The sequence below is a fragment of the Pleurodeles waltl genome, chromosome 1_1 (genome assembly GCF_031143425.1).
Source record: "Pleurodeles waltl isolate 20211129_DDA chromosome 1_1, aPleWal1.hap1.20221129, whole genome shotgun sequence".
In the NCBI taxonomy this organism is placed as follows: domain Eukaryota; kingdom Metazoa; phylum Chordata; class Amphibia; order Caudata; family Salamandridae; genus Pleurodeles; species Pleurodeles waltl.
The window spans coordinates 277,369,280-277,441,368 of record NC_090436.1 but is presented as its reverse complement, the minus strand read 5'-3'; positions in this window follow the sequence as shown (position 1 = coordinate 277,441,368).

The following is a 72,089-nucleotide window of genomic DNA, read 5'->3' as shown; positions in this document are numbered from 1 at the left end:
GCTTCAGTAAGTGAACGTGTCGCAGGCAGCCCCCCTCTCATCGCCCTGCGCCGAGGGGCCCGGCGTGCTTCACACAGCCCGGTGTCTTTCTTTAAACGCGACTGGTGTTGTGTGCTTTGCTGCATATTTTATTTTAAAGTATTCTTGGGCACAACGCCGGCCCTACAGGTGGGACCGAGCTCCTCGCTGCGGCCAGCCGCCGTCTTGGAACTGGATGACACACCGGCCAACGCACGCTGTGCGTGGACCAGCCGCCATGCTGGAACGGGATAACACACCGGCGAACGCTTCTTGTGCGAAAATATACCAGGCGGTACAGGTAGCTGCCTGCTGCCTGGAAGTATGATCGGGGCACCTTAAGCCACCAATTAATTAAGCAACGGCTACATTTCGTATTAGGAGATTTGATCATCCTCGCGAGTGATGATGTCATCAGCGTGGGACTGCGCTCCATGGACGCTCAAAGCGTTGAGGTTTCCTTAGCGCAAAAACGGCGGGCTGCGACCGAAATGAGAGGAAAAAGTGTTTTGTGGGCCATTTCCTTTTGTGGGCGCTAGGCCTACCCACACAAGTGAGGTACCATTGTTATCGGGAGACTTGGGGGAACGCTGGGTGGAAGGAAATTTGTGGCTCCTCTCAGATTCTAGAACTTTCTGTCACCGAAATGTGAGGAAAAAGTGTTTTTTTTGGTCGAACTTTGAGGTTTGCAAAGGATTCTGGGTAACAGAACCTGGTCAGAGCCCCCCAAGTCACGTCATCTTGGAATCCCCTAGGTGTCTAGTTTTAAAAAATGCGCTGGTTTGCTAGGTTTCCCCCGGTGCCGGCTGAGCTAGAGGCCAAAATCCACAGGTAGGCACATTGGAAAAAACACCTCTGTTTTCTGTGAAAAAATGTGATGTGTCCACGTTGTGTTTTGGGCCGTTTCCTTTCGTGGGCGCTAGGCCTACCTACAAAAGTGAGGTACCATTTGTATCGGGAGACTTGGGGGAACGCTGGGTGGAAGGAAATTTGTGGCTCCTCTCAGATTCCAGAACTTTCTGTCACCGAAATGAGAGGGAAAAAGTTTTTTTTTGGCCAAATTTTAAGGTTTGCAAAGGATTTTGGGTAACAGAACCTGGTCAGAGCCCCACAAGTCACCCCATCTTGGATTCCCCTAGGTTTCCAGTTTTCAAAAATGCGCTGGTTTGCTAGGTTTCCCCAGGTGCCGGCTGAGCTAGAGGCTAAAGTCCACAGGTAGGCACTGTTTTCTGAGAAAAAATGTGATGTGTCCACCTTGTGTTTTGGGCCATATCCTTTTGTCGGCGCTAGGCCTACCCACACAAGTGAGGTACCATTTTTATCGGGAGACTTGGGGGAACGCTGTGTGGAAGGAAATTTGTGGCTCCTCTCAGACTCCAGAACTTTCTGTCACCGAAATGAGAGGAAAAAGTGTTTTTTTGGCCAAATTTTAAGGTTTGCAAAGGATTCTGGGTAACAGAACCTGGTCAGAGCCCCAGAAGTCACCCCATCTTGTATTCCGCTAGGTTTCTAGTTTTCAAAAATGCGCTGGTGTGCTAGGTTTTCCCAGGTGCCAGCTGAGCTAGAGGCCAAAATCCACAGGAAGGCACTTTGTAAAAAACACCTCTGTTTTCTGTGAAAAAATGTGATGTGTCCACGTTGTGTTTTGGTCCATTTCCTTTCGTGGGCGCTAGGCCTACCCACACAAGTGAGGTACCATTGTTATCAGGAGACTTGGGGGAACGCTGGGTGGAAGGAAATTTGTGGCTCCTCTCAGATTCTAGAACTTTCTGTCACCGAAATGTGAGGAAAAAGTGGTTTTTTTGGTCAAATTTTGAGGTTTGCAAAGGATTCTGGGTAACAGAACCTGGTCAGAGCCCCCCAAGTCACGTCATCTTGGAATCCCCTAGGTGTCTAGTTTTAAAAAATGCGCTGGTTTGCTAGGTTTCCCCCGGTGCCGGCTGAGCTAGAGGCCAAAATCCACAGGTAGGCACTTTGGAAAAAACACCTCTGTTTTCTGTGAAAAAATGTGATGTGTCCACGTTGTGTTTTGGGCCATATCCTTTCGTGGGCGCTAGGCCTACCCACACAAGTGAGGTACCATTTTTATCGGGAGACTTGGGGGAACCCTGTGTGGAAGGAAATTTGTGGCTCCTCTCAGATTCCAGAACTTTCTGTCACCGAAATGAGAGGAAAAAGTGTTTTTTGGGCCAAATTTGAAGGTTTGCAAAGGATTCTGGGTAACAGAACCTGGTCAGAGCCCCAGAAGTCACCCCATCTTGGATTCCGCTAGGTTTCAAGTTTTCAAAAATGCGCTGGTGTGCTAGGTTTTCCCAGGTGCCAGCTGAGCTAGAGGCCAAAATCCACAGGTAGGCACTTTGTAAAAAACACCTCTGTTTTCTGTGAAAAAATGTGATGTGTCCACGTTGTGTTTTGGTCCATTTCCTTTCGTGGGCGCTAGGCCTACCCACACAAGTGAGGTACCATTGTTATCGGGAGACTTGGGGGAACGCTGGGTGGAAGGAAATTTGTGGCTCATCTCAGATTCCAGAACTTTCTGTCACCGAAATGTGAGGAAAAAGTGGTTTTTATTGGTCAAATTTTGAAGTTTGCAAAGGATTCTGGGTAACAGAACCTGGTCAGAGCCCCACAAGTCACATCATCTTGGAATCCCCTAGGTGTCTAGTTTTAAAAAATGCACTGGTTTGCTAGGTTTCCCCCCGTGCCGGCTGAGCTAGAGGCCAAAATCCACAGGTAGGCACTTTGGCAAAAACACCTCTGTTTTCTGTGAAAAAATGTGATGTGTCCACGTTGTGTTTTGGGCCATTTCCTTTCGTGGGCACTAGGCCTACCCACACAAGTGAGGTACCATTTTTATCGGGAGACTTTGGGGAACGCTGGGTGGAAGGACATTTGTGGCTCCTCTCAGATTCCAGAACTTTCTGTCACCGAAATGTGATGAAAAAGTGTTTTTTTGGTCAAATTTTGAGGTTTGCAAAGGATTCTGGGTAACAGAACCTGGTCAGATCCCCACAAGTTACCATATCTTGGATTCCCCTAGGTGTCTAGTTTTCAAAAATGTGCTGGTTTGCTAGGTTTCCCCAGGTGCCGGCTGAGCTAGAGGCCAAAATCCCCAGGTAGGCACTTTGTAAAAAACACCTCTGTTTTCTGTGAAAAGATTTGATGTGTCCACGTTGTGTTTTGGGCCATTTCCTTTTGTGGGCGGTAGGCCTACCCACACAAGTGAGGTACCATTTTTATCGGGAGACTTGTGGGAACGCTGGGTGGAAGGAAATTTGTGGCTCCTCTCAGATTCCAGAACTTTCTGTCACCGAAATGAGAGGAAAAAGTGTTTTGTGGGTCAAATTTTGAGGTTTGCAAAGGATTTTGGGTAACAGAACCTGGTCAGTCCCCACAAGTCACCCCACCTTGGATTCCCCTAGGTGTCTAGTTTTCAAAAATGCACTGGTTTGCTAGGTGTCCCCAGGTGCCGACTGAGGTAGAGGCCAAAATCCACAGGTAGGCACTTTGCAATAAACACCTCTGTTTTCTGTGAAAAAATGTGATGTGTCCACGTTGTGTTTTGAGACATTTCCTTTTGTGGGCGCTAGGCCTACCCACATAAGTGAGGTACCATTTTTATCGGGAGACTTGGGGGAACACAGAATAGCAAAAGAAGCGTTATTGCCCCTTGTCTTTATCTACATTTTTTCCTTCCAAATGTAAGGCAGTGTGTAAAAAAGATGTCTATTTGAGAAATGCCCTGTAATTCACGTGCTAGTATGGGCACCCAGGAATTCAGAGATGTGCAAATAACTACTGCTTCTCCACACCTTATCTTGTGGCCATTTTGGAAATACAAAGGTTTTCTTGATACCTATTTTTCACTTTTTATATTTCAGCAAATGAATTGCTGTATACCCGGTATAGAATAAAAACCCATTGCAAGGTGCCGCTCATTTATTGGCTCTGGGTACCTAGAGTTCTTGATGAACCTACAAGCCCTATATATCCCCGCAAACAGAAGAGTCCAGCTGACAAATAACGGTATATTGTTTTAAAAAATCTGACATCGCAGGAAAAAGTTACAGAGTAAAACGTGGAGAAAAAAGGCTGTTTTTTTCACTTAAATTTCAATATTTATTTATTTCAGCTGTTATTTTCCGTAGGAAACACTTGTAGGATCTACACAAATGACCCCTTGCTGAATTCTGGATTTTGTCTACTTTTCTGAAATGTTTAGCTTTCTGGGATCCAGCATTGGATTCTCACCCAATTTGGTCACTAACTGGAAGGAGGCTGAAAGCACAAAAAATAGTAAAAATAGGGTATGTCCCAGTAAAATGTCAAAATTGTATTGAAAAATTGGGTTTTCCAATTCAAGTCTGCCTGTTCCTGAAAGCTGGGAAGATGGTGATCTTGCCACCACAAACCCTTTGCTGGTGCCATTTTCAGGGGAAAAAAACACGAGCTGCCTTCTGCAGCCCTTTTTTCCCATTTAAAAAAAAAAAAAAAAAAATTCACTGTATTTTGGCTAATTTCTTGGTCTCCTTCAGGGGAAACCACCAAGTCTGGGTACCTCTAGAATCCCTGGGATGTTGGAAAAAAAGGACGCAAATTTGGCGTGGGTAGCTTATGTGAACAAAAAGTTATGAGGGCCTAAGCGCGAACTGCCCCAAATAGCCCAAAAAAGGCTCGCCACAGGAGGGGGAAAAGGCCTGGCAGCAAAGGGGTTATCAAGGCAACACAGACTATTATCGTTAAAGGTGAATTCTGCCATTTGCGCATAAGAGTCTGTGCTTTCTGAAGAGCAAGGAGATAGTTCATCGAGTAGATATCAGCCATATTTTGAGTTACGTAGATGCCTAGATATCTAACAGGATGGGAGTACGATAGTAAATTTGCATCTCAACTGGTAGGATAGAATCTTGAGCATTATAAAGCAACGCCCCGATTTGGATTTATTGATCCGATAGCCCCCCAAGGCTTGTATTTTACCGAAGGCCTTCTCGATATTCATTGCATCAGCCTTGAGATACAAGATTGCATCATCAGAAAAACGTTTGAGCTTGTGTGCACTGGCATCGGAGGTTTTATAGAACTATCCTGCCTTAGAACAGAAGCCAGTCATTTGATAAAAAGAGCAAAGAGTGCCGGAGACAATGGGCATTCCTGTTGAGTCTAACCCCGTATTGAATTATTGCCAACTACTTGTGAATGCACTAGGATATTGGCTTCCGCCCCTTGACAGACATTAGAGAAAAGTTGCACTATTTCTTCAGGGAATTTAAATTTTCAGAGGATTGTAAAAAGAAGCTCCCATTGTACAAAGTCAAAAGCTTTCTCTGCATCTAGCATTATTCAATCAGTCAATCAGTAATTTGTTAAGCACGCTACTCACCCGGTAGGGTCTCAAGGCGCTGAGTGGGGGTTGCTACTACTCAAAGAGCCAGGTCTTGAGGTGCTTCCTGAAGGGCAGGAGGTCCTGGGTCAGGCGTAGGTTGACCGGGAGGAATTTCCAGGTTTTGGTGGCAAGGTGGGAGAAGGATTTGCCGCCGGGTGTGGTACTATGGATGCGGGGGACGGTGGCGAGGTTGGCGGATCGGAGCTGGTGTGTCGGGTGTAAAAGTTGAGGTGTTCACTGAGGTAGGCAGGTCCGACGTTGTGTGGAGCCTTGTGGGTGTGGATCAGGAGTTTGAAGGTGATCCTTTTGTTGATAGGGAGCCAGTGGAGGTCTCTGAGGTGGGCTGAGATGTGTTCGTGGTGAGGGAGGTTAAGGATGAGTTGTGCTAAGGCGTTCTGGATACGCTGAAGTTTTCTCTGGAGCTTGGTAGTTGTTCCCACTTAGAGTGCATTACCGTAGTCCAGTCTGCTGCTGACGAGGGGGTGGGTGACCGTTCTTCTGGTTTCAATGGGAATCCATCTGAAGGTCTTGTGAAGCATGTGAAGGGTGTTAAAGCATGAGGATGAGATGGCGTTGACTTGCTGGGTAATAGTGAGCGATGAGTCCAGTATGAAGCCAAGGTTGTGTGCGTGGGTGGTGGGCATTGGGGCAGTTCCCAACGTGGCAGGCCACCAGGAGTCATCCCAAGCTGCTTTGTTGGAGCTGAAGATTATGATCTCGGTCTACTCAGAGTTTAGTTTGAGGCGGCTTGCCTCCATCCAGTTGGCGATGGCGTGAAGACCGGTGTGGAGGTTGATCTTGGCGGTCGCGGGGTCCTTTGTGAGAGAGAGGATCAGCTGAGTGTTGTCTGCGTAGAAGATGATGTTTAGGCTGTGGGAACGGACAATGTTGGCGAGCGGAGCCATGCACACATTGAAGAGGGTGGAGCTGAGAGAGGATCCCTGGGGGATTCCACAGATGGTCTTGGTGGCTTTTGACAGGAACGGTGGGAGGCGTACTCTTTGGGTTCTGCCCGAGAGGAAGGATGTGAGCCAGTCTAGGGCTTTGTGGCGGATTCCAGTGTCGTGGAGGCGTGTGCGAAGTGTGTGGTGACTGACGGTGTCAAAGGCTGCGGAAAGGTCAAGGAGGATGAGGGAAATGGTTTCACCTTTGTCGAGCTTGCTCATGATGTCGTCGGTGGCAGCGATAAGGGTTGTCTCGGTGCTGTGGTTCCTGCAGAAGCTGAACTGAGAGATGTCAGAAGGTTGTTGTCCTCCAGGAAGCGAGATAGCTGGCTGTTGACTATCTTATCGATGACCTTCTCAGGGAAGGGGAGTAGGAAGATGGGCCGGTAGTTTTTGAGGTCTTCGGGGTTGGCTTTGGGCTTCTTGAGCAGGGTGTTGACTTCAGCATATTTCCAGCTGTCCGGGAAGATGGCGGTCTTGAAGGAGCTGCTGATGATGGTACGGAGCTGGGGGGCAATGATTTGTCTGGCTTTATTAAAGACGTGGTGAGGGCAGGGGTCGGTGGGTGACCCGTAGTGGGCGGTGCTCATGGTCTTGGTTGTTTCTTTGTCATTGGTGTGGGTCCAGGTATTCAGGGTGTTGGAGTGGATGGGTACGTCATTGGCAGTGGTGGTGGTGGGAAGCGGCGTTGTGAAGCTTTCATGGATGTCTGTGATCTTGCGGTGAAAAAAGGTGGCAAGGGAGTCGCAGAGGTCTTGCGAGTGTGGGGGGTGGGCAGAGCAGGATTTGGGGTTGGTGAGTTCCTTGATGACGTTGAAGAGCTCCTTGCTGTTGTGTGCATTGTTGTCAATTCATTCTTTGTAGAAAGCTCTTTTGGTGGTATGGCTGCTTTGTTTTTGTTTGTGGAATAATATTCGATTGCCTGAATCAGAAAATTTGTGTTAGCAGAAATAAGTCGTCCCGGGAGAAAGCCACACTGATCATGAAGAATAAGACCCTGAGCTATAGGTGTGATACGTGCTGCCCAGATTGTAATAAGAATCTTGTAATCATTGTTAAGGAGACTAATAGGGGAATAAGAATAGGGTCTTTCTTAAGGAAGCTGACAATGGTCACCCAGGTAAATGAGCTGGGCATTTCTTCGAGTATTGCATTAAAGAGCATAGCTAAAGTTGCTACAATCTGCTCAGACAGACTTTCATACAACTCTGCTGGAAGGCCGTCTTCACCGGTCACTTTACCATTTGGAGCGTTCCTAATGGCTTCTACTACCTCTTGCTTAGTAATTGGATGCAGATTACAGCTCATAGTCAAGAGTCGGTAGAGAAACTGATGCAAGATATTTGTTAATAAGCTTGTTACATTTGGCTGACTTGGGGGTATACATTTTTGTATAGTGTGTTAGAAAGACATTCCCTATCAAGGTGGCCTGGTCTACCATGCGCCCCTGTGACTTGTTAAATATGATTTTGATTAAAGAGGCATTCTGCTGTTTTTTTAATATATTGTGCCAAAAATCTACCTACATGTTCGCTCTCTTTGTAATGTTGCTGAAAACAGGTTTTATGGTTAACAATCTCCTGCTCTTAAAAAAAATTCTTCAGTTGAGTTTTGGCATTCTGAAAACGTGCCTAAGAATTAGGATCACTATGTACCTGATGCGCACGCTTTGCAAAATTAAGTTCCTGCTGATGGCTGTTAGCTGTTTCCTTCTTTATCTTTCTAAGAGAGGCATTAAAGGCTATAGCTTCCCCTCTAACATGTGCTTTACATGAATCCCATATGGCAAAAATAGAAGCAGTTGCTTTGTTTCTAGCTAAAAACTTCATAACTGATGTTTTAAGAGGAGAAATCCAGTCTCCATTAATAAGTAAGAATTCATCTAATGACCATCTAGGTCTTTCTCAATGTTGATAAGCGGAAGATAGTTGAAGTACTGGAACGGAATGATCCGAGAAAGGGTTGGATATTATGTCAGAGCCAATTCGATCCCAAGCATGGGATACTAAGATAAAGTCAATCCTTGATGCTGAATTGAACCTTTTGAAAAACAAGTATAACATTGATCTTGTGGATGATCCAGCCGCCAAGGATCCTGCAGGCCCAGATCGAGCATAAATATTGACAAGAAACAATAAGATTGTGGCTTCTTTTGTGAACGGTTTCCACGGGAAGCGTCATGGTTCATGTCTTGGATGATATTGAAATCGTCACCGACTACCAAGCGAACAGAAAGTGTATATAAAAGATTGAATAGACTGTTCAGAAAAGTGATTTCATCTTCTATGGGGCCATAAAAACTTCCAACTTACATTAATTGCCTTCCCACCTTGACACTTACTACAACCCATCTTGCTAAAAGATCACAATGGACCTCCAGAACTTCTCCTTGGAAGTCGTGAGTGAGCAGAACTGCGACCCTACGGACAGCTGCATTGGCTGATGTAAAAAAAGAATAAGAAATTAAATTCGGAACACGTGGACACTTTGCCTGTTGTTTAAAATGAGTTTCCTGCAATAATATCACCTGGGCCTGAGAGGATCTTAACCAATGACGTATTGCTCGGAATGTATGTGGATTATTTAGCCCATTCGCATTACATAAAACAATTTTTAAAGCCCCAGAAGAGTACATGCCAGTTGGACCATCACTCATTTGATAAGAAACAAAAAGAAAAACAAAGCTCTCAGCAACATGCTGATACTGCTGTCACTGGACCTTATCATACAGCGGGGAAACATGACTTACTTTAAATGGTTTTAACCTCAAAATACAATTTTTTATCATATAATTGTTTTCTCAGAACCATCCTCTTGGAACCTCTGTTGCTATTTTCTTGTGTTTTTCACCTGCTCTTTTCACCCACCCCCCTTGTGCAGGAACCCCCACCACTAAGTGCATCCAACCCCCACCCACAACTCCTAGGCCCACCCATCATGGCCTCATCCTCCCAGTGTCCCCTACCCCTTCCAAAAGTGACCCGCCCAGCCCCCAAGTGAGAGCGCGCTGATGTGTCACTCATAGAGTCTGTGTTAGGAAAAAGTAACAGGTGTGGATGGTGTAATCATGTATAATTCTTTCAAAAGAGGAAAAGCTGTACGTATAACATCATATATCATCAAATATCATCAAATGTTATTTAAAAAATGTGGAGGAGATTAAGGGCCTGATTAAAACTTTGGCGGAGAGGGTTAATCTGTCCCGAATGTGACGGATATCCTGCCCACTGTATTACGAGTTCCATAGGATATAATGGACTTGTAATACAGTGGGCGGGATATCAGTCACATTTGGGACGGATTAACCCCCTTCGCTAAAGTTGTAATCAGTCCCTAAATCTAGTCTTCCTCTTTCCCCTCTCTCCCCTCCTTCCCTCGGTTCATAACATACATGCCAGGCATTCAGCCAGCGTCTAATTCATGAGTTACCCCTTTAGAATGGCAAGGAAGTCTTTGGCCTGTTGAACACTTTGGAAGATATGGGCCTGCCCTTTATGAAAGATCTTTAATTTAGCCAGTTGTACTATGCCTGTGGGGACCTCTAGTCTTTTGAAATCGTCAATCAGGATGACAAACTTGCGACATCGATGTGCAGTAGTTTGGACATATCGGAAAAAAAACAAAAAGAAAAGTAACTTTTTGCTTTAAATGTTCTTGTTTTGATGGCTCGGGAGAGAACCTGTTCTTTGACCCTAAAATCACCAAAATTGACCAAGGTAGTACGTGGATATTTGGAGTTCTGTGGTTGCACTGCTTGTACCCTATAGGCTCCCACAATGGTCAGATCTGAACAAGGCAATGTCTTGTCGAGGAGAATGTGGTTATAAATTAGGTCTGTTACTACTTGGGTAACTGAAGACGCTGTTTCTGTATCCTCTGGAATCCCCACGAACCTCAATGAGAGCGCCTTGATCTATTCTCAAAGTCGTCCAACTTAAATTAAAGCACTTCCATCTCAGCCTGGGTCTGGTTCACCACAGTTGTAGATCTATGATGGGCTTCTTCAATATCTGAGATCCTCTGTTCAACTAGAGAGATCCATGACGTCAACTGCGATATATTGGAATTGAGCTGGTCTAATTGGTTGTTAGTTTTTTTATGAGCCTGATTATGCGTCAGTTTTAAGTTGCGCAGTTCCTTAAAATAAGGTTCAACATTGTCTCAACTGGAGAGTTAGACAAGGTAGTTGGTACCGATTGGTGCAGGAGACCTGGAGGCAGGGGGGGGGTTCATCACTAATGCACGGTAAGTGAGGTGCCAAAGGAAGAGGATTGATAGTGTTTGGAACGACTGAAGCTGCAGGTGCCTCCAAACATTGCTGATCCTCAGATACCTTTATGCATGTATTCTCGCTCAGAAGTATGCTCTTCCCTCTATCGACCTCTTTGCTAATGAGTCACACGAATAAGGGATAAGAAGGTTTTCCTACAGACTGCATCTCAATATGTGTAGGAACCAGAGGAAGAGCAACATCTATAGTTACTGTATTGGATCTTGACCTGCTGCTGGGAGAAGAACAGGCAGGATCCTCCCCTATTGGATCTATGGTTGGTCTTAGTGAATGGCGATACTGAGCCCAAGCTTGATGAAGATCCAATCGTCCCTGCCTCTTGAGGGCTAGTACAGGGGGTAGAACAAGAAGCCGCTGCTGTCGAGGGTAGCTGAGGTGACAAAGGTATCACAGTGGGATTTAACTAACCCCCCCTGAAGATCTCCTGCACAGTTAGCTTGATCTTTTTTAACCCCCATTTTTTGTTTGCCTGAGGATACTAGGGGTCAAGCCTTTAAGTTTGCTTGCTTTTAAGGACCTACCCAAAACACGGGTCTTTGAAGAACCATCCCGAGTAATACGTTTCATACTTTGCAGAAGATTTAATGGGTGGGGGGCAAAGATAAGCCAAGATGCAACAGTCCGCATCTACACCACGCAAACTGTTTCCACTGCAACGACTGGAACAAAGTTATCCCAGTGTCTAAATGGCTGTTAGTCCTTGACAATCCTTGATAATCCTTGATGCCCCCTGAAAAAGTGTAGTATATTTGAAAAGCAGGGCAAGACACCTCGGCTAACATCAAGAGATATGGTAAAACAACATAATGTCTCGTGCCTTATGATATTTGAAGTTTAGTATTCTCCTAACATTGACCTTGACATTGGTTATTAATATTCTGCTGTTGGTCTTGTACCTCTTCAAATTTATTTTCAGTCTGTTGAGTCTTTTACACACAGCAGGCAGTGCTGCCTGCAGTTATGCCTGCCACACTGGTACTTAACGGGCTGCTGGGGGGTTAATAGGAGTATAGGAATAGAATTAGGAGCAGGAGGCAGGGGATAGTAGAAGCAGAAGCAGGGTTGATTTGGTCAAGAAGAACACTGTCTCTCTGAGTACTTGCTTTTCCTGCTTAGCATGGAGTTGGTATGTAGTTGTAACACCTTCTGGAAACCTTCTTGGTTGTTCCTTTTTTATTAAGAATTTTTTTAGTTAATCTAATGTGTCTCAATCAGTGTTTTGGACAATAATTACTAATTAATTTGCCCTCTGTCTCTCTGTTCCTTTAGTCATTACCTGTAGTTTGTAGTGGTTGTTGCCGTTATGCCATTATACTGCTGTACTTGAGATAACGCGCTGCAAGGGAAGAGCAGAGGCTGCACGAGCAAGGAAGTTTGTTAACATGCATTAAACACCTTAGGTTTGCTACCTGGCTGCTGGCTGCTGAAAGACGCGCACTGCACTCTTCATGCTCTCATAATGATGCTTTTAAACTTGTATGGTTTTTCAGAAAAAATCTCCAAAGTGGGAGTTTGCTTCTGAAAAACAAAAAAATGTAAGTCTCCCGCTCCATGGAGTTTTCTCCCAAGAAATGAGAGTCATTCTTTTTTTCTGTCCCATCACGCCAGGTTTTATCTGGTGATGATGGACACTGTCCACCCAAAATAGGTAGGTGATGTAATGCCCTTCCTCCTAAGTCCCTTGTTCCATTGGGCCTTCAGAGGAAGCTTTCTGTCGATAGAGCTAAAAGAGAGTCTGTCAACAGAAATCTTACAATCTGCCTATCTCTAAATGAGGTAGAGGGGCTAAGAGTTTGGCAAACAGAGTACTTTGCTGCATTTGTGATAGACTACTGTGTCTGCCAAACTCTAAATCAAGGCCTTAGTTGTATGTGTAGTAGGATCCATCTATAAGACTGGCCTTCTGTTTTGCTCTTCCACATTAAGAAGTACACCTACCTCAGGTGTAAGAACCAATTTACTTTGAAGTGTGACTAAATGAGTAGAGGTACGTATGAATTAAAAGTATTACTTAAGGGTGGGTGGTATAGGCTGTGTTTGAAGGGTATGCAAAGGATATTGTGGAAACACTGTAGGTTTGGAGGAATCGGCTAGTAGAGTAGTGTTTGAATGGTAAGGTTTAAGGATGGAGATAGTTTTCAATTTCTCCCTGGCAAACATCAGGAGTATCTACAACAACAACCCATGTATCAAGAGCGAATAGATTCTGGAGGACTGCCTCCTCGATGGGTGATATAGAGAAGTTCCAGGTGTTACCCCAGAAATGGTTGAGAAGTTCTCTTTCCTTGCCTCCTCTCATCTAAGCATTGTCCTCCACATTGTTTGCCTCCTCCGGCATTGTATGATACTAGCACATCCTGCCACAATGTTTCTTTCTGTGTTACACTAAGGGTAACTAGACGCAGATCTTGTAGGTTTTTTGAAGTGTTCCTCTCCTTAGTACAATTCCTCTTCATATTTGTGATTAGAGGCAGAATACGGTTCCTGGTGGCACACAAATTATACACCAGTTATCTCAAATCTATTGAAACAATTAGAAATATTAGTAGGCAACAACCACTAACTTGAATACCTTTCTAAAGCTCTAATAACTGGCATAATAACTAGTAAATCCAAACTGTTCCAAAGAATGCCATCACAAATTGTTATGAATAATGTTCAGTTTCGTAAGCTTTTACTAAGTAATAACCAGTGGAGAAAATTGTTTTACTTTAAAACTAATAGAAAACCTCTTCATTTCACAGGCTCAAATATATACAACAAAACTGGACTGATTGCAGAAGCCCCCTCATTTTTTGCCCCCATTTTTAACTGAAACTTGTGTTTTCTAACTCTGATTGTGCCCTGGGCACTGCTAACCAGTCCCAGGGCCAGTGCTCTCTTTAAAATGGTACATGCAAATTAGGCATAATTGGTTCTGGCAGCCTACGTATATGTCCCTAGTACATGGTAGGACATGTAGGTTAGGTATGTGTACAGAGTTCAGTTAGGGCACCCCTGAGTGCAGTGCTGTGGTCTGTGGTGTCATTGTAAAAGCAGGCCTGCCTTGCAGGCCAGTTTTAAATTAAAGTTGACCCCAAATTCAATTTTGAAAGTAAATGTACCTAAAAGTCTAAGCTACCTTATCTTTCAATATAAGTCACCCCTAAGGACTGCTCTAGGTGCCCCAAGGGATGGGTGTAGTGTAACTATAAGCAGGGCCTTCAAAATAGATGTTTTATACACCCTGGTGAGGGAAAAACAACCAAATTCGTTGTTACCAATGCAGTACATTAGCTCCAAAGGCTAACATTGGGAGGCTTTATTTAAAAATAATAAAGTCTCATTTCTACTATAAAGAAGCTAAATATATCATGTTTGATATCAAATTAAAAGTTAGAATGAATCCAACAACTTGCAACTAGTACAGAGAAAGAGTTTTAGAACTATTTCTAAAAGTTACCAAATATAAGCCCTGTAATGCCCTTTCCTGATTGGTCATTGTCTCTAGCAGCCTGAGCAAAGCCACCTTAATGAGGTGTTAAGTGGCCTGGGCTGAAAAAAGGAAGCATCTTCTGGGAGGAGACGTGAAGCAGCAGATGGCAGAGCAGGATGGGGGTAGAGTGGTCAAACTGTTTTTCAAAGGAATGAATGCCACTTGGGACAGAAATTAACCTCCCCCATTACCTGCTCCCCCGGCCAGATGGGAGCCCCTGTAATTAGATTAGGGGAGGGACTGGAAAGGGTGTGCTAGGGAAACTTAGCCAGATCAGTGGGTGGGCTCAGCCAGATGTAACCTCCAAGAAGATATATTTTCTATGTTGAATTTTTAAAGAATATAGCTTTCTGGGATTGACTTCGCATAATGTGGTCACCCCAGATTGTGGTACCCTGCACCCCATTGGTCAGGGGTGCCCCTTTGCTTTTCAAGGAGCAAAGATAAGTATGGCAGAGCTGCCCAGCAATTCAGATCCCTGCTGGAAGGAGAGACTGGAGGAGAAGGACTGCCATGCTGATACCCTGGTCTGCACCTGAAGGACTCCACTAACATGGACTGCACCAGCATCACACTGACCAGAATCACACTGTGGGCTTCGCCAAGAAAAGGAATTTGCTCTGCTGCTGCAACTCCAGGAATGGAATTCCTATAAACGACAGGTACAAAGGAGCTAACTAGAGTCCCCTGCATCAAATTCTGCAAGAAGAGCCCAGTTGACCAGCATCAAGTAGGCATTTGGAGGATTCTGACATGGTGCATTCTGGGAACTGTAGTCCCATCTTCCAAGGAGTAACTCAGAGCTTCTGGAACCTTGGATCAACTTTGTGAACACTTCACATACCCAAAAAGGACTTCTGGAAGAAGACCAAGAAGTTTGCAGAAGTTTGGAGCAACTTTTTGAAAAAGCTCCATAAGGTGTCCAACCCATTGACGAGAGTCAAGCCGGCCTTCAAACTGTGACCCAACCTGAATTTCAGGTTCATCCTGCTGTAGCGCAGGACCTTTTGACTTTGCCCCAGTCAAGCGCGACCAAATGTCTACGGTTCGCACTTTTTGTTTTTTAGCACTAGAAAGCATATTTTTACATTTATCCTTTAAAATTCAAATCTCAAGTTCCCTGCATTGGAGTTTTGTCCTTTTGGTGTCATTTTACAGATAAAAATGTTTCCTCTTTATATAAATTGGTGATGAATTTCACTTATTTATTGCTTTGTTGACATTAAGAGCCTGATTCATACTTTTTGCCGCAAAAATGTGCAAATGCAGTTTTGCGACAAAAAGTATAGCGCCGGCTTGCGCCATTCCACAGCGCCAGCTGGGCAGCATATTAAAGGAATGGTGCTAGTTGGCATTAAATTTGGGCTAGCGTCTTAAAATAAGACACCAGCCGGGTGGGGGTGGAGGCAGGAAAGGATGGGGTTGTGTGTCAAAACATTACGCTAGCCTGGGTAGATGCAAACAAATGCCTCTAACCTGACTAGTGGCATTTCCTGGCACACAACCACCAAAAACATGACTCCTGCTTAGGAAAGACAGGAGTCATGCCCACCATCCCAGTGGCCAGCACAGGGGACAAGTGTCCCTTGGCCATGGCCATTGCACCCTGTGCCATGCAAGGGGGCCCAAGTTAGGGCCCCTGATGGCAAAAAAGCTAAAAATAAAAAATACTTACTGGGATGGGGTCCCTCATCCTCTGGAGTCCCTCTGGTGGGGGTTGGGGTGTTTCTGGGGTTTGGGGAGGGCACCTGTGGACCCCTTCCATAGTGTTTAACCATGGAAATGGGTCCACAGGTCCCCTACACGTGGTCTGACCCAGGCGTTAAATAATGGTGCAGAGCAAGCTTTGCACCATTATTTGGCCCCTCCTGCCACCCGTGCATCATTTTAACACAGGGATAAATATGGGGCTATGGGGATAGCACCATTTTTTAGATGGGAACACCTACCTTACACCTCATTGGCGCAAGGTAGGTGCACACATCCAAAAAATGGTGCAACCTCCTATATTTTGACATTAGATCTGTCTAACGTCAAAATATAAATATGGAGTTAGGTTTGTGACAAATTTGTGTAAAAAAAAATGACGTAAATTCGGTGCAAACAGAGTATAAATCTGCCCTTAAATGCTTTCTACTATTTATCCTAAATTAAGCCTAACTGTTCATTGGCCAAGCTACCAAGGGTTGAGCAAGGACTGATTTATTGAGACCTTGACTGGACCTAGTGCAGGATTGTGGCCTGTTACGAAGTGTAGATACCTCCATGCCCTTACTGATAATCCCCTGTCCAACATTTTTGGAGCACAGTGGTGGGATCCCATACTTGTGTTTAATATCAGACAGTGTTTAAGTGAAGCAAAGTAAAAATCTAACAAATTGGCTTAGAGCAAAAATGTTTTTTCAAACTTGGACTAATTATTTTTGAATACTTCATTCTTTACTTTGTTCTGATCAATTGGTGCCAAAGTTCTTGTGACCGAAAATTAGGGGTACCATGGAGCTTGAGCTGGATAGCCTACCTGTGAGAAATGACCTCTTTTAACATGGTTAATCTCCCACTTTTTCCCTGGAAAATGATGTAGTTTCAAACTGTATGTGCCCTGGACCCCTGCTACACAGCCTCCCAGGGCCAGACCTCCTTCCCCAAAACTGTACAATGTTTGGCACTTCATCCACTTTTGTAAGTCCCTAGTGAATTGTATCCCTAGTGCCTGGTTACTGAAGAGGGCCCCTCAGAGCGGCAGCACAAATTGAGCCACTTTGAGAAGCCCCACACCAGCCTCATGCAGACTGCCATTGCAAGTGCATGACAAGGTGCATCCAAAGTTGCAAACTTGACCTGGCATTCACCAAGAGTGTCATATCCACTAACACTGCATGCAATATAGGTAAGACACCCCTCTGGCAGGCATTGCAGCTCCAAGGCAGGGTGCACTATTATGTATGTGAGGTCATAGATGTGCATGAGCATATATGCCCTTACTGTGCCTTTGCTAATCCTTAGACATAGTAAGTGTACAGGGAAGCCAAATCAAATGCATGTGGAGGACACTGGTCATTATGAGTTCCCAAGCTACATGAATAATAAACCCACATTGAGGACAGTGTTGGATTCATTATAAAATGTATCCAGAGGTTGCCTTAGAGGTGCCCCCTGCAAAATCTACCAGCCCTGGAATGGTTGTTGAATGGTCCTAATCAGCTTGTCACAACCAGACATGATTCTGGACTCCTGGATGAGAGCCTGTGCTCTCAGGAACCAGCACACAGAGCCTTTCCTGGGCTTAGGTGTCATACCTCCTCCCCCAGGCAGGCACCCTGCACCTGTGGTCAGCTTCACATACTTTGCTTCCTTTGAAATCTGACCCCCCACCTCTGTTGCTAGCAGCAGATGGCTGCCCAATGGGTTTACCTTCACTTTCAGTGAGAAAACTGGTGGGAAAATGTAGCAATGATAGGAGGAGTGGCCATCCTCAGCATGCACCACCCCTGAGGTGTGACCGGCAAGGTGACCACTCCATTTCATTTTCCTCCATCTTGGATGGTAGGAAATTAACCAATCATGGTTTAGGGATATCACCCCTTCCCACAGGAAGTGGTTACTCAGTGGGTGTAGCCACCCTAAGGTAGGTAGCCCACTGGCCTCTAACAGGTACTCTCCCAAATGCCCCCTAAATGCAGTATTTAGAGTGCATCCCTAGACAACAACCTCAGATTCAATGTACACAAGAAGACTAGGACAGGAGAAGACCCAAGGCATGAGAACTGAAGTCCAAACCCTTCCTGCTACTCCAAGGACTCAACCATTGCCACTGAGGTGTAGCCTGGAAACCTGAAGGTCTCTAGAAAACCCCAGCCTTCTAAAACATGCCATAAATCTCCCTAAGAGTGAAGGTATCACTCTCCTGCACCCTGCAGGCAAGGAACCTGTGATGTCCGGTGAAGTGACCAGCTGCTGACCAGAGACCCTGACCCAGCAGTCTAATCAAATTCTGCACACCAGCCCTTAAGGACATGTCCTGCCACTCTGCCAAAATTGTGTGCTGACACTTCAACAAGGAAAATTGGCTGACAACACTTCCTTGTTGAAGTGTTGACAGTCAATCAGATCTCAGCCCGAGATCGGGAATGGGTTGCAAATACTTTGCATCCATATATATATATATATATATATATATATATATATATATATATATATATATATATATATATATAAATATGGATTTCCTTTAATTTCTCAAAAACTACTGAACGGGTTTACACCATATAACAAAAAGGGCTTCTTCCGGACCAAGAGCTACCTTTCTGCCAAATTTTTTGTAATTCCATCCAGTGGTTTTGGTGCTATTACTGTTAAATTTTTCGTATGGGAATTAACTATGGAAATGCTCTAAATTTCACCACCCCTTTATCTCGGCCCATGCTTCATGGATCACCCTAAAACGTCCAGAGAGCTGCTCATGTGACTGTCCATACTTTTGGGAAATGTTCATGAAGATTCGTCTCATGGTACCAAAGATATAGACAAGCAAAAAACAGCTTTTTCTAAAGAAACTAGGTCCAACTATAACTACCTAGTGGAGACTGCCACTAGCTAATCTATATATATATATATATATATATATATATATATATATATTAATATGTAGATACAAAGATAGATATCCTGCTTGCATATGCATCCCCAGAGGTTTGTATATACTGGCAGCTCCCTCAAATGGATGCTCCAAGAGTGGGCAGTAAACAGCACAAAATGCTCAATGGAAATGATGAGGATTTTAATTAAATGTGGAAGATACAAAGGTATTGTTGCAAGAGATTACCGCATTGAAGCAGGATTTGATGTCCACAGAGGGCATAGAGTTGCTAGATAAGACACTACTGGAAATTAATGAAAGGGTTGCAAAACTGGAAACGGAAATACAAATGAAAAAACAAAGGAGGTTTTTAAGAGGTCAGAAAGGCTATGAGATGGGCAAAGGGTTTGTGTTCAGTCATAAATATGACAAAGTAAGAAGAGAGATCCATACATCTAGCAACTTGCAATCAATAAATAATACAAACATCCCCAATGAAAGTGATACTAGTGAATATGGCGAAAACGATGTTTCAGTAGAAGAACTTGGAAGATCAGCAGCAGGGGAAACCAGCAAGCCATTACATTTATGGGAGGAGGTTGGACTGATGGGAAAGGAACGCAACCAACAGAATTGGAAAAAATATCAGGAAAGAGGAAGAGGCAGACCCAGAGGCAGTGGCGAAGGTGAAAAATCAGGAAAACAAAAAGAAGACAACGACAGAGTCAAGCAACCCATTGTGGGAAACCCATTGTGGGAAAGATGACAAGGGGACAAAAGGTACAACTATGATAGAGACAAATATCAATGTGATTAACTTGTCCAATAGGACACTTACAGACATAGAAATTACAGCCCTTAAGTTAGGACTCTCATTTTGTCCAATTAATGCTTTTTACTTTCCCTCTAGCAGAACTGATCCCTTCCAGTACATCTGGAAGCTGAAGCCTCATAAATGGCATGTAATGAAGGGCACAGAGGAACCTCAATGCAGCAACAAGGTAAAAACTAGCAACCTCATGATAGGGGACATAGATATCTTGTTTTGCCTGGCAGAATTAGACACAGAATAGTCCTATACAGGAGATATACTTCTCAATCTCAATAATAAGGGTATTGACCTAGATCTGATCTGCCCCAAGGGCTTTAAAGTAAAATCTATCTTTAATCCCAAATTGAACCATTATGCCACTGACACTTTTAAAACTCTGGTGGAGCGAGATTTAAAAAAATCACCCCCAAAAACACACTAGCACAATGACAATCTACCTAAGATAGAAGGGGAGGGTGTCAAAGGTCTCCAGGAAGACGCTGATATTGTAATAAGGCAATCCGACAAGGGTGGTAATGTGATTTTACTAAGGCCCTTAACTTGAAGGAGGGATATCAGCAACTCAATGATCATGACTGTATTGAACTATCTGATTACAATGCTGTATGTAAATCTCATGTCATTTAACATAACAAATTGGTGGAATGGCGGGAGAAAGGTCTGATTGAGTGTGGGGGAGAACATCTATTCTTTATTTCCTGCCTAAGATACCAACATTCCCATGAATACACCAGGGAGACCAATTGCATCATCCATTAATTCTCTGCTAGAGAACACACCATGCTATGTTTATCACTTTTTAAAACTTTTGTACTGACCCTTCCTTCTTTTGTGCAGGATAGTAGGAATTTGTTTAATAGGATCAATGGCATTGTATGGGAGGAAGACTTCTTGTTGATGACATTACATATCACTAGCCTTTACTCTAGTATTAAGCATAAATATAGCATTATGGCTGTAAAACACTTCCTGAGACCATGCTCCCCTTCTCCGTTTTTTCGCACAGATATGATTCTGCAGATGATAGAGTATTGTTTTATGCATATTTTTTTTCTATTTGAGGACAAGCTCTTCAGCCAGAAACAGGGGACTGTAATTGGTACCTGCTTTGCTCCTAGTTCTGCCGGCCAGGTGGTGGGAGCTGAAGGTATCTGAAGCCTTGAATGAGTTTGAGTCTAATGTAGCTATGGGGTTAAGATATATTGACAACATCTTTGTCATCTGGAAAGGCACACAGAAGGATGCAGGTGGGTTTGTCCAACAGCTTAATGTCAACTTTTACAATATCAATCTCACAGCACATATGGACCAAGAAATGGAATTTCGTGATATCCAGGTGAGGGTGAAAGACAGAAAATTGACAACTAACATGTACTGGAATCCAACATCAGGTGATATATTACTTCATGCCTTGAGTAGTCATCCTAGAAAGTTAATTGAGAGTATTCCCTGTGGGGAGTTTTTAAGGCCAAAAAGGAATTGTAGTACAGTGGAGTTATTTTTTTGCAGAATGTGAGGTTATGTATAAAAGATTCATACAAAGAGGTTATAAACCTGCCATTGGAAAAGCAGGGCAGGGACATGTGTAAGAGATAAGGATTTGTTAATTTCCAAAAACAAAAAAGAGGAAGTGACAAAATGTAGATTTATCCCCACCTACACTGACAAAGTGCAGGATGTTAGTACGATCTTACAAAAGCACTGGTCCATTATGCAGAGTGAGAACACGCTTGTAGGGTACAATCATTATTCTCCCAGCATTACATTTAGGAAACGGACCACACTCAGAGACAAATTGAGCGTGAGTGATGTTTGCAGGGAACACAAGAGGGGATGCAAAACAATTTTTTCCCCTGCACCAATTTTAAAGCTTGGAGGAAAATAATTAAAGTGACAGAGTATAGCTGACCACTTACTAGGACTACTATCATTATCAAGACTTACCTAACTTGTTCCAGTGATTAAACTCTATATGTCATGGAATGTCACTGAATATTAAGATACATAAGCAGTACCATTCATGCTACCAGAAGACACATACTTGAACATGTAAAAGCCATATCGCACATTGACTCCCATTACCCAGTGGCAGGACATTTCAATTTGAAGCATAACAAGGACATCTCCAAAGTAAGATATTTTATCATTGACAGAGTCTCTCTTAACAACTGAGGGGGCAAGAAATTGTTACTGAGAAGGCTGGAATCCCAATATTGTATTTAGTTAAATACTAAGGTACCGTATGGATTGAATACAGATGAGGAGTTAGAGGTAAATCTGGGGTTGCTGCGGTTTCTTGTCTGATATTTATATAGGAAGGCCAGAGTCACTTTGTCTCTAAGTTCCTCCTTTGGTTGCTAGAACCTCTTTGGGGCTTTAAAAGAAATGTTAATACAATAATATTGATGGTGTGTTAGTGACCATATAATATCCCTTTCGCATAGATGGTGTGAATTATTAACTGCTTTTCTTTCTTTTGTTTTGTCTTTCTCTGTCCCTTCTTTCTACTTGTATATCTAGGATTAATGCTGGGGAAAGAGCAGCAAGTTTGAAAGAGTTACATGTTTGGAATCAGCTCCTCCAACACAATCACTGACAGTATTGTAATATTTATGTCATGTGTGTATATAGCCTTTATCTAATTATTTACAATTGCTCTATTGGTTTTGGTAGAGTACATTTTTGCAATTGATTTGGCCTGTCCTGATTTATATTCTTCTCAGCCTACCTAATTTACTAGATCGATGATAGATGACCACTTGGGCTACCATGGAGTCAGTTAAAGTTTGCCCACTTAAGCTAGATTGGGAGTTAATGTATGTTGGAAATAGGAGACATTATCAAGATCTTTGTTACTGTAGATGGATTGACTTTCTAACTGGGGATATGCTAAATAACATTATTGCATCATATCATGAACTTTATTTTTGCTGTTTCAGCTGGGAGGGTTATGTGGAATACTTGTTTTTGGCATGATTTAGGAGCAGTTATATTGTGCAATGTGAGTAATCTATGTCTGAGATGGACACTATATTTCTGTTGAGGAAGCTGGGAAGTTATTAGTCCTTTTTTGATTTTCACTATTCTGGTGTTAAAGCATGATGCTGAGTGGAGCAACCCACCTGTGAACAAGGCGTTGTACAACCAAATGCGTTGGGTGTGCAATCTGGAACACTATTTGCATTGTGATGGGAATCTAAATTAATGAACTGTTACTTTGTGCACTTACGAGTGCGTGTGTCTTTATACTGTGAGTGACTCGAAGTGGTTATATACATATAAATTCAAAGGTTAAAGGGACGTTATAGTTAAGCTTATGTTTTAAATGTACAAATTCAGCTGAAATAAAACAAAGGTTACAGGGATGTTACAGTTAGGAAACAAAATTTAAAAAAACATATAAATTTACTTAAAAAGCCAAATGATAAAGGGACGTAATAGTTCAACTCAAATTTATATATCCAAATCATAGAAATTCAGCTGTTGTAGTTGGATTTATCTCAAGTAACTATAACTATAATTCATGCCCCCGCCATGCACAGCTTTTTCGTCAGAAATTTTAATGCAAGTATTACATTGATATTATCAATGATGTTATCAAGGATGTCATAAGTGCCCTAATTTGTGGGGTAATTAGCAGTGCATGCAAGAGCACGAGTTATGGTTACCTTAAGGCTTTTATTTAATAACGGTGATGTCCCTGTAACCTTTGTTTTATTTCAGTCAATTTCCATGTTTTTTTTAACGTAAAGTAATTTTCATTACTATACATTAATCCAACCACCGCTGTGCACAGCCGGTGGCGGTTGGCTGCAGGGCTGCTGACCAACCCCCTTGCACTGTGCATGGCGGGTGGTGTTTGCCACGGGGCCTGGCCTTCAGCCAGTTTCAGCGGTAAGCCGCCCTTAGCTACACAACCCCATCCGGCGCACAGCCTTTCTCCATGCACAGTTAGAGATGGCTGCAGGTCCATGTGACCCCCTTCCCTGGCCGCTTGGCCCCCCCCTTCTTAGGCTGATTTCGGCCCCGGATCCCCATTACCCAGGGCCCAGCCATGTGACCTGAGTACCCCCATGGCACACAGGAACCTGAGGCCACCCACCATCCCAGCCGGCACCCCACCTCCTGTAGGTGCCAGCATTACTGTCACAGAGAAGGAGTTGCTAAAGAGGCAGCTCCCTCTATGTGAAAGCAATGTTTCCTCTGTTTCCCTGCCTGCATCTCTGTGGGCAGGGAGACAGAAGAAACCTCCACTCTCAGTGAATGAGACCTGTTTTACAGCTCTCCCTTGCTGCGAGTGAAGTGTTTGCTCAGACTTGGTGGCAGCTGTCAAAGCTGCCACCAAGTGAGAGCAAACAGCTAGGTTTTATGGGTGGGTACCCCGCTATATGGCATGAGCTGGCCCTGGGGGGTGGTGGTCCCCAGGGCTGCGAGGGGCTTCACTGCCCTTCTGCATTGAATTTGATTAAAGCCCCAAGGGGGTGACAGTCCCTGTGGCTCTGGGGGGGCAGTTGGCCCCTTGAAGTCGATCATATTAAAGCCCTGGGAAGGTGGTAACCCCTGGGGCTGTGGGGGGTCAAGATGCCCCCTGCATTGATTTTGCTCAAAGCCCCAGGGATATGGTAGTCCCCAGGGCTGCTGAGGGGGCCAGACGGCCCGCATAAAATAACAATTAATCCTCAGGGAGGTGGTGGTCCCCAGGGCAGAGAGAAGCCGAGGAGGGGAGCCCCATGCACCCCCTCCTTTATTTTAAATATGTCCCTGGGTCCTGGCCCACTAAGGGGCTTTATTCAAAGAAGTGCGGGAGACAGCAATTGTTGTTTTTAAAATTCTTATTGTGAATTTATGACGTCACAAAATCACAGTCACTTTTTTTTGGTATTTTTTTTTGCCCTGGTGGGTCCCTCTGGGACCACAACACCAGAGCTAAGGGGTCAGGGTATCCCTTCCCTGACCCCTTTTCCTTTTATTTACTTTTTTTGTGGGTCTTGGCTGAAGTCGAGTCCCAAGATGGCTTCCAATACTTCCTAGTTGAAGTGTTGGCTGACAATCGGAACTGTGAATTTCCCTGCACGAGCTCGTCATGATTCACAAAGTCTTCACCATCTCAGATATACAAATTTAGATTTCCTTTAATTTTGCATAAACTACTGAATGGGTTTACACCAAACACCCTAAAGTATGATCTGCGCACCACCAACTAGCTTTCTGACAAATTTGGTGTAATTCCAACCAGTGGTTCGGGCTGTATTCATGTTCAGAGGTCCTATGGGAATTACCATGGGAAACACAACTTTTCTGACCCCCCCCTTTTTCTCAGCCCTCACTGGACAGATCATGTCAAAACTTTCTGTGCACAAGAAAAACCACCACCACACCTTTTTTTGGAAATTTTATGAAGATTCATCAAATGGTGCCAAAGATATAGATAAGTTAAACAATGATTTTTCTATGGAAACATGGTCCTAACTATAACTACATACTGGGGACCAGCAGTAGGTAATATATTACATGAAATTGTTAATATTCATTTTTAATCAATCCTTACTTGAGAGTTGGTAGAAGTCCTGTGCTATATTAGACTAAAATAGTTTAAAATGAATATAACATATTTTAGTTAAAGATACAATAAAAAAGCCAAAACACAGCAAATTGTCCCGCGGAGGGAGACACAGTCTTAACAATTTACCCCTTAAAGAGTACTTGTAATAACCTCAAACCTGACGCCAACATAAAACACATCACAACAGAAGGACTGATGATATCACATACACCAACCCCAAGATTTATCCATGGTTTTCAGGCAACTAAAAAAGAGAGTGGGATTTAGAGCTAATAGGATTTGAAAATAAGATCATGCTAGAGGTGACGCTGGCAGCATATGATGTAGAAAGACCATACTTAGTTTGCAAAAGCACTACATGTGTACAGGAAGTAGTACTAAAGGAGTACTCTTTAAAGTATAAACGAGCAACAAGATGTCCAGTCCACCTGTTGGTGAAAGTGTAAAACGGGAGTCTTTCCTATGTGTTCTAGCTGTAAATGAATATTATATCTTATTCCCATTTCAGATGTTTTGGGGTCAATTTGACTACCATGGTAAACTAATTTAAGAACTCCCAAACGTTTGCAGGAATAGGACTCTTGACCTCTGTTTCTTTTCAAATCTCAATGCAGTGATTTATAGGCTTACAGGCTGCATTCAGCTTCTACCATCCACTAAACCAAATTTTTGTTGGTGTATTCGATTGTGCTGCATTCAAGAAAATAATGTAGTAAGGTAGATAGTAAATAGATTAAGGTAAAGAAGGGGCTATACAAACAATACATTAATTTTCAAAGTGTGCTATATATACACGAGCAATAGAAAGGTATTATCAATGAATATTTCTCATCAGAAAATGTTTTGATGATGCCGAAAGGTTATATGATTATAAAATTTTGCTTACACTGTATCATACTATTGAAAGTAATTAGGGGCAGATTTAATAAAAGTGGTGCTGCACCGAGTGCAGTGCCACTTTCCTTGCTCCCCTTAATGTCCCTCTACCGCGCCATGTGTACATCGTATTTAAAATATGGCACACCATGGCACAGGGAAGGGCGGAATAGCATCATTCAATAGCGTCATTCTATGTGATGCTATTGATGTAACCTGCAGGAGTAGCACCAAAATGTTGGAATAGACCCCTTGAATACATTATGCCTGATGCAGGCATAATGTGACACAAGGGTTTACAAAGTGGCACAATTCACGAATTGCGCCACTTTGTTAATATGGCGCAGGTAAAATGCCGCTTTAGCGCCCCTTAGTGTAAAATAAATGCAACTAAGGCAGCACTAGGATGGTGATATGGACTCTTAGATCTGCCCCATAGTCTACATTCGAATGGGCTCAGTTTAAATCTGAAAAATACATTGAAAATGTAAGCCCACGGGAAGAGCGCACCATATATTGAGCTGGTTAAGATCTGTTTCTGTGCCTCACAGTAAGTAGCACGCATGATTTAACAAACCATATGAACCTCAGGAAGTACCTGTTGATGCTCTCAATGAAAAGAAAAGAAATAAAGGAAACGATTACTGAGTTGTCACCGAGAGAGACAAGATTTACTGTCAGTGATATTCATTCAGACACAAAGAAACATGAACATCTACGAAGAAGTATTCCATCACAATGTCTGTCTTATTTATTTATTCTTTTCTAAGGGTACCCAGCAGCTGCAAACTGCTGCCACGCTGCTCGCTTCCATTTTATGCACTGTCATGCACTTTGTTTCACAATTTTTAACGTATTATTTTATCATTCGAACATGATAGTCCCATCACTTTAGATCATTAAATAAAATTAAAAAAAATGGCTGTGATGCATTGTCAACTCTTCATAATGGATTTACTGCACATATGTTCCATGAAACATCTGTGTGTATGGCATGTCCGTGTGATAAATATGTGTGCCTCGTGACACAGTTTTGAAGGTGGATTATGATGCATGTGCAGGCAATGGTGGACATCTTGGAATGGGTTTTCCTAATTTGAAACCTATTGCAAGATGGCTGACTATGCAGGCGCGTGCTTATTAACAGGTGTACTCACGTGCAAATGGCAAGGAACAAAAACAAAGACAATAGCTCCGCCTTACACAGCTGGGACCGACTCACGTTCCCAATGATTGTTTAATGTGCTGGAACCCTGGCCGAAATAGTATTAGCTCTTCTGTACAAAAACATAGCATTATTACTGGTGGCAGCAGATAAGGAGGAGAAGTAATGGCTCGATATAGCACCACGTGTGACATTAATGATAGGAGTCATGAACATGTGCTGAACGAATTAATACTTGCAGGAGGAAAGAATTTTGAAAAAGAGATCGACGAGCATCAAAGTGCTACACTCGAATCATGGATCTAATCATGAAACTAATTGTTCATTTTCATCGAGCTATAATTTTGACTCAAGAGAGGTTTTGAGCTGAGCTGCCTAGTGGTACAAGGTTCAATTTAAGGCACATTTATTCCTACGAACCTGTTAGTTCGAACAGTAACAATCCCGTAGACGATGGACACCTACTGATATGAAATACTGTACGAAATCCTATTTTCCTCATTGGCCCCCCCAGGTGTGTTTCCTTTTTCTGCACCCTGTTTTTGCTGGTATTAGAACTCTACTATTGAGCAGTACAGTGAAAGTGCTTTGGCCTAAAAATGGTACAGTCAAAGTTGGTTTCACCCACTTGGTATACTAAAATTCCCTGTAGGGCATTGGGAGATAAATTCCATACGTGGGCTGCAGTGACTATTTATGCCATCCACAAAAGTGATAGAAACGTGGCTGACAAGAGCACCATGGTGATCCGACTGAGCTGCGGTTTAAAATTTGCACTACAGTGTCACATGGAAAGGGAAAGTGTCTTCCCATGTAGGAAGAACTACTTATATATTAAGTCACCCCTGAACCATACCTTATAGGCATAGAGGACTGATGATTAATATATCAAAGGTGGCATACTATGGGCCTGAAAAATAGGTAAACATACACTTTTGTGTAAGTTTACTACCATTAGGTATTCATAAACTATGGCCCGTATTTATACTCCGTTTGCGCCGAATTAGCGTCGTTTTTTTCGACGCAAATTCGGCGCAAAACTAACGCCATATTTATACTTTGGCATTAGACGCGTCTAGCGCCAAAGTATGGGCAAATAGCGTCATTTTTTTGCGTGAACGCCTTCCTTGCGTTAATGAGATGCAAGGAAGGCGTTTCCGTCTAAAAAAATGACGGCGACGCAAATGCGTCGTATTTATACTCCCGGCCAAAAATCACGCCCGGGAGTTGGCGGGTCAAAAACCCTGCATTTGCGCCACTATTTAACGCCTGGGTCAGGGTAGGCGTTAAGGGGCCTGTGGGCTCAAAATGAGCCCACAGGTGCCCTCCCATGCCCCCAGGGACCCCCCCTGCCACCCCTGCCCACCCCAGGAGGACACCCAAGGATGGAGGGACCCACCCCAGGGACATTCAGGTAAGTTCAGGTAAGTATAATTTTTTATATTTTTAATTTTTTTTGGTGGCATAGGGGGGCCTTATTTGTGCCCCCCTACATGCCACTATGCCCAATGACCATGCCCAGGGGACATAAGTCCCCTGGGCATGGCCATTGGGCAAGGGGGCATGACTCCTGTCTTTACTAAGACAGGAGTCATTTAAATGGCGTCTGGGCGTCGAAAAAAATGGCGCAAATCGGGTTGAGGCGATTTTTTTGCCTCAACCTGACTTGCCCCATTTTAAGACGCCCTAACGCCATTTTCCCCCTATGCCGGCGCTGCCTGGTCTACGTGTTTTTTTTCCACGCACACCAGGCAGCGCCGGTCTGCTAGCGCCGGCTAACGCCATTCCATAAATACGGTGCCCGCATGGCGCTTCAGAATGGCGTTAGACGGCGCTAAATTTTTTGACGCTAAACTGCGTTAGCGCAGTTTAGCGTCAAAAAGTATAAATATGGGCCTATGTGTGGAGTTTTATGGCTCACATTCCCTATACTTATGTGTATGGGGTTTCCCGCGACGACTGAGCATCTCCAGGTGTGAGGAACTCTGCACACATAAGTATAGGGAGTGTGGAGTCATACAACTCTACATGTAGTCTGTGAATACCTAAAAGTGGTAAAATTATGCAAATGTGTAATTTTACATTTGTGAATCATGCCCTACGCATTCAAAATTGTGTGTCGTCACAGTGACTAACTTTTAAAAGTTGGTTTCACTATGTAGGTTTAGCAATTTCTTCATTCCCACATACAATTCAAATTCTTTGGGGCAGATTTAAGTGCCCCTTGCGCCACTTTAATGTTGCCTTAGTGTCATTCTTTTGAAAGAATTCTGCTTTAGCTCCCTACCCTGTGCTATGGTTCGCCATATTTTAAATACACGCACACATGGTGGCGGTAGGGGGGCGCTAAGGGGTGCAAGAAATGTGGAGCTGCACTGGGTGCAGTGTCGCTTTCCTTAAATATGCCCTTTAATTTGCATCTTTGTTTAGGAAAATTATAGCAAATTCACACATAAGTTGCATTTTCCTGAGGCATCACTGACAATATATAACATGCCAATAAAGAGAAAAGCAAATGTACTTGAGGAAGAGGAGACAGTCATTGTGGTCTTATATGTGGTGAAACACTATGAGGGCCTTTCTAATCTGCCTACACAGAATCTCAGTGCAACAGATATACAATCCCTGCTGTGGAATGTCACTGTCTCAGCGAGTCGTGCTCCATGGGGATGGAGAAATCTTATATAAGGGACTGCTAGAAGAAATGCCAGAGTGGGAAGTAGTGTATGAGAGGCACATGCATCTGGATACAAGTGGCAGCCGCAGTGGACCATACACTCATCACCTGTTTCTCCCAAAAAAGTAGTGTGTGATTACAAACAAGTAGCTCCAGACTGCATTCCTTATTTGTCGAGAGACCATGGCCATAAAAGCTTGTGAATACCATTATAAAATGCAATCACTCATCCTGGTAAGGTCCAACTACATGTAACACTGAAATATAACAATTCTGCTAACTAGATCAATTATAGAGCCCACCTCTCTGCTACATTATTGTGCCATGTGACAGACTTTGGCGGTGATTCTAACCGCGGCGGGCGGCGGTCGCCGCCCGCCATGCGGTTACCGCCAAATGACCGCACCGCGGTCACAAGACCGCGGCGGCCATTCTGGCTTTGCCGCTGTGCTGGCGGGCGACCGCCAAAAGGCCGCCCGCCAGCACAGCGGGAAAGACCCAGCAACGATGAAGCCGGCTCCGAATGGAGCCGGCGGAGTTGCTGGAGTGCGACGGGTGCAGTAGCACCCGTCGCGAATTTCAGTGTCTGCTAGGCAGACACTGAAATTCTTTTTGGGGCCCTCTTACGGGGGCCCCTGCAGTGCCCATGCCATTGGCATGGGCACTGCAGGGGCCCCCAGGGGCCCCGCGGCACCCCCTACCGCCATCCTGTTCACAGGATGGCGGAAGGGGGTGTCAGAATCCCCATGGCGGCAGAGCGCGCTCCGCCGCCATGGAGGATTCTTAAGGGCAGCGGAAAGTCGGCGGTACACCGCCGACTTTCCGTTTCTGGCCGCGGCTGAACCGCCGCGGTCAGAATGCCCAGCGGTTACCGCCAGGGTTAGAATGACCACCTTTGTCTCCAATATAGCCACCTGTCTTCACTTCACCTCTTACTTCCCTGCCATGTTGCTGTCATTATTATTACACTCTATCTTCTAGTCTAATGTTTGTGTAGAACTCACTTCCTTCTCAATTGCACCCAAATGTATCCTGATAGACCATATATCTTTGGTGTGGTGTTCCATCAGAGTTTTTGTCTTCACTTTCTAACTTTGCTTATCTCATTTTTGTTTACAAAAGGACTGCTAGTCAGTGCAAAAGTGCTTGTGCTGTCTCCTTAAAACATGGCAAAATTGTCCTACACCTAATTGTGACAATTCATTGATTTGTAAGTTCCTATTAAGTGGTACTACAGACACCTGGGGCCTATAAATTAAACGCTACCATTGGGCTGCAGCCCTCACTGTGCCACTCTCTAAAGCAGCCAAATAAAACATGTCTCAGGTCTGCCACTGCAGCCTGTAGTGCAGGTTTAGACTGACAATTCAACATGACAAAATAAACCTTTTTACAGGCCTAATCCTTCACTTTAATTACTTGTAAGTCCCTCCTAAGTGAGGTCCTATGGGCTCGCAGAGCAGAGTGCATGGGACTGAAAAAGTATGACTTGCGAGTTTACATGTCCTGGTAGTCTAAAACACCAGTCATTTTTCACTGTTCTAAGGCCTATCTCTACCATAGTCTAACACGGGGGTACCTTACTACATTTATTAAGCACTAACTTCAGATTGAGAACATATAGAGAAAGGATGTTTATACTCAAATGAAGTGTAATTTTAGATCCTCTTTAATGGTAATGCCAGATTTTAAATTACAATTTAAAAAATGACACTTTTGGAAAGTTGGCATTGTCCTTCTCAAACCAACTGTGTCTTCCTGACAATGTCCTGGGTCATGTAGCTGTGAATGGCTGCTGAGGTTGGCTGAGTAATGCTTCCAGACAGTGGGACAAAGTAATGCTAGGTGTAAGGGGAGAGAGCCTTCTGGGCTGTGGCTGACCTATACCCTGTAAAACCTGAAAGGGCTCTGCCTGCAGCATACACAAAGGAACCTGACACCAGGCTTGCCCTGCCTTGGAGCTAAACCCAAAGGAAGATCTGACCATAACCAATTTTGAGGGATGGTCAAGGAATTCTGTAACACAAAGGCTGGAAAAAGGTATACAAATAGGATTATCAGAACCACTCTTCAGAACACTCTTGGACCTATGGAAGATTCAGAAGAAGTCCTGCCCTGCTGCAAAAAAAACTAACCTGATCCGTTGCGTCTACCATTTCCCTGTATCGGAGGTCTGTTGGAAATGCATCTTTTCTGACTCGATATCTAACACTTGGGGTACAAGGCAAGGCTGTCCTCTATTGCATTTCCTCTTCCCCCTGGGCATAGCTGTTTGATTGGGTATACAGACAGGAGCAGGGGAATTGAAATTACTGCTGTATGCGGATGACATCCTCTTGACCCAAAGCAATCCTTGAGCATCAATCTCTGCTCTCATAAAACTCGATGACACTTTTGCCCACTTCTCAGGCTAAAAGATTAATTGGACCAAAACAGAGGCAATGCCGCTGACTTCCCTGGATCCCAGAACACTTCCTATCCCACATACTGATGACATGACTCCTGAACTGACTTTGATATCTGAGCATCTTATTGCCTCAGAGCTTCTGTGCTATGGTGAAGGGTAATATCCTTCCACTTTTGGAATCTAGGAAAAGGGACTTTGCCAAATGGTCTTTGCTCCAATTGTCTCTATGGAAGAAAGTCCAAACAGTTAAAATGGTGACAGCCCAAAGATTCACCTACGTGTTTAGCATGCTTCCTAACAATATTCCAGTTAAATTCCTCTTGTAGGTTGACTCCATGGTTCATTTCTCTACCCACTGGCCTAGCCTCTGCCAAACGTTATGATGCCACACTCCTGTATCTTTCTGGTCCTACTACAGGGCCCAGCATTTTCCCAGATGACATACCATATATGTCGGCATTGTCAACCGCTCCTCTAGGCCTTGTGCACCTACACACTGGGCTGCAGGTTTCACAGGACCCAACAATTCCTTGCTACTGAAGATGAATGTGGTTTGGAAAATGATTCATGTCCTCCAGAATGAAGATGGCTTTCTGCACCTGAAAGGTCCCCTATAGCACAATGGATCCATTACAATAGATTGCTTGTCGCTGTTGTGGAGGAATTGAATCTATGCAGGTATTTTGGAGGTACATCATTTATTGGCTTAAGTCCTGTAAGAGCCTGAATATCACCTTCCAAACTCCCATCTCTGGCGGTATCTCCAGCTCCATCACTACCTCTGTTCACAATCGTGCATGGGGGACTTGTCTTCTCCTCCCTCTTCACTTATTTGGTGCAATGAGGTGTCTACAAAAAATTAGTCTCTGAACTTTATGATCTACTGGTGTCCAAATAGTTTTCTGAACCACATGGACATCTTCTTGGTTCTCGATGACAGTCTCACGTCCAAATTGATTCCCCCCCCAGTAAACTGGTCACGTATTGTAGCCTGCCATAGTAGAGGTTTGAGAAGGGCCTGGATGAAGTTCTGTCATTTTAAAATCTTGCAAGACTGTCATTGGTTCCCTGATAAGCGGCACAGAGCTCGGCATCAGATTGTTGGCAGTGTCACACTCCAAACTGTGACACCAGTTCAGGGACCCCCATTCCCCACTCTGGCATGAAACTGAACAAAGGAAAGGGGAGTGACCACTCCCCTGTCCATCACCACCCCAGGGGTGGTGCTCAGAGCTCCTCCTGAGGGTCCCTGGGTTTTGCCATCTTGGGTTCCAAGTTGGCAGGGCACTCTGGGAGCATCTGAGTGGCCAGTGCCAGCAGGTGACGTCACAGTCCTCCCCTGATAGGTGTTTACCTGTTTAGCAGACCAATTCCCCTTTCAGGGCTATTTAGGGTCTCTCTCTTGGGAGGTTCTTCAGATTCGGATTGCAAGACTCCAGCAGGAATCCTCTGCATCCTTTATTTCACCTTCTTACTGAAGAAACTGCATCCGGACCCTCCAGGAACTATACAAACTGCAACAAAGAAGCAAAGACGACTTCTGCAACGTTGTATCTTCAGCTACTGCCAGCAACTGCAATTGCTTCCAGGTCGTGCATCCACCGAGGACAGCTTGTCTTCAGTCTGCACCAGAAGAACAAAGGATTCTCCCTTGGAGTGAAGGTGTCACTCCCCTGCTTCAGTAGGCACCCCTTTGCAGCGACAACTGGTGGCGTGGGTCCCCCTCTCCTGACAAAGTGCATGGATCCAGCATCACTGGTGGTGGTCTGAAGTGGTCCTGATGGTCCTGATGTCGTACTGTCCAACTTTGGTGGAGGTAAGAGCTTGCCTCCTCACGCAAGGCAGTACCCCTCTGCACTACGTGTTTTGCAGTTGCCAAGGCTTGTTGGCATCCTTCCATAAAGTTCTTCATTAACCATACAGCTCCAGACCCCAGCACTCTATCCTGTGATAGAGAAAAAGGAACCACTGCACATCCAAATATTCAAAATAATGTCCTTTATTCTTCCATATAGTTAATCCGTTGTAGCATCCGCCAAAGTGTTCAATGTGAAGACAGCCGACACGTGTTTCGTCGTAATAACGACTTTTTCAAGGCTTACTGATATAGTGTATGGTACTCAATATATGTCATTTATGTCCACAATCTATTATTCAGAGAGAGGAATCCTTTCGTGTGTGAAGATACTTCATGTTAAATTCGTAGGTGCAATTTAGAATTAAATCAGTGGTTGCATCCGGACCATAATAAGTCCATACATCGGTCCGTGTACACCTCTTATTTCACAGCATGTATTTCCTCTACTCTATCCTGTGATGCACAGCTTCCTGAGTAGTTCTCTGGCAGCGTGGGATCCCTTTGTGTAGTGCTGCATGGGCCTCCTTTTGCACCTTCTTTGTCCCCATGCTGTGGGACCCCTGTGCATGCTGCCTGGTCTTCTGAGGGCTCTCTGAGTTGCTGAGAGCCCCCTCTGACTCCCCTTCCTGGGTAGAGTCCACCTGGTCCCTTCTTGTCCCAGGCTGCATTATTTTCTACTAACTGCGAGTTTTGTGTGTGCCAAGGCTTGTTCGCGGAATCCAGCAAATCTATCTAGACTATAATCATCCATCCGGCATGGGACATCTTCTGCACCAACCAGGAAACCGCAACTGTCTTCTTGGGTGCAGTACTGACTATTGTTCTTCACCAGTGGTTCTTCTTTTGCACCTTCATTCGGGTTAGCAGGGGCTCCTGTTCTCCCTGGACTCTTCAGTGCTTGTGGGACTTGGTCCCCTTCTTCCACAGTTCTTCTGGTCCAGGAATCTATTGTTGATGTCTTGCAGTCCCTTCTGGTTCTTGCAATATCTTCTTTCTTGTGTTCTTGTGTGTTTTAGGAAAGGTACTGTGATTTACTACTGCTTTCCTGGGCTCTGGGATGCCTTCTATTACTTAGCTTTGGTGTTTTATAATATTCCCAGCGCCCCTCTACACACTGCACTTGCCTAGGTGGGAAACCAACTTTCGCATTCCACTTTCTTAGTATATGTTTTTTGTTCCCCCAGGCCCATTTCTAACTATTTTGTTTTTACAGCTATTTCTGCATACTAGTGTACCTAATTTGTGTATTACTTACCACCTAAGGGAGTATAGTCTCTACAGTATTTTTGGCAGTTGTGTCACCAAAATAAAGTGTTTTTGTAACACTGAGTATTTATTTCATGTGTGTGAGTACTGTGTGACTACAGTGGTATTGCATGAGCTTTGCATGTCTTCTAGTTAGGCCTTGGATGCTTATCCACCCATAGAGAGCCTGGCTTGTAGACACTGTCTACATTTCACTAATAAGGGATAACCCTATGTACCCACTACAAATCAGGCCAGACTCCTACAGCTAGCGCCAGTGTGAACTCCTCCATAAATAAAAGGTAAAGATTCTGATGTTTGGGCTCCTCGCCATGTCAAAGTGACCCTTTCATGCCGAGAATTGACTGCCCATGACGACCACTAATGCAGATGTCCAGCACGACCTGCTCTCTGCTCCAACAGGGACTGGCAATGCAAGACCTGCACTTTGCGCCAGCTTGACCATCTGTAATGATCAACCAACACAAAGGGCCTCATAGCAAGTTTAGCTTTCACAGGACCGCCATGTTGGCGGTCGTACCGCCAACAGGCTGGCAGGAAAGACCAGCAAAATATGACATTGGCGGCATTCAGTACAGAACACAGCCAAAGTACCTCCTGCACCATCACATCGGTCTGGCTGTCACAGATGATGGTAGCCGCCTGCAGGCTGGCCGAGACCATGTTTCCGCTGGACAGATTATGAGGTTACACACCGCAAAGGTTTCTGCCGCGGTTGCACCACCATGGAAACCCAGGCGGAAACCAACTACATAAAAGGAGACACTCACCTTCAGGAAGCCATGCTCGTCCGGAGCAACAATGAAACCAGAACTAGACATCTTCCCCCTGCAACCGCAGGCAGCAAAGAACTGCATCACCGGTACCCTGGGTCTCCTCTCAGCACGACGAGCGAGGTCCATTGAATCCAGCAACTCTGTCCAAGTGACTCCCACAGTCCATTGACTCTTCAGTCCAAGTTTGGTGGAGGTAAGTCCTTGCCTCCCCACGCCAGACTGCATTGCTGGGAACCGCAACTTTTGCAGCTACTCCGGCCTCTGTGCACTTCCGGCGGAAATCCTTTGCGCAAAGCCAAGCCTGGGTCCACCGTGAGCACCGTTTCACTCCTCTTCATAGTGCCTGTTCCGGCACTTCTGCGGGTACTGCCTGCTTGTGAGAGGGCTCCTCGTCCTGCTGGGCGCCCCCTCTGTCCCCTGACGCAATTGGCGACATCCTGGTCCTTCCTGGGCCACAGCAGCATCCAAAAACCCTAACCGCACGATTTGCAGCTAGCGAGGCTTGATTGCGGTCTTTCTTCAGGAAAACACTTCTGCACGACTCTCCACGGCGTGGGGCATCCATCCTCCAAAGGGGAAGTCTCTAGCCCTTGTCGTTCCTGCAGAATCTTCAGTTTCTACTGTCCAGTAGCAGCTTCTTTGCACCCACAGCTGGCATTTCCTGGGCATCTGCCCATCTCGTGATTTTTGGACTTGGTCTCCTTGTTCCACAGGTACCCTCGTTTGGAAATCCATCGTTGTTGCATTGCTGATTTGTGTATTTCCTGCAGAATTCCCCTATCACGACTTCTGTGCTCTTTGGGGAACTTTAGTGCACTTTGCACTCACTTTTCAGGGTCTTGGGGTGGGCTATTTTTCTAACCCTCACTGTTTTCTTACAGTCCCAGCGACCCTCTACAAGGTCACATAGGTTTGGGATCCATTCGTGGTTCGCATTCCACTTTTGGAGTATATGGTTTGTGTTGCCCCTATCCCTATGTGTCCCCATTGCATCCTATTGTAACTATACATTGTTTGCACTGTTTTCTAATACTATACTGCATATTTTTGGTATTGTGTACATATATCTTGTGTATATTTACTATCCTCATACTGAGGGTACTCACTGAGATACTTTTGGCATATTGTCATAAAAATAAAGTACCTTTATTTTTAGTATATCTGTGTATTGTGTTTTCTTATGATATTGTGCATATGACACTAGTGGTACTGTAGGAGCTTCACTCGTCTCCTAGTTCAGCCTAAGCTGCTCTTCTAAGCTACCATTATCTATCAGCCTAAGCTGCTAGACACCCTATACACTAATAGGGATACCTGGGCCTGGTGCAAGGTGTAAGTACCCCTTGGTACTCACTACAAGCCAGTCCAGCCTCCTACATTGGTTGTGCAGTGGTGGGATAAGTGCTTTGTAACTACTTACCACCTTTGTCATTGTACTTTTCATAAGAGAAAAATATACAAAACAAGTTCAGTGTATGTACACCTAACCAAAAAGTTTTGCATTTCTTTTCTCACTTCTTTTCTAAAGTGCTGAAAAGTACCTCTAACTTTCTAAAAAGTTCTTAAAAAGTTTTTAAAGTTTTTTTTTCTGTCTTTCCAAAAGTTCTGAAAAACTTTTTTCTCACTTTTTCTATCACTTAAACACTTTCTAAAATGTCTGGCACAGGCCAAACTGTTGATCTGTCCAAACTTGCTTATGATCACCTTAGCTGGAAAAAAGCAAGGAGTCTCTGCATAGAAAGAGGTTTAAGTGTAAGGAAGAATCCCTCGAGAGAACTGTTGGTAAATATGCTTGTTGAACAGGATAAGGCCAGAGCTGGCACTCCTGTTGAAAAGTTAGCTGATGGTTCCCACTCTGATTCTGGGGCACCCCTAGCAAAAGATGTGGGTGGGAAACTTCCAAGCCTGCCCCCTAGCAAACCACCTAGCATAGCTGGTACTGATGTAGAGTCAAACCATATTGATAGTGTTGTCTCACATCACAGTAAGAGTATCCCTTCTCATCATAGTAGAAGTGTTGTTTCTGTTAGTCAAGCTATTAGGGTGCCATCTGTTAGGGCCAGGTCACCTTCTGTTCTATCTCAGCATACTTCTGTCTCTAGACATGCCTCACCCACCCACCCTGATGACAGAGTGTTAGAAAGGGAGCTCAATAGATTGAGAGTGGAACAAACCAGACTGAAGCTCAAGAAGCAACAGCTGGATTTGGATAGGCAGTCCTTAGAAGTGGAAAGAGAAAGACAGAAATTGGGTTTAGAAACCCATGGTGGCAGCAGCAGTATTCCCCATAGTCATCCTGCAAAAGAGCATGATTCCAGGAATCTGCACAAGATAGTTCCCCCTTATAAGGAGGGGGATGACATTAACAAGTGGTTTGCTGCACTTTAGAGGGCCTGTGTTGTACAGGATGTCCCTCAAAGGCAGTGGGCTGCTATCCTATGGCTATCATTTAGTGGAAAGGGTAGGGATAGGCTCCTTACTGTCAAAGAAAGTGATGCCAATAATTTTGCAGTTCTTAAGAATGCACTCCTAGATGGTTATGGCTTAACCACTGAACAGTACAGGATGAAGTTCAGAGAAACCAAAAAGGAGTCTTCACAAGACTGGGTAGACTTTGTTGACCATTCAGGGAAGGCCTTGCAGGGGTGGTTACATGGCAGTAAAGTGACTGACTATGAAAGCCTATATAACATAATCCTGAGAGAGCATATACTTAATAATTGTGTGTCTGATTTGTTGCACCAGTATCTAGTGGACTCAGATCTGACCTCTCCCCATGCATTGGGAAAGAAGGCAGACAAATGGGTCAGAACAAGAGTGAACAGAAAAGTTCATACAGGTGGTGACAAGGATGGCAAGAAGAAAGATGGTGAAAAATCTCAAGATAAGCATGAGGATAAGGGTAAATCCAAAGATCCCACTTCAAATCTTAAACACTCTTCAGAGGGTGGGGATAAAACAAATTATTCCTCTTCTTCTCAATCTGCACACATTAAAAAGCCTTGGTGCTTTGTGTGTAAAAACAGAGGCCATAGGCCAGGTGATAAGTCCTGTCCAGGTAAACCCCCTGAGCCTACCACCACTAATACATCAAGCTCTAGTGCCCCTAGCAGTAGTGGTACTAGTGGTGGGACTGCTGGCAACAGTCAAGTTAAGGGTGTAGTTGGGTTCACTTATGGGTCCATAATAGAAACTGGGGTAGTCAGTCCCAAGACAGTTTCTGTCACACCTAGTGGCATTGGCCTTGCCACACTGGCTGCTTGTCCCCTTACAATGGATAAGTACAGGCAGACAGTTTCAATAAATGGTGTTGAGGCCTTGGCCTACAGGGACACAGGTGCCAGTATCACTTTGGTGACTGAAAACCTAGTGGCTCCTGAACAACACATCATTGGACAACAGTATAAAATTACTGATGTCCATAACTCCACTAAGTTTCTTCCCTTAGCTATAATTCAGTTTAGTTGGGGTGGAGTTACTGGCCCTAAGCAGGTGGTGGTATCACCTAGCTTACCTGTAGACTGTCTCTTAGGTAATGAACTAGAGGCCTCAGGTTGGGCTGATGTAGAGTTTTATGCCCATGCAGCCATGCTGGGCATCTCAGAGGAATTGTTCCCTCTCATTTCTACTGAAATGAAAAAGCAAAGGAGAGAAGGCCTGAAAACTCAGGATCCCTCTCCATCAACAGGTAAAAAGGGTATCACAGTATCCCCTAACCACCCTGCCATTCAGGATACCATTCCTGTGGTGTGAGAAACCTCTCCTAGGGTGGCACCTGTTCCAAGGGAAGCTTCAGCTGGCAAAGCTGTACTCCCTGAGGTAGAAGTACCTCTCTGTGGGATAACTAACATTGGTGAGAAAAAGAGCACTATTTTAGTTAACATGGAGCATCCTTCCAACCCTCCCAGAAAAACTTTAGTGCAGAAACCCTGCACTGCCTCACAACACTTAGGACAGCATCCCTGCCCTAGTGTGGAGCTCATAGGAAAGCATCCCTGCCCTGCTCCAAATCAAGAGAAACAGCATCCCTGTTCTCTCTTCCAGCCATATGGACAAGGTTTTTGCCCAGCTATGGCTTTTTTGAGACAGCATCCCTGTCTGGCATTTCCATCACTACAAATAGGTTCAGTGGACAATTCCCACTGCTCTAAACTGAAACTTAGTGATAGAAACTCTAAAAATACATCTTCACATTGTTGCTTAGCCAACAAAACTTCAAACAGGGTGGTTTACATCCCCACAGGGAAGTAGCCATATAGTGGATGATAAAGGGAGTAACCAGTCTATTGCAGAACTACTCTCTACTTATCACCACTTAGACAATAACGTCTCAACTGGCCAAGGTTAGCCTTATTGTCCTTTGTTTGGGGGGTGGGGTTGTGTGAGAAAGTAGCCTCTTTCTAGCCTTGTTACCCCCACTTTTGGCCTGTTTGTGAGTGTATGTCAGGGTGTTTTCACTGTCTCACTGGGATCCTGCTAGCCAGGGCCCAGTGCTCATAGTGAAAACCCTATGTTTTCAGTATGTTTGTTATGTGTCACTGGGACCCTGCTAGTCAGGACCCCAGTGCTCATACGTTTGGGACCTATAGATATGTGTTCCCTGTGTGATGCCTAACTGTCTCACTGAGGCTCTGCTAACCAGAACCTCAGTGGTTATGCTCTCTCTTTACAAATTGTCACTAACAGGCTAGTGACCAATTTTACCAATTTACATTGGCATACTGGAACACCCTTATAATTCCCTAGTATATGGTACTGAGGTACCCAGGGTATTGGGGTTCCAGGAGATCCCTATGGGCTGCAGCATTTCTTTTGCCACCCATAGGGAGCTCTGACAATTCTTACACAGGCCTGCCACTGCAGCCTGAGTGAAATAACGTCCACGTTATTTCACAGCCATTTTACACTGCACTTAAGTAACTTATAAGTCACCTATATGTCTAACCTTTACCTGGTAAAGGTTGGGTGCTAAGTTACTTAGTGTGTGGGCACCCTGGCACTAGCCAAGGTGCCCCCACATTGTTCAGGGCCAATTCCCCGGACTTTGTGAGTGCGGGGACACCATTACACGCGTGCACTACATATAGGTCACTACCTATGTGTAGCTTCACAATGGTAACTCTGAATATGGCCATGTAACATGTCTAAGATCATGGAATTGCCCCCTCTATGCCATCCTGGCATTGTTGGCACAATCCCATGATCCCACGGGTCTCTAGCACAGACCCGGGTACTGCCAAACTGCCTTTTCAGGGGTTTCACTGCAGCTGCTGCTGCTGCCAACCCCTCAGACAGGTTTCTGCCCTACTGGGGTCCAGCCAGGCTTGGCCCAGGAAGGCAGAACAAAGGACTTCCTCAGAGAGAGGGTGTTACACCCTCTCCCTTTGGAATAAGGTGTTAAGGCAGGGGAGGAGTAGCCTCCCCCAGCCTCTGGAAATGCTTTCATGGGCACAGATGGTGCCCTTTTCTGCATAAGCCAGTCTACACCGGTTCAGGGACCCCTCAGCCCTGCTCTGGCGCGAAACCGGACAAAGGAAAGGGGAGTGACCACTCCCCTGACCTGCACCTCCCCTGGGAGGTGCCCAGTGCTCCTCCAGTGTGCTCCAGACCTCTGCCATCTTGGAAACAGAGGTGCTGCTGGCACACTGGACTGCTCTGAGTGGCCAGGGCCAGCAGGTGACGTCAGAGACTCCTTCTGATAGGCTCCTTCAGGTGTTGCTAGCCTATCTTCTCTCCTAAGTAGCCAAACCCTCTTTTCTGGCTATTTAGGGTCTCTGCTTTGGGGATTTCCTTAGATAACGAATGCAAGAGCTCATTAGAGTTCCTCTGCATCTCTCTCTTCACCTTCTGCCAAGGAATCGACTGCTGACCGCGCTGGAAGCCTGCAAAACTGCAACAAAGTAGCGAAGACGACTACTGCAACTCTGTAACGCTGATCCTGCCGCCTTCTTGACTGTTTTCCTGGTGGTGCATGCTGTGGGGGTAGTCTGCCTCCTCTCTGCACTAGAAGCTCCGAAGAAATCTCCCGTGGGTCGACGGAATCTTCCCCCTGCAACCGCAGGCACCAAAGAACTGCATCACCAGTACCCTGGGTCTCCTCTCAGCACGACGAGCGAGGTCCCTTGAATCCAGCAACTCTGTCCAAGTGACTCTCACAGTCCAGTGACTCTTCAGTCCAAGTTTGGTGGAGGTAAGTCCTTGCCTCCCCACGCCAGACTGCATTGCTGGGAACCGCGACTTTTGCAGCTACTCCGCCCTCTCTGCACTTCTAGCGGAAATCCTTTGTGCACAGCCAAGCCTGGGTCCACGGCACTCTAACCTGCATTGCACAATCTCCTGAGTTGTCCTCCGGCGACATGGGACTCCTTTGTGTAACTTCAGGTGAGCACTGTTTCACTCCTCTTCGTAGTGCCTGTTCTGGCACTTCTGCGGGTGCTGCCTGCTTCTGAGAGGGCTCTTCGTCCTGCTGGGCGCCCCTTCTGTCCCCTGACGCAATTGGCGACATCCTGGTCCTTCCTGGGCCACAGCAGCATCCAAAAACCCTAATCGCATGACTTGCAGCTAGCAAGGCTTGTTTGTGGTCTTTCTTCAGGAAAACACTTCTGCACAACTCTCCACGGCGTGGGGCATCCATCCTCCAAAGGGAAAGTCTCTAGCCCTTGTCGTTCCTGCAGAATCTTCAGTTTCTACTGTCCAGTAGCAGCTTCTTTGCACCCACAGCTGGCATTTCCTGGGCATCTGCCCATCTCCGACTTGCTTGTGACTTTTGGACTTGGTCCCCTTGTTCCACAGAGACCCTCGTTCAGAAATCCATCGTTGTTGCATTGCTGATTTGTGTCTTTCCTGCAGAATTCCCCTATCACGACTTCTGTGCTCTTTGGGGAACTTTAGTGCACTTTGCACTCACTTTTCAGGGTCTTGGGGTGGGCTATTTTTCTAACCCTCCCTGTTTTCTTACAGTCCCAGTGACCCTCTACAAGGTCACATAGGTTTGGGGTCCATTCGTGGTTCGCATTCCACTTTTGGAGTATATGGTTTGTGTTGCCCCTATCCCTATGTGTCCCCATTGCATCCTATTGTAACTATACATTGTTTGTACTGTTTTCTAATACTATACTGCATATTTTTGGTATTGTGTACATATATCTTGTGTATATTTACTATCCTCATACTGAGGGTACTCACTGAGATACTTTTGGCATATTGTCATAAAAATAAAGTACCTTTATTTTTAGTATATCTGTGTATTGTGTTTTCTTATGATATTGTGCATATGACACTAGTGATACTGTAGGAGCTTCACTCGTCTCCTAGTTCAGCCTAAGCTGCTCTGCTAAGCTACCATTATCTATCAGCCTAAGCTGCTAGACACCCTCTACACTAATAAGGGACACCTGGGCCTGGTGCAAGGTGTAAGTACCCCTTGGTACTCACTACAAGCCAGTCCAGCCACCTACAGTGTCAGGGCAGGTTGTGACTGTTGATGTGTGTGCATCTGAATGTTGCTTGTGTGCATGCTGGTGGTGTATCTTGTGGTGCTTGTGTTTGTCTGAGCTACCCTTGGATGTTGAGGGGAATGCATGCCTGTTTGTGTGTGTGCTCTGGCTGGGTCGGGGTAGAGGGGTTTGGGATTGTGAAAAGGAAGGTGGAAGGGGGACGGGAAACAAAGAGTGACTGGCTACCATCAGTGTGGAGGCCAGAGCCTGAAAGGATCTCTGTGGGCCAGCCAGTGTACCATGAATGCCCTCTTGGATCTGAGTTGCTAGTCCCTGGATGGCATTCATGATGGTCGGCTGACCCACAGAGATGGACCTTAGGAGGTCAGTAACCTCTTCACTGAGGGCAGCAGGGCTGACAGGGACAGAAGTGCCTGCAGCAAAAGAGATGCTCACCCTCTTGGGTGAGCGGGCATAGCCAACTGATTGAGGAGCTACAGGGGTGGAGGTAGTAAGGGGGGTGGTGGACTTAGATGGCGCTGGAGTTGTGCCAGATGGGTCTGCCATCACCAGGGTGTGTCTACTGGAGGAGGATTCCAAAAATGAAGGTATGGATCCTTATCTCCCCCGTGGCACTCCCTTCACTCTCCAGGTCACTGGGTCCCTCAGTGTTGGTGGTATCAACACTCTGGGTCCCATGGCCAGCAGCTTTCCCAGTTGGCTGTGCCCTATCTCCTTCACCTGCCGATGCTGATGCTGAGAAACAGAGAGAGAGATAGGGTCATCACATTCTTTACATACACATACATTACACCATACAAGACAGTAACATAACATCTATGTGTAAAACACTCCCAGGTAGGAACCATTTTGAGCCAACATCGTGTCACAACAACATACTTCCCACAACCTTATATGACAACAATGTCACACCCAGCATAAGCCTACTATCTGACCACTGCATCACCATCCTATCATTACAGCTAAAACACAAACTATCCCTGCACAAGATGATTTCTCAACATAAAAAGTGTGTCCCTATACAGAACATCACTGTAACAACAAACCATCAATGGAAATCAGTGTTCATTCTGATTTACATTTCATACCTACTCCAAATCTACACTTGATCAGTCCATTAGCAGAAGCCATGTTCTATGAAAGTTACCTCATCACATTCCAATTACAACACAACATGTTGTTTAGCTATCACATCTCTAAAATGTAACTGTGTTGAAAACATTGACAATGGCAAACAATTCAGACACATTTACTGCATTTGGCATATCCAATTGTGAAGTATCATAGACTTACAAACCATTTCTCCAACACATGTTATCAACTGTGTTTTTGCAAAGGATAGCACAGACATTCTGGACCTACTCATCTCAGTCATTCCCACTTAGAAAACAAGTACTGTACATCAATAGGGGTCTTCTTAGCACACAGGATACAACCACAGATAACCACAGGGAGCATACCAACACCTTCAATACAATGGACCTGTTGTGTGTTCATGAAGGCCAAATACAATTCCACTAATCATGCTCAGTAGCAACCTCAAGATGACCACATAAAATGACCAACATCACTATCAACACTTTAGACATGAGTCACCTTACATATTTGGAGTACAGTTACAGTGACATAAACCACTTCTAAAGTAACCATGATTGACACATACACCTAGAGTTCTGCAATTAGACTGACAACATATACCTTTCTGCCAACATGTAACTGTCAGCTAGAACACCTGCAACACTATGTAGCCATGGTTAAATTAGCTTATCCTTACTAAAATACTCCAAAACGTATTCATAATAGCAAAAGTAAGTATGCCAATCCAAAAATCTAAAATCTTACAAATAGCAGGAGGTACCAATGTACACATACTGTTGGCAAAATATGTAGGAGATGTCTTACCCTATGTAGCTTGGGCACAACAGACTGGCTACGTGAATAGCAGGCTAGCCACTTACCTTCTCAATAAAAAGTACATGGTACAGATAGTCTGAACTCAGATGTCTATGATATGTTTTGCACTAGGAATGTATAATTACCACCATGCTTTACACAATGTAGGATGTCCACCCTAATCAAACATCAAATTTGCCAATGTACAGTCCACATTTAACAATGAGGCAATCTCCTCACAACTCTAAGTGAGATAACACCCTCACATGAAGTTGACATCTATTTCACAACTCAGGAATATGTGGCCTGTTTCTCACCTGTCAGACCCTATGATACACATAGAGCTAGATCCTGTGGAATAGGAATGGACTGAGACCAAATTGCTGTACAACTGGACAGCTGGACTATGGATCAGTAGGTGGGAAGGATGATACAGCTGCTTACACATATGTATAGCATTGTAGAGGTACACATATGACACAGTCACATGTGCATCACCACATGCTGTCATACAATAAGCTTAACATAGGTGAGTTGTATTTCCCTACACGCAATACCATGTCCACACCTGTGTATCAATGATACCAACTATACATCGATGTGTTCCTAGGATACCCTTTACCTTTAGCACTTACTACATTGTTACAGTTGAGATACTGACACATTAGACACAGAAATGGCAGAGGGATTTAAATGTCTATAGTCAGTTCTTACCCCCTTGTGGCTGCTGTGATGCCCCCAAATGCCCATCTAATTCAGGATAGGCCACTGCCAAACTGCGGGCCATTAGGGGAGTCAAAGCCCGATGGGCAACCCTTCCTCGTTGGGAGGACATCGCCAGTTGGGCTTCCGTGGGCCTCCGCGGTCTTCAGGGCCCAGAATCTCAGGTCCTCCCACCACTTCCTAAAGTGGGTGCTGTGCCAGATGTGGACCCCGAGGATCGGCACTTACTTGGTGATGGCATGCCAGATTCCCTTCTTTTGATGGACGTTGACCTACATGGATGACACAGACAAAATGAGACAAAATGAGAAAGTCATGTCCACATGTACATACCAACACAAGTTGTCAAAACACTTCAGTCACAGCAAGTAGGCAAATAGTCTCATCCTCTAAGTTCAAACACCTTTACAATTTATCATCTGCAGACAGCCCATGTGTGAAGTGCTGTATCCCATACAACATGCATGATCAGTACCTGGTATTGACTACACACATATGATCAGGCCACATGATTGTCCTTACATGGATTCCTGTCCATTCTGCAATCTATGCTGTATATGAAGGAATTCGATTACACACTATCTACTATGTGACACTACTGTATGTCTGCCTATGCACATGTACACATTTCCATACACCCAGATATGAGTTGTAAAACCTTCACTAATTTGCATTTCATGTACACCATCATACACTCCAACTTTCACACATTGGTATACCATTGGACTCACCTGCTCCTCTGGTGCACCATATAGCGGTTCATACAGGAATAGGACCGCCTCAAAAAGCTCTTCTGTGGTGAAGGCTGGGGCCCTATCACCTGCACAACATACCATGATAGCTTCCAGAGGCAGTACACAGCACCTCAGGTATTGGAGGTCTTGCTGGCAGCATTGTCAGGAGTCAAGCGAACAATACTGCAGAAAATGGCGGTCACATCCACCAAGTACAGAACCGTCACCAACAGCAGACGTCAGGAGAGGTTTACTTCCTGACAGAGGGTTTGGTCTTGACATCTGCTCCCCCTGGATATCTGGGTGGATGTACACGTTTGCTGGGTTGGTCCTCTGCTATAGAGTGTGGGGTATCTGAGGCATGTCCTTGCCCTGGCAGCACCTCCATTGCACTAGCAGCCACAGATGTTGTAAGGCCTGAAGAGTCATTACTAGTGGAAGAGGCATGATGTTGTGCAGCAGACCTACTTAGGGTTGTAGTAATGTCCCTGAGCACCCCAGCAATGGATGTCAGGATGGCATTTTGTGCCTGCCACTGATGCACGTCTTCCTGGTGGTTATCGTTCTACAGATGTTGGAATTCCCCATCATGGTGACTACCTGGCCCATTATGCCTTGGGGGTTTTGGTAGGCTCCCAAGACTTGGGAGATGGTTTCTTGGTCAGTATTGTCACTTGGAGCCCCCATTCTCTGCCCCACACCTACTCTGAACAGGTTTGCCTCTACCCTGACCATTTCGTCCACCATGATCCTCAACTCATCATCAGTGAAACGTGGGTGTCTTTGTGGGGACATGGTAGTGGTGGTAAAGACGGTGAGGTATTGTTTAAGGAAAAAGGCTGAAAAAACGTGAGTGATGTGGTGTAGGTACTAAGATGTGAGTGGTTGATGGTTGTGTATTGTGTGTGACTGTAAATAGTGTTGTGTAGGTTGTGCAGGTGTGGGATGTATGTGTGGTGAATTGTGTATGGGTGTGAAAAGTTTTTATCAAGAAATCTGTGATTGTTGTTCCTCCTCTGTGGCTGTGAGCGGCGTTCTGTTTGTAAAGGATTGTGGGTTGTGTTATACAGTGGAGTGTGTAGGTGTGTTGAGTGTGTCAAGTGTGTGGATGTGTGTCAGGTGAGGGGTATTCAATCTATCCAATGTTGAGTTGTGTTAAGCGTGATGTGAGTTGTGAGAGCAGTTTGCGCTGCCAATGGTTTTCTGCCATGGAAGAACCGCTTTCATGATTTGTGGATCATAATGTGATGGGAGGATTTTTGTCGGACTGGTGGTGCTGGTGGTGGAACCGCCTCTTTCCCATTCTCCAGTGTCCTGTCAGTTTTAAAAATTGGGTGTTTTTTGGCAGACTTCACTGTACAACTCCTATTAAGGCAGTCAGATTACTGCCAACATGTTGGTCTTTTGGTGGCCACCACCATGGCAGTCTTCCCAAAAGACTGCCAAAGTCATAATGACCCTCAAAGTTTCAGCGATGACCAGCTTTTTGCGCTATAGCAACCACTGCCTGTGACACTCAACTTGCTTCTTGAACTGAACGCTCCTCCTGTGGCCCCCTCCTACTCGAACAGAGCTCTTCACGCTGGACTTGAAAAGATAACACTTTAGCCAGACTAACCAGGTACCTGAATCTTATCTGAGCTCCACCACAGTCAGCCTAAACTTGTGACTTCACACAGTCTAGCATGACCAGATAAACCTGAGTGCCACTTTGTGCTTCTTGGTGCTATTTTGCATTTAAAACCTTGGTAATTAATATCTGAGGTTCCACTGAATGGTCTTTTGTCAAATTTCTGTTGCTTTGTCTTTTAAAATTGATTCTATTTTTCTAAATTGGTTGAGTGATTTTCTTTTGGTGTGTTTTCATCATATCACTGCTTTTGTGCTGAATAAATACTTTGCACGCTGTACCTAAGTTATGCCCGACTGCTTTTTTGCCATACAACGAGAGAGTTAAGCACAGGGTAAGTTAGTGACTTTTTGTGGTTCACCATGAGAAGGACTGTGTTTATTATTTGAATGGGGCATCTAACTGCCTCAAGCAGTACCCCTATTTCGTACATATTCAATATAAAATGGACACATATACAACTCTGTCTCATGCTGTGGTAAAGGCTAGTAAAGTCCTTGTTTCCTGTCACAATCATCAGTCTGAGTGTAACTTAGACAGGTTTTTCACCATGCACAGTTTTTTGTCATACATTTTACTGAAAATATTGTACTGATATTGTCAATGATGTTATCAAAGATGTCATGAGTGCCGTTATTTGCAGGGTCATTAGAAGTGCATGGAGAGGGCACAAGTTATAGTTACCTTATGGCACAAGTGATGGTTACTTGAGATACCTATAACCATAAGTGGTGAGTTTCTGTGGTTTTGTAGGTTTAAAATGTGAGCCTAACTATAACGTCCCTGTAACCTTTGTTTTTTTCAGTGAATTTCTATTTTTTTAAATTCTATTTCCTAACAATAACATTCCTGTAACCTTTGTTCTTTTCAGTCAATTTCTATGTTTTTTTTCCAAATAGTAATTTTCATTACTATACATGAATACAACCGCCGCCAAGCATGGCCAACCCCCTATAAGCACTAAATGTTGCACTGTGCACAGCCTTCGCCTCTGGGTGGCAGGGGTTGCCCGCAAGTACTGGCCTGCAGGCAGTCACTGCGGCCAACCCCCTTAACAACCCAACTCTACTCTGCACATGGCCCTTAGGGCCGTGTGTGGTGGGAGTTGACAGCATTTCTGGACAAATGTAAACGAAAATGTATTTCTCAATCAAAAAGAGTGACATCTCCTTTCAGAATGATCCTTGAAGTTTTGTAGTTTAAAAGAAATTATAGAAGGGAATGATCACTGACACGCCTGGAGTAGAACCCTAAAATGTCAGTGTGAGGTCTGTGACCTTCACCATTAGGCCATTGTTTTTTTCCTTCATTTTTTGCCCTTTACGGGCTATCTGGGACTGGGGGGTAGCCCCAAGGACTCTCCAAAGGTCCCAGATGATTTTTTTTTCCATTTGTGCCCTTTACAGGCTATCTGGGACAGAAGGGGGAGCCTCACGGTCTCCCCTGTAGTCACAGCCAGCTCTTACCTCCTGGGGGAATCAGCATTGTTCCAGCAAGCAAGGAGCTGCTTTTAATAGCAGCTCTCTGCTTGCTGGAACAATGTTGTCATCTGTCTTCCCTGGCCGCATATTTGCATGCAGGGAAGACAGATGAAATCTCTGCTTTCTGGCAGCGGGACCTGTTTGACAGATTCTCCTGTTAGAAAGCGGAGTTATATTTGCTTTTGCTTGATGGGAGCTGTCCTATGAACCCCACTAGGTACTTATTGTTAAGACATAAGGACAGATTTAAGAACCCATTGTGCCACAATATTTCCACATTAGTGTAATTTTTTTATGCCAATGTGGTGATATTATGGAAAAATCACCGCATCAGATTTACAAAGTTGCGAAATGCATGCATTGCACCACTTTGTAATGCCTTGTGCCACATTATGCCTGCACCAGGCATAATGTGTGCAAGGTGGCATTCCCCCATTAGGGTGGCTGAAAAAATGGCACAAAGAAATCTAAAACATTTCTTTGCATCATTTCTTTCAGCATTTTTAATGCCTGCTCAGAGCCAGCTGACGAATCTTCATGAAATTTCCCAGGGACCACCACCTTCCCAGATCTTAAATAAAATGTATTGCGGGGGCGCAGATCCCCCCTGCAGCCCCAGGGACCACCATCTCCCCGGGGCACACATTTTAAAACACGTTGGGGGCCTGTTTTGAGGGGACAACTCCCTCCCCAGGATATAAAAGTTGGAAGGAGGCTGCGTGGCCCCCCTCGAGGAGCCAATGATGGCCCTGGGGATGGCCATCCCCTAGGACCAGCTCCTGCCATGTCCTGGGGTGCCCAACCCTGGGCCATAGCTGTCTACTTTTGCTTGATGGGAGCTGACAGCTCCCACGAAGCAAAAGCAAACAAAGTCAGCTTTATGACAGCGGGAGCTGTCAAACAACTCCCGTTGTCAGAAAGCGGAGTTTTCACCTGTTTCCCTGCACACAACTATACATCAATGATGTCATAGAAGTTGTCATGAGTGATGTAATATCTGTGGTAATTAGCAGTGCATGACGAAGGCACGAGTTATAGTTACCTTAGGACACAAGTTATAGTAACTTGAAATACCTAACTATAACATGTGAATTTCTATGGTTTTGTATGTTTAAAATGTGAGCACACACACCCACACACACATATATATATATATATATATATATATATATTACCTACTGCCAGTTGGCCAGTATGTAGTTATAGTTAGGACAATGTTTCTATAGGATTTTTTTTTTTTACTTGCCTATATATTTGGCGTTGTTCGACAGATCTTCCCAAAATATTTCCCCAAAAGTGTGCCAGTGATTCTGATTTGGCATGAAAAGCTTTGGGGGGATCGGTCAAGCAGGGGACAAGAAAAAATATGGGTCAAAAAAGTGCATTTACAATATTAATTCCATAGGAGGTTTGAACACGACTACTGCCCAAATTGCTGGATGAAATTACAACAAATTTGACAGAAAGCTAGACTTTGTTCCATAGATTGCACTTTGTGTAAATCTGTTCAGTAGTTTTTGAGCTATTAAATGGGAAACAAATTTGTATATTTAGGGCCGCAGATCTATTGTGACGTGTTTGCGAATGCACAAAACAACAGGAATGCTGTGAGTAGCTGACCGCAACCTGACCAGAAATTTGCAGCCGCCATTTTAGGCTATGAAACATGGTCTCTGGGGCTGGAAAATAAAATAAAAGCTGGTATAAGGGTTCAGGTTGGAGGTACCCGACCCCAGGGGTGTGATATAGGGGTGTTTGAGGGTCAAATTATGATGTTAAAATGTTTTTTTTACTGCACACAATATTGGAAATTGGTAGGATAAATGACAAATCCTTGCATTAGACTTATGGTGTCTCATTAAACGTTATGATGTTCACTGTCCTGTGGCTAAACGTTCCTAATATAGTGTCCCATTGTAAAGCTATTGGTCGTTTGCGGAGTCCCCTATATTCTTCCCGGCGGATCGCAGCACTCTCCACTAGTCCCATTATTTTACTTCCTCCCTCCACTGTTGTATTGATGGGAGCTTAGAGGATTTCCAGTGGCGCGTAAATAACCTCTTGGTCAGCAGAAGTGCCATGTCTGCAAACCAGGAAGTTACGGATGCTGATTTGGGTCTGGGGTATAAGCCTAGTATACAGTACGCTAGTGGTTGCCAGTTATTCTCACCTGTTAATGATGTCAGTGTTGCCCCCAACAGCATCCCAATAAGATCTTAGTAGTGGACATGAAAACATCATATGTACTAGGTCTGCACTTGGCAGATGGGACCGTGGGCAGGAAGCTGAAGCTGATGGGAATATCAGATTCAGTCTATGTGATATGAGGTAAGCCTTATAAAATATTGAAAATTGAATAAATTTAAAGCGTGAGTTTCAAGAGATTTGTCTTGAATATTTTCGGAGAAAGGCTCATTCTTTGTCTGTTAGTGTCCTCTGTATATCAAGCTCCCATCTGCTCCTTAAGGAGTCTAGGGAAATCCCTACATGTCTCCTAAGCCCTCTGTACAGCCATTTAGTTTAGCATTGTTCATGTCCGACGGTGTGCAGTGCTTGCAAGAGTTCATGTGTTTGAGGTATGTGTCCATCTGGGGCCCAGTAGCAACGTACATAGCTAGTAATACTAGCATGTATTAAGAAAAGAGTATTTGGTGGCCCATGCATTTGTGTAAATTCATGGTGGGTCATCAACACTCCCTCCGTGAACAGAGAACCTATGGTCAGGTCTGCCTGTTGGCTCCAGGGGTGTAGCATTTTGTTTGTGAGGATGCCTATAGAAAACAGAAGACCACATAACTGTATTAGTGAAGAGTATGGGAGAGATGAACGTGTGTATTTCGTAGCAAGCTTCCAACAGGAGAGTGCAACTGTCAGTAACATGGGACCCTTTGTGAGAGGTGCGGAACCCAGACAGAGTAAAGGTATAAAGGTATCCTTCATTAGAATTTCCAGTCCTCCCTCAGTTAGTGTGCCTACGTCATTACCACCACAGTGCACAATCATGAGGTCAGGGGGTTGGGAATCTACAATGCTTTTAACCAAAGGGAGCAAGTAATGGTATTTTAACCCTCGCTGGCCAATCCAATTAATGTCCACATTAGTCAAACTTAAGTCTTTGTCAATACCACTCTTTCTATAAGTCTCTCTAGCCCGAAAGACATACTCCCGAAAGACATACTCTCACCATTTAGAAGTGAAGCAGCAGTAGCAGACAGGAGAAGGCTGAAGCTGAATGAGGCAGTTTTGAAAAAGGAAGGTAGTTAAAGTGGAGGTGTGTTCCTGATTTATTAAAAGACATGTTTGATTATGTGCTGTGAATGTGTTGGTGAGTAAAATTAGGTAGTGTCTTGAAAGGATCAGTAAATTGATCTCAGATTGGCTCTGGTAAAAATAAAAAATTGTAATACAGACTTGGATATAATTTTCAATCTGTACAGTAAACCACACCTGCTGCAGCTCATTTTGCAATTACTATTCCTGTTGCAGAATGTGCTGCAGGTGTGTGACCTACTGGTTGTAGTGGGTTGCTATGGAGTCTGTGCTAAGAGTGTGTTGGGGGAAGGATGTTAAAGAGAGAGTTCTCTCTTTTTAAAAATTAAAGGAGTTTATACTCAATATTGTTTAGTAAGGGGATAATTTCCTAGCGTGGGATTTCTATTAAAGTGTCCTGTTCTCTGGAAGTCATAAAACTATCAAGCTACATATGTTTTTGGACACCCATTTTTTTTGCAAATTCATCGCAATGATTGTGATTAAGACACGAACATGTGCAAAAAGTCCACATGCATGAAAGAGTTAACACATACCAACCATTCTGAGCTAGGCTTACAAAACGAAAATATGAAAGATAGGTTTTTATTTGCTGCCTTCCACAGTATCAGACAGTGATTGCAAAGTTGAAAATGTTGGCATTTATGATTGCTTTGCATGAGAGTGGTGCGTTGTTCTTACGCTAAGTTTTCACAATTGCTGAGACTATTGCATCTATCTATTAAGAGCAATAATAACTATTTTACCAACAAGCTCAATCTTCAGGCACGTGAATTACACTTAATTCTGAGAAAAGAATATTAAAAATGCATATGTCTATGGGACATTGTTAAAAGAGATTATCAAATTTATAGAAAATTATTGAAAGTACCTGGGATGATCTATAAGTGGTAGTGTAAGTACATTTATATATTTATTATTAGGTGACCAAGAAGCAGTTTTTATGAGGTACAGACTAGGTGTGTGAGAAGTTAGTTCACAAACTGTTGCCATGGAATTGCCTATTGTACATGTCCTGCTTTACTGCATGATCTAATTGCTATGAAAACAATGTACACTCAAGGGTTAAAGTTATACTTAATGTATTATAAGATGTAAAACGTTTTATATTTCTATGCATGATGTGCTGCTTACAAAGAATGTTTTTCTTTGAATTCTGGGACCTGTAGTCCTATGTATTCCATTTTAATAGAGGACTACAAGACTCAGAATTGAAAGGGGAAAACATGCACTGTAGGTGTATATGAATGACCTTGTTAAAGTTGACAGTTATGTATTAAGTACCATTTAGCATAGGTGTTGGTAAATTATAGGGAAGGTTTGTATGTACTTAGATGGTAATATATGTTGTTTAAACTAATACTGAGTCAGATATGTAGAACGAAAATACTAGACATACTTAAACATGCAGGGCCTCATTTACAAGAATCTGGTGCATCCGCATTGATGCGTACTGTATATTTAATACAGAGTTCCATAGTGCACATTTTGAGATGTGTCGGAAATTCGGATGCATCTGTTGGCGCTAAACTCATGCACTGCTGGAGTAGTGTCATAAACATGATGTCCTTTTTAGTTGAATAACTTACTCATGCACTTGCAGACCCCTAAGCCAAATACTACATGGAATATAGAACTCATAGAGGAACTGACATACACGTTTACAACGCATAGATCTTCTGTCTCACCGTCATAGAGTGACACAGAGACTTCTAGATTCACTCACACACTCAGAAAATACTTATGTATGCAGCAGTATCAAAGGCAATTGCAGACACACCCACATATCCCTATATTCCATAACATTGTGGCACTGAGGTGTTCGTTCAGCTACATACACACCTATTTAGAGCGCCATAGAAGTACTAAAACGAAGAGTCACATACCTGCAAATGTATTTAAACATCCCATTGCACTGCTATAAGTGGACTCCTACAGTCACTCAAATATGCAGGAAAGTAGTGACACAATCTTATCACCTATCCACACAAATACTGCTTTGATCATGGGGAGGCCTAGTGCTGCCGAACTTGTGTGCCCTCTCTCAATGCCCACTCAAGCTGATCTCTAACTTTGTCAAGTCTTAAACCCATGTTTTTGTAGAAATAACCCACCTCTGAGATAGGCTGAGAGAGGCCATCAAGCATGGTGCTTTGTGCTTAAGTAATTGAGAGATGTTTCTCAGTTTCAGAATCTTACTCATTAACTGGCAGACCCCTAAACCAAGCACTATATAGAGTATACAACTCATAAAGGAACTAATATTCATGTTTCCAAAGCATAGATCCTCTGTCGCAACCAGTCACAGAGCGACACAGAGACATCTACATTCACTCACATACTAAGAAAGAACTTTTATATATAGCAGTGTCAAATGCAATTGGAGACATAGCCAAATACTCCTTTATTCTCTAATACAGGCACTGAGGTATTTGTTCAGCTGCTTTCATACCCGTTTCGAAAGCTTTAGAGGTAGCAAAACAGAGAGTCATTTACTGGCAGATGTACTGAAACATCTCATGGCACTGAAGGTGGACTCCTACATTCAGTAAGAAATATAAGCAAATAGTGACACAATTTTGTCATGTATGCTGACAAATACTGCTTTAATCATAGGTGAGTCCTACTAGCGCAGAGCATGTGTGCACACTCTCACTGCTCACTCAAGTTAGCCTCTAAAAGCCCTTTGTCAGGTGTTAAATTCATGTTTTAGTAGAAATAACTCACTTCTGAGATATACTGTAGGTATTCCCTCAAACATGGTGCTTTGTGCTTAAATGATAGAGAGATGTCCTTTTAAGTTTGAGAAACTTACCTATGCACTTCCATACACCTATGCCAAGCACTACATAGTATACTACTCAAAGAGAAACTGACATACATGTTTCCAAAGCATAGATCCTGTGTCTCACCCAGTCGCAGAGAGTGACACAGACACTTCTACCTTCACTCTCATACTCAGAAAGTACTTATGTATGCAGCTGTATCAAAGGCAATTGCAGATACACCCATATACCCCTCTTTTCTACAACACAGGCACTGAGATATTTATTTGGCTACCTGCATCCACATAAAGAGAGCCATGAAGGTACTAAAACAGACAGTCACATACCAAAACCTTTACTAAAACATCTCATAGCACTGCTATAAGTGGAGTCCTACAGTCATTCAGATATGTAGGTGTTACAAATGGGGTCTTTTGTTGACAGTCAGGTTGCCCCCTGTTCAAGCAAGGACCCTCACTCTAGTCAGGGTAAAAGGGAATCACCCTCAGCTAAACCCTGCTTACCCCCTTGGTAGCTTGGCAGAGCAGTAGGCTTAACTTCAGAGTGCTAGGTATAAAGTATTTGTACCAAGACACACAGTAACTTAATGAAAATACTACAAAATGACACAACACCAGTTTAGACAAAATAGGAAATATTTATCTAAACAAAACAAGACCAAAACAACAAAAATATGACACACACAAGTCAAGTTATGAATTTTTAAAGATTAAACTCAAAAATAGCACTTAGAAACACAAAATGCTTCGATGGGGTGTTAACATGGCGTTGTGACAGAGTCGTTCCCAACAAGCCGACACAAGCGGCGCTGGACACGGAGTCGCGTAGACCCCCAAGTACAGTACCGTTGGTGAAGAGTGAAAACAAGCCGATGTGCGAAGTCGGGGATTGCGGCATCTGTGCGAAATGTTAAATCCGTGCACTTCGAGTGGCGTCGGTCACAACGTGGTGCAGCGACTTCCACAGAGTTGTGGACTTCAGCAGGGTTGCAGCGGCTATGGGCTTGCGAAGGTTGTCGCGTTCCAGCGAAGATCGCGGAGTCGGTTGCAGGCGGCGTCACCGTTTTCAGCAGCGGCATCTGTCCGAAGTCGTCCGAAGTCGATTTCCTTGGATTTCCACCGGCTTTCCTTTCAAGGGCCCAGGGACTGGATAGGGCACCACTTGTCAGAGCAGGAGTCTCTCCAGAGACCCCAGGTGCTGGCAGAGAAAAGTCTTTGCTGTCCCTGAGACTTCAAACAACAGGAGGCAAGCTCAAAATCAAGCCTTTGGAGATTTCTTCACAAGATGGAAGGCACACAAAGTCCAGTCTTTGCCCTCTTATTCTGGCAGAAGCAGCAACTGCAGGAAAGCTCCACAAAGCGCAGTCACAGGCAGGGCAGCACTTCTCCTCAGTTCTTCAGCTCTTCTCCAGGCAGAGGTTCCTCTTGTTTCCAGAAGTGTTCTAAAGTCTGTGGTTTTGTTTGCCCTTCTTATACCCAATTTCTCCTTTGAAGTAGGCCTACTTCAAAGTAAAGTCTCTTGTGAATGTGAAATCCTGCCTTGCCCAGGCCAGGCCCCAGACACTCACCAGGGGATTGGAGACTGCATTGTGTAAGGACAGGCACAGCCCTTTTTAGGTGTAAGTGACTACTCCTCCCCTCCATCCTAGCGCAAATGGCTCATCAGGAAATGCAGGCTACACCCCAGCTCCCTTTGTGTCACTGTCTAGTGTGAGGTGCAACCAGCCCAACTGTCAAACTGACCCAGACAGGGAATCCACAAACAGGCAGAGTCACAGAAATGGTATAAGCAAGAAAATGCTCACTTTCTAAAAGTGGCATTTTCAAACACACAATCTTAAAATCAACTTTACTAAAAGATGTATTTTTAAATTGTGAGCTTAGAGACCCCAAACTCCACATGTCCATCCGCTCCCAAAGGGAATCTACACTTTAATCAGATTTAAAGGTAGCCCCCATGTTAACCTATGAGAGGGACAGGCCTTGCAACAGTGAAAAACGAATTTACCAATATTTCATTGTCAGGACATATAAAACATATTACTATATGTCCTACCTTAACCATACACTGCACCCTGCCCTTGGGGCTACCTAGGGCCTACCTCAGGGGTATCTGACATGTAGGAAAAGGGAAGGTTTAGGCCTGGAAAGTGGGTACACTTGCCAAGTCGAACTTACAGTTAAAACTGCACACACAGACAGTGCAATGGCAGGTCTGAGACATGATTACAGAGCTACGTATGCGGGTGGCACAACCAGTGCTGCAGGCCCACTAGTAGCATTTGATTTACAGGCCCTGGCACCTCTAGTGCACTTTACTAGGGACTTACTAGTAAACCAAATATGCCAATCATGGATAAGCCAATTACATACGCATTTTGTAAAGGAGCACTTGCACTTTAGCACTGGTTAGCAGTAGTAAAGTGCCCAGAGTAACAAAAACAGAAACATCAGAGTCCAGCACACATCAACAACCTGGGGAACAGAGGCAAAAAGTTAAGGGAGACCACGCCAAGGATGAAAAGTCTAACAGTAGGAAAGTAGTGGCTCAATCTTGTCAAGTCTCCACACAAATTCTGCTTTCATTATGGGTGAGGTCTACTAGTGGATAGCTTGTCTGTACAATCTCACTGACTACCCAAGTTGGTCTCTAAATGCCCTTTGCCAAGTCTTACATCCATGTTTTAGTAGAAATACCTCACCTCTGAGATATGCTGTAGTTATGCCATCAAGCATGGCACTTACTCATGCACTTTTATATATCTTTCCAAAGCACAGAGCCTCTCTTGTACCTAGTCATTTTTTGGGAAACTCTGTTTATTAATATTTTTCAACATATTATAACATTCATATGTACATCAAGAGCAGGATAATAAATGTGTGCAATTATTAGTAGACTAAATGAGCACAACTGTCAAAGGCAGACAGCGGAACGATTAACTGCGAAGACTTAATGCAGATGGTTCAACCACACACCATAAAACTCGCATATAACAGGGTTAATTAATGTATGAGCACTACCAGAGAAGACCGTACACTGGAGTCATGAGTCTCAGAGATAATTTGAAAGGCTGCAGGTACCTCAGTGTCACTTTAAACCACTCCGGAAGATCATTGTGTACGTACAACAGTATGCGTTCAAGCGCAGATCTTCAGATAAATCACAATTAACAATAAGAACATAAACAAACTTTGGAGGACTGTCTCTACGAGCAGCAGGCCTGGACCAGTGCTTATCCTCAGGGGCACAGGGACCCCCCCGTTTTGTCCGTTTGCATCAGGGCGGATACGTGCACACACCACAGACCCCTGCCTCCTTCATAAACCACACTCACAGCTCAAAGGCAGAGGTCAGGTCTACTGCTCAATCTTCAGCACCCAACTCCTCCCGCTCCCGCACCAGGAGTAGATACATGTTCACTGCGGCAGTCAGACGCCTCCTCCACATCCAAGGTCTGCCCCAAACCTCGCAAGTATGCCAACATCGCCTCCCAGCTAACTGATAACGGATACTTGCACAGCCCCAGCACATCTTTCCTTGCCAACGCCACTCCCTCCGCGCCAGCCCACTCCTCAAACGAAGATTTCCAGGCCCACTCAACTGGTGGGTCACCAGCGGGTTATCAATCTCTTGGCCGTTATCAGGCCTAGGTCCAGAAATCGTGCTGCAGCTCTATTTCGCGCGTCCCTGGGAAAGAGGCCCAGTATACAAGTCTCCCAAGTGAACGGGACCGGTCGCAACACGCACTCCGATAAGCAACCTACCACCGCCCCCCAAAAGCAGCTCAAAGATGGACAGGACCAGAGCATATGCATCATGTCCGCATCATTGTGGGACTAACGGGGACAGGCCGCGTCGTGGCGAGCAAAGTATCTATTAATTCGGGCTGGAGTGAGGTATGCCCTATGTATGATGTAGAATTGAATCAAGCGGAATCTGGAGTTACGTGGTATATTAACATGGCCGGAGAGAGCTGATTTCCATTGTGCGTCCGTGAATGGAGTAGTCGCATCCCCATCCCAGGCCACACCCAGTGAATCGCATTCAAGGGCTGTGTGTAAGCGCATCGCCTCAGTAAACCAGCGAGTTAGGTGTCGTCCCTGTCCCATCACCTGTATATACTGTACCAATAAATGCATGGGAGGAGCAACAGACAAGTCACCCCACTTAGACGCAAGAGACCTCAGCAATGAATTATACAGCAGAAACTGCCCCGCAGGAAGGCCTGACTCCTGTACCAGCGCAGGAAACAATATCAGTTTACCATCGTCATACAGGTTACCCAGTGTATACAGCTCCGCTGCATGCCACGCACGCACCTCAGGCCCCGACATAACTATAGAGCCACGGGGAGTACCCAGCAACGGCAGCGCTGGCGCAAACGGGATCGCCCCACCCAGCAATACGCAGGGACCTACGATAACAGCTGAAAGCTACCTTAAGGAAGAACTGGTCCAGTGACGCCACTCGTGTTATTGGGTGAAATAAATGTGACACTTGCATAAGGGTCCAAGGGCCTTCCATGGTTGCCGTGTCAGCGAGGTTCAGGCCCGCCAACCACTTGGACACCCATTGGAGCTGGGACGCCAAATAGTAGTGTTCCAGGTTAGGGACCAACAGGCCACCCCTCTCCAGTGGTAAATACAATTTCCTGAGCGTAAATCTACATCTTCCCCCATTCCAAATAAAGTCCCTCAATGTAGATTCCAGGCTCTTGAAGAAACTAGGAGGGATATAGTGCGGGATGTTAGTAAAGTAATATAAGAGGTGTGGCAGAACTATAATTTTTATAGCGCTATCCTACCTGCCACCAACAGCGGCAATGTCTGCCAAAAAGATTTCCATCTATTAGGTCATCTTCATGGTGATGGATGACATGGGGCTGCCAGGGAACCGCACTCCCAAAGAAACAAAGCTCTGGATCAGAGAGCCCGGGATCAAAGGGGAAAAGGTAGGTCTTAGCCCAATTAACCCTGAGGCCAGACAATGAGGTAAACTGCTGCAGTAAGGTCCCAACCCCTGGAGGGATTTGCGAAATATCACTGAAGTATAATAAGAGGTCGTCAGCGTATAGCGATATCGCGTGCAGACCATCCCCCAGAGGAACACCCCAGCCCGTACCACTGCCATGCAGGACTGCTGCCAGCGATTCCATAGCAAGGGGGAAGAGTAGTGGGGAAAGGGGACAGCCCTGCCTCGTACCTCTGCACACATTGACTGGTTCTGATATAATGCTCCCCATCTTAACCGGGACTTGAGGCTTAGTGTATAACAGTTTAACCATACAAACAAAAAGGGGCCCCATGCCAACCCACTCCAAGACCCTGAAAAGATAAGGCCACTCCTGGGAATCAAAGGCCTTCTCCAGGTCAAGGACAAGGCATCCCGCCCGTGCCCAGACTCGCCACACGTAGTGCATAACATGAAACAGCCGCCTGATGTTATAAGACATATCTCTCGCCGGAACAAACCCATTTTGGTTTGGGTGCACCAGGTCGGCATGATGGGTGCTAAACGCATCGCTAAGATTTTGGCCAATATTTTATAGTCTGTGTTGAACATGGCTAAATGGCGGTACGAGCCCAGCTCAACCGGATCCTTGTCAGGCTTGGGAAGAGAAACTAGCATCGCCTCCCTTTGAGATGCTGACAAATGTCCCCTCTGCACCGTTTCCTCATAGACACAGAGAAGCTTGGGCGCAAGAACTAGAGTAAACGCCTTGTAAAAGTCGTTTGGCAGGCCATCCGGACCCAGCGCCCTGCCAGACGACAGCTCCCGAATACTATCCTGCACCTCAGTAAGGTCAAGAGGTTCCTCCAGCGTATTCCTTTGGTCAGCCGTCAGACATGGGAGCCCCACTCCGGAGAGGAAGTCGTCACACAACAGCTCGGGGGCAACCAAAACTGAGGCATACAACGTCTCATAGTGCTGCGTAAATGCAGAGTGTATTTCCCCAGGTGTATGCAACAAACAACCAGTCTCCGAGCGAACCTCCATAACCGGGCCACGATCGCGATCATCCCTGATCAACCAAGCCAGAAGTCTACCCGACTTGTCTGCTGAAGCATGCGTTCTCGCCAAGTGAGCAGCGTAGTTCAAGCGACGCAGCCGTTCAAGCACGGGCCCTAGATAACAACGCCACTGCTGAGGGATCTCGAGTAGCCTCCCGCTCTGGGAGCAACTATTCCCGGTCTATATGAGAAAGGTCCTGCTCGACCGAGCGTCTCAAATTCCATTGGGTCCCCATGCAATGACCACGGATGAAAACCTTAAAGGCATCCCACTCCAACAGGCCCGTAGAGGCGGTGCCCTCATTGTGCTAAAAAAAACTCCAGGAATGCCACTTCTAGTGACCTTTTAAAGGAAGCATCTTCCAGGAGCTCAGGACTGAGCCTCCAGGTAGGGACAGTTGAAGGGGAGACATCTCAACACAAGCCTACAATCTGCGGGTTATGGTCCGAGTGTGTGCGCCCCAAATAGTCCACGTCTACAATCATGGAGATCAGGTTCTGCGTGCAGAGTATTCTATCGAGACGTGCATGCAGGGAGTGTGGGACAGAGTAAGAGGAATAAACCCCATCATCAGGATTGCGGTGCCGCCATATATTGATCAAGTGGCAGTGGTGGGCCCAGTTGACCAACCTGCGAGCAGCCGCCACAGTCGGTGATGTAGGCAGTATGGGGAAGGAACGATCAAAATCTATATCTAGCACACTATTGAAGTCTCCACCCAGCACCCAGGGGTAGTCACTCCAAGCCGATAAGTGATGGGACAGAGCATGCAGAAAGGAAGTCTGATCTCCATTTGGAGCGTATATACAGCCCAGCACTATGGCCCTGCCCGCAAGCCACCCACACACCAGGGCAAATCTCCTCTGTGGGTCTATGATCTGATCCTCCGCAACAAAGGGGACACCCGGCTTAATCCAAATCTGGGCTCCCCTAGCATAAGAGGAGTTGCCTGTTGCATATAATTGCCCTCTCCAGCGCCGCTGCAAGCAAGGGAGTTCTGCCAGTGCTAAATGGGTCTCCTGCAAGAAGGCGAGGTGGACTGAGTGCCGTTTAAGATACGAATATATGGAATACCTGCACCTAGGCATATGTATACCACTCACATTCCAAGTAAGCGCAGTGTATGAAGTCATGGCGGCTTTAACTTAGCATGCACGCATTCCACACGTCCCGCTCCTAAGCACAACACAGCGCGCAACATGTCAGTTACCCCACGCCCAGATCGAACGCCCGTGTAGTGCCTCCAACATAAACAGAACAAAGCCAATACCATCAGAGCAGATAAACAACTGGTTTCCACCCAAATCCAGCAACTTGAACATTCAACAACACAATCACACATGTTAATCCTCCAATAATAGGAGAGTGGGGTAAGCCAGATCACACAGGGAATCAGGCAAGCACTAAACCAGCCAGCCCGGCTATGGTGGATAACAGTAGGGGGGAGGGGAGGGCCAGCGGCGGGCCGGGCTTTTAAGCTACGATCTGAGACCACCACAGCGCCAGTGGGGGCCGCACAGTTTGTCAATACAGCAACTCTTTCCTGGCATTCAGACCATCGGGCAGCACGTACGGAGTTATATGTCATCTCTGTGAGCTAGGTCCACCATGTACATCAAGCAAGGGGCTACAGTATGTCCTGGTCATACAGCTATGTCACAGCAGGGCCTGGAAGAGGTCGTCCGCAGTGGCAGGATTCACAGTCGGGCAATCCAGGAAACCCAACTCTGAAAGCCGGTCCGGCGTGGCAGGACGGTCACTGGGGGGTTGTGAGATTTCAGTTTCCAATTCTGACACCCTCGGGGAAGCACAGATCGCCACTGCCGATTGCAGTGCCTCACGCCGCTCCTGTATTAACTGCTCCAGATCAGGGGCATGTGCCGCGGCCTCGGCAGTCACAACGCCCCTCCTTCGTCCGTGCCACACCCAGCTGTGCTTGTTCTTTGACCCAGACGGGTGCCTCTCCGCTTCACGGCCTGTTGACTCCAGCCAGTCCCACGCAGCCTCTGACGTGGTGAAGAAGTGAGTGTTGTTATCAGTTATGATGCGGAGCTTGGCTGGGAATCATAGAGAGTACTCCATGTGCAGCTCTCTAAGCCTGCGCTTCAAGGGCATGTAGGAGGCCCTGTCTCGCTGCACCGCCAGAGTATAGTCTGGGAACAGTATTATTTGCGCATCGTCCACTCGAGGCCACAGAGAGGACACTGATTCGAGAATAATGTCTCGATCCACATAATGGAGAAAACGTATTATGAAGGGGCGAGGGCTGCTTCCCGGAGGCCTGGGCCGCGTGGGGATTCGATGAGCCCATTCCGCCGAAAAAAAGGGGGTCAAAGCACCCTCCGGCACTAGCCCTCTAAGCCAGTTCTCCGAGTAAGTCACAGCATTCCGGCCCTCTGCACCCTCCGGCATGCCCACCACTCGTATGTTATTCCGCCGGGTGCGGCCCTCTGAGTCCTCCACACGGTGCTCCAACTCCGCCACTCGTGCCAAGGCATCCCCCATATTGGCCTCCAAGCGAGTTGTCACCGGCGCTAGCTCATCCACTCTCGTCTCTATCATACCTGTCTTGTCCGCCAGGTTGCGATGGTCAGCATGCAGCAAAACAAGGTCACTGGCCACCCTGTCAATCTTGGCTTCCAATGAAGAGCGGGCTCGCTCCAGCGAGTCGCCAATGTGCTCCACTGCAGCCAACACAGTGTCCAGCTTCTGGCTGTCCTGCACCGCAGCATCCTGCGATCTCCCGGTTCCAGTGCCAGAGCGAAGGCGTCCCAACCATAACCAAGGGCTATCTGCGCTCCAACGGCGCAATGGAGTAAGTTCGATTGCCCTGCATTAGTGCAAGTCCTCCGAGCCAGCTCCTACACTCTCTTAATAAGTCATCATGATGGCACAATTTGACCAGGACCACAAGACTGGAAGGATCGTCTCTCCGCCGCCAGCTCCGCAACTAGCAACAAAGTCCGTTGCCAACTCATCTCAGGCGTTCACAGGGCAGGTGCCGCACCAGTCCACCAAAAGGTCGGGTCCGCTTGCCTGTGCCCCCAGAATGGCGCCGTGCAGCAGCACGAGCAGTCCCACCAGTAATGCACCTGCAGCCTATCTCCATCCACTTTTTGCAAAGATTCCAGCTGCCAGCTCCAGTCCTCAGGTAGTCTGGAAAAATGCTCCTGTCAGGGGCAGACTGCTCAACTCAAGCCACGTGGCCGGGAGGCCCGGAACCTCTCTATGACGTCGTGGCACTCTGCCCGGGAGGCCGAGTCCCCTCACCACTCGTCTCCCAGAGTCCCAGGCTCCTCTTCTGTTCTGCGGATCAGCCCCTCGGCGCCCAGATTTCGTGCCGCTACTAGGCCGCGGCCGACAGTCACTAGTACCCGCCAGGCCGTAGACCCACATGGGCCCAGCTCGTCTCCGCCTCCCGCCGCCTCCAGAAGCCGGTGCCCGGGATCGCCGCGACCCAGAGCACCACAGCAGTGTTACGTCCCCACCAGCTGGGCGCCGCCAGCCCACAAGACCCCGTTTGAGGCTGGATAAGCCAGGCGGTGCGCGGAGCTCTTCTAGCTCGCGTCCGCCATCTTCATTGGCTTGGCCATGCCCCCCTCTCTTGTACCTAGTCATACTGACAGAGGGAATTATACATTTAGTCATATACTCAGCAACTATTTATGTATCCAACAGTATGAACGATAGCTGCAGATACACCTACATACCCCTCTATTCTCTAACAGAGCGATAGTGTATTTGTTCAGGCACTTATATACATATTTACAGAGACATACAGGTATTTAAACAGACAGCCACACACCAGCACATTTACTTAAGCATATCATGGGACTGCAATAGGTAGACTCTTATACTCACTAAGATAAGTAAGCAAGAAGTGTGCACAACCTGGCCATCCATTCACATATATAGGCCTACCATTAAGGAACTCACATAGATGTTTCCAAAGCATAGAGCCTATCTCTCACTCCCTCACGGATGGGCAAAGGCACTTATACATTCACTCACAAACTCACAAACTACTTATGTAGGTAACAGTAACAAAAGCAGTTGCAAATACACTTACATAACCCTCTATTTCCTAACTCAGACCCTAAGATAGTACTTCTGTCAGTTACATTAACATTTAGAGAGTCATATAGTTAGTACAACAAACAGTCATATACTGCCAGACTTATTTAAACAGCTGGACTCATAGACTCATTCAGATATGTAGGCAAGTCCTGAAACACCCTATTCCCCCATGCAGACTAGTAGTCCTTTAAACATGGGTATATACATAGGAACACATTGATAAATATGGTAGTATACCAGTGACAGAGTAATGCATATAGTGACCCAAAAAAAGACGCAGAAATATAAACTTGAAAATGTATAGAATAATGTTACATATATTGTAAGACAACTGTTTATATTGATCATCAACTAATTAAAATATTTAATGTGAAAGTATATAATTAAAACATAAATCTACTTTTTGTTTCTTTTCAGATATCATTTTTGACTTAACTACACACACTCACAATGCAGTCAAAACGTAAGAGAAGAAAGAAACAGAGACACTGAGAAGCAAAAGTGGCAAAATGCAGAAAAAGTAGTCAAAGAGAAAAGAGCTCCTGGTAAGATAGCAAATGCTTTTTTTTTTAAATAGTATATGGTCAACTTGAAAGACAGCAAAAGGAAGTACATATAAAACAAAGTTTGAGATCAACTAAAAAGGAGTAAACGTACATGATATGACAAGTAAGAAATCCTACAATGAAGCACACAGTTTAATCAGAAGGCAGCACCAGTTTAAGGAAATCAGTGTTAGAATGTTCCATAGCAGAGTAATTCAGAATCTAATGAGAACCATGAGGAAGTATAAAAGAAGGAGAAGAACTGTCACACAAAAGGAACATGTTGAGCGTGTAGTCAATAAGACCTTTGCTCTGAAAAGGAAGCTATTTTATTCTAAACAGAATTAAAACACTAGTTTAAACAGTCTTGAGTATGAGGAGAAAAAGTCAAAAGAAAGGACTAGTCAATAGAATTAATTTTGCAAAGTTTTCAGTGGTGAATGGAGCCGTACTTCTAGTACTGAGCCTTCCTTTAACAAAGAAAGCTACTTGCAAGAGAACACCTTAGTGCATGCAGTTGGTGAATCTGGGCGATGTTATGAGGTGAAAGATGGATCTCCTATTGAAAAAGAGGTAATGGTACCTAGAAATGTAGAGGAAGTCATTGCTGAAGAGGTACAGGTAAGGCGTAGACAAGCCCCTGTATATAAGTGGAACTGTAGCAGCATTTGTAGTGTTCGGCAGCAACCAACTGACATATTGAGGAATTTTCTATGTATCTTTCCATGTCTTAAACAGAAAATTTCTATTTTGCAAGTATTAGATCCATGCAAAGTAAGGACATCTACAGGGACATTCACAAGCATGTTTATCAAAGAAGGTGTGCCAAAGCATCTTTCATCATTTTCGAATGGTAGCAGTAGCCCACTCTTAAATGTAAGCTTTAGTTAGAAGGCTTTACCATGTGAAGAGTCCTGCACTATGTTTAGAAGAAATAAATAAAGCTCTTTTGCATGGTACAATGACTAATGAAAAAAAGGCTTGTGATGATGTACAGTTTTGTTTCTTTGGACCTGAGGAGGAGTGTAGGGAAAATGAAGATTTGATATCTGCAGGTGTAGCAGAACAAAAGACAGGTCTTAGTACTGATACATTTCATGAAGAGATTAGAAAGTTTAAAAGAGTGTGTTCAGTGTTTGTATATATTGTCAACGCACTCAATACAAAAGTTAAACTTGCTATGTTATTGTGTCTTCGAAAACTGAAGAAGACAATAGAGATCAGTGGCAAGAATTTGCTGCTTATTTATTTGTAGAGGAATGCTTTGATTGTTCTACACGTCAAATTACATGTAAACATTGTCAAAAACAGGTTAGAGGACAATAAAATGCCAGCTAGAGCGGTGTGTAACAAGTTAGAACTAGTTTCTAGAATCTATAGTTATACAATGCATACCTCCATTTCAAGCTATAGTCCGTATGGAGCCAAAAACAGCAAGTTACCTCCAACTGAGCTCCAGAAATGTCTTAAAGGTAGAGTTGTGAACTTGCCATTAGATTTCAAGCAGCATATTGAAGCTATAGGGTTGCAGAGAGATTTGGAAGAAGGACTTGCAATTCTAGTGAATGGTGGCCCTACCAAGAGCAAAAAGACATGGCAACGTTAGTAGTTGTTAGTAAACATTATTTCTGTTACAAAATAATATTTACTATCAAATGTAGATGATCTTCAAAATATTACACATATGGAGGATGATACACTTCCATCAAGGTCAAATTGGCCATCACGGTCAAATTAAAAGATATATTGATCCAGATCAGAAGAATTTTAGGAACACTACAGCATTCATCCTCTACATTCTGGAGAAATTATTGGAGATGCTATTGATCTCTTTCAGTTGAAAGAAACAAAAGGAAATCCCTTAAATGTATGGGAGAAAAGCTTAGAAGCTTGCTGTTTTTCACATCTGTGTCCTACTGGAGAAGGTGGTAGGTTTGATGACTTGCTTGTACAAATACCAGCAGCACAGTACATGTCAGCTGGACTTTACTCAGAGGCCCCTAGATTTGGCCAGTGTATTCCCTACATATTTCATCTACTATTAGCTAGTGCCTGGTCTGGCTTATCTTACGCAGTGAATATGTAGACTCTGTCAGCAAGGGAATTTGTTGAGAAAGTTCATTGAAAAGTTGAAAATCTGGAATGCAACCTCATTAATTTGATAACATGTCAACATAGTACCAACGAGTATTTGTATTGTCGCCATGGTGAGATGAAAAGCATGTTGAGTGACCTCAGAACACGTACCTGGTTTCTGACACTCAGTTGTTCCGAGTATGTGTGGAATGACCTGCTTGATTTCTTCTGAGAAGCAAATTCAAACATAAAAGACATCAGTCTGAAGACACCAGGAGAACTCTGCTCATTGAACCCTGCAACCGTTTGCAGATATTTTAACCACAGGTTCCAAGCAATGGTGCATTTCATCTGCGCTAAACTAATCCTTCTCTTGGTGAAGTGATTGATTTATTTTGGCACAAAGAGTTCCAAGATAAAGGTACTCCAGATATTCACATGCTATTATGAATAAAAGATGCCCCGAAGATTGTCTTGTCTTTCATACAACAGTATGTAACATGTGCTATCCCAAAAGAAACCACTGACAATGGATTGAGACAATTTCAAAATCATAGGTGTGGTAAATACGGTAGTTGAAAATACAGATCAAAAGCAAAATTTTATTCAAGATGTTGTTTTGGATTCTCACGACCTGTGATCTCAGAAGGAGTGAACAGCTTCTTGTCTGCAGTCAGACACACCCTGACACGGAAATCAACAAAAAATATATACAACCTCAGAAGAACAGAAGCTTTGAAATATATAAATAACTACAACACTGTTTTTCTGATGATGTGGAATGCAAATATAGATGTACAATTTGTTGCAGCTGACTCCATTGTTGTTGATCACTATGCGACTTCTTGTATAACAAAGTCAGAGAAGATAGAGATGAAAAAGATGTGGGAGGAGATTTCTGCAGAAAAGAGTCTTACCAAGAAATTGTGCAGTTTCAGTTTGAAAATCTTTTCCCTCAGGGAAATTAAATCTTATGAATGTGCAGATAGGATGAGCTTGGCAAGTTTGTTCTCCAAGTGTTGAGGAATTGTGTGGGTAAGTCTAGGCCTTGCAAGCAGTCATAATAGATTATTTAAGTTTTGTTTTTTTCCCCAGAAATGCAGTACCTTGTGGAATTTGAACCTGAGAGTACAGACATTCTAAAGACTAACATGATGGATACATACCACCCAAGAAGAAGTCCCCATCTTCAAAACATGTGTCTGTATGAAGTAATTCAGCAATATACATATAACAGAAAACGTAGAAGAAGGAGGATCTGCAGTCCTTGGATGTGATGGTTGTTTGGTGAGACACAACAAAAGAAATGTAATTAACCACAAAAAGTATTGCTGCCAAATTCCAGAAAGTAAAAACTCTTTCTGCTTGGCACCTTTGCAACTGTTCAAAACATGGTATGCTGAATAAGATTTACTTGGACACTACGACTGTTATAAAGACTCATTTTTAACTGTAAAGACAGTATTCCGCGTTCTGTGTTTTCAACAGACTGGCAAATGTTGAACAATGAGGTTGAACAAAATAAATAATTGCTGCTGGCACTAGTTACCGACAGAAGGCTACAGATTAACATTTGTCATGTGTAGTAATAGCACCAACATGATTAGCTGCACGTAACATTGAAAGAATTACTTTGCATCAACTACTAATGCTGCTTGTTGAACATGACAATGAACTGGAATATCAGAAATGATCTGGAGACGCTTGCCATAAGGTATAAAGAGTACTGATAAAACTGAAACTTCCAATCATTGATGAAGTCAGCATAGTATCAAACATAATGCTTGCCTTCATACAGTTAAGGATGCAGCAGATTTTAACGACAAACTATGATAGACTCTTTGGAGGAAAGCATTTAATTGTGTTTGGTGATTGACTCCAACTTACCCCTGTAAAAGGACAGCCTGTTTTCAAAACACTTTTGCATAATGAAACAAGGAATTCCCTGAGAACTGTTGACTATGTGAATATTTGGTTAAATTTTGAATGCAAAGAATAAGTGACAAATATGCACCAATCATCTGATGTGAAATATGGAGATATAGTGAAGGATATTAGAGTGTTAGTGCTCATAAAAGAGGTGACACATGCTTTGGAAAGCCACAGTCTATTCCAATCTAATATTACAGCGGCAGAACTAATGTTCAATTTCATTAAAGAAAAGAAATCTATAGTTTTTTTATTGCCAATAGTTCAAGAGTGCTCCAACTATAATGAAAAATTCATACTACTGGAGAAAGAAGGTATTTATGGAAATTACAGATAAAATGGAACATCGGGAAGTCACAGTACTACTGACAGATAAACTGCAATTAAAATTGGATTATTTGGAAAAATCTGTATCCAAATTAGCAGGATTAGAAAATCGTTTACTTGCCTGCAAAAACTCTTGAGATATTTTACGACATAATTTAAATGTTATGGAAGGGTTAGTAAACGACACAATTGGTAAAGTTACTGATTTCAATAATTTTCCAGATAGAGATGAGGTAGAATATTTGGCTATAAAATTTGATTCGATTGATGATGTGAAGAAGATGGGCCGATGTATTGTACGTTTTTTGCTTGTAAAAGACATATCCAGTGGCAGCAGTACCCACTCTCTCTAGCATATGCTGTAACCAAAAATAAATCCCAAGGTTTAAGTGTAGATGCAGCTTTTGTTAATGTTGAAAGTTCTGTATTCAAAGAAGGAATGGCACATGTAGCATTGTCATGAATTAGGACATTGTCAGGCTTCTGTTTGATTGACTTTGAAGAGAAAAAGGATAGTGCTGATGCAAGCTGTGTAAGAGAGTGCAATTGGTTAAGAAGTTTATATGCTCCATATTTAGGCCCTCTTTATGACACTGGTGGAAAATCACGCTGATGGCTGCCAACAGACGCGCAGTGGCCGATATCTGTTCACCATCATATGACACACACACACACCACCAATCCGACAGAATACAGCCACACACACAAATTCGCCAGACCAAAGGTCAGTGCAAAAGTGGCAGTCCCAAAACCCATACCTTTACAGAACAATGCCCATCACATTATGACCCACGAATCACCACAGCAGATATTCAATGGCGATAAACCATTGGCTGTACATACCGCCGCGCTCACAATGGACACCCACATACAAAACAACACTACATTGGCCACTACCCAAAAACACACACCTGACACCCGTACACACACCACACCCACACACCCACAACATTATAAAAGACACACCGACATTACCCACAACCCCTTACGAATACAGATCATTGGCACAAGACTGACACCAAGACCACTGCCACAACTA